Below are 59,892 nucleotides of genomic sequence, written 5' to 3' on the forward strand. Positions count from 1 at the left end.
TTGAACTAGCAAACAATCAAGGAAAATGCAAGTATTCACATATCAACATATTTACACTAACCAATAACATGGCACACATATGCAACTCCCCGGCAGCGGCGCCAAAATTTGATGCGTTATATTTTGTCGGTATAGAATTTACCAATAAAATTCCGTTGTGAGTATAGTCTAAACCAACAAGTAACCCGCACATCAAATTTAGAAAATGTGTCACCACAATTCAAAATCAATAACTAGGAGTAGAATCCCAGGTCGTTCTCCCTAGGATTTACCCTAAGATGCACATCATTGGTTAGGAGTTCTCTTGTTATTTTAAGTTGAATACAAGAAAATTAAATGAATATAAATTAAAACAATGAGCAATTAACAATTGGAATAAGAGAACCAAGAAATTGAACTAATAAAGGTGAATGACAATCAATCAATGTAAAATCTTTGGCTAGGGGTGAGAATTAGGAGTCCTATCATTATAGTCTCCATCAATTGTGACAAAAATTGGCTATTGCTCCACTTAGTTAACCTCTAACTATGACGGAAAGTCAAGTGGAGATAATCAATTTGAGTCCACGAATCCTAGTCAAATCCTAAGGAAATACTAGCTTTAGTGGCACGCAAATCAACTAGCAATTTCCAATTATGAATCAACAAAAGACATTGACAATTCAAGTGTCTCCAATTGCCCAACCCCAAGCCAAGAGTGAAAAATATACTCCATAACTATGGTTGACATTTCCTCAAACACTTGGTGAACAAAATTGAAAGACATTGTGAAATTGAGAAGCAAATTCAGATCAAGGTTATCTACTACAAACAACTAACAACAATCAAGCAATTAACAACAATGAATCATGAAATTCCTCAATGCATTAATAGAAATCAATGTAACAAGATCCAAATCCAAGATCCAAAATAACTAGAGTAACAAGAACACTAAATGAGAGTAGGAGAATTAGATCTACGAATTAAAGCAATGTAAAATTGAATTCAAAATAGATCTAACCAAAGGATCCAAATGAATTTGAAATTGAGAAAGCCAAAACCGAGAGAGAAGTGAGAGTTTCTCTCTCTAGAAACATAAACTCCAAAAAACTAGCTAAAAATTGTGTATAGTGTGAATCCCCCCTCTCTCCTTGGTTCCTTGGGTCTTTTGCATGCATAATTCCACTCAGATTGGGCCTGGAGCTCCCAAGAAATAACCAGCCATGATTTCCTTAATGATGTCACGTGCTACGCATCACGCGTACGCGTCTGCCACGCGTGCGTGTCGATGAGCTTTTCAAGCCACGCGTATGCGTCGATGGGGTTTTTGCTCAGCCACGCGAATACGCCAACTTTTGCGCACCAATCCCAGCAACACGCACCTACGTGTGCCCGTCAGCCACGCGTACGCGTCAATGCCAAATCTCCAAAGCTCCACTCTTCATGCTCCTTCCACTTGTGCATGCTTCCCTTCTTTCTTCTATGTCATTCTTGCCCTATAAACTCTGAAATCACTTAACAAACACATCACGACATAGAATGGTAATAGAAGAGGATTAAAATATAGCATATTTAAGGTCAAAGAAGCATGTTTTCAACCATGAAGCAAAATTAAGAAGGAGACACAAAACCATGCATTTTATATGAATAAGTGTGAGAGAATATTGATAAAACCCCCTAAATTTTGTACAAGATAAACCCTAAAATTGGGTTTTATCACTTCACCCTCAATCAGAATGGATCTGTACTAACCCTGGGGTTCAGATTTGACGGAGTATTGGCGGTTGCTCAAACCAACGTCAATCACATACAGCCTGCCATTGAAGAAATCACTCACAAGCAAAGAAAACAGTACTACCAGAGTTAATTTAGAAAGACAAAGCAACTCCAATCCTTAACCATGCTATTTTCATAGTTTACATGACTTCTGAGTTCTAATTACCCTATTTCTTTATTCCTTTTTATACAATTAAAAATAACATACCAACATCTCCTAGTCTTCCATCAACTTGACTAAGGCCTGCATGATAACCATAACTTGCTTCAAACCATAATTCTCATGGGATCGACCCTAACTCGCTCAGGTATTACTTGGATGATCCAGTGCTCTTGCTGGTATAGCTGTACGAAGGTGTAGGGATTCGTGCACCAGTATTGTGATGAGCGGATATTTTATACACATTTTAACATCATTTTCTTATAGTTTTTAGCATGTTTTGTTCAGTTTTTATTAAGTTTTCATAGGTTTTAGTGTTAAATTCACATTTTTTGGATTCTATTATGATTTTGTGTATTTTTATGCAATTTCAGGTAATTTTTGGCTAAAATTGAGGAGCTGGGACAAAAGTCTGACTCAGAAATACAGAAAGCACTGCAGATGTTGTTTAGATCTGTCCTGCTTGCACTCAAAAAAGCTTTTTTGGAGCTACAGAGTCCAAATAGAGCATTCTCAATGGCTATGGAAAGCTGACTTCCAGAGCTTTTCAGCAATGTATAATAGTCCATACTTTGCTTCAGATTAGAAGGCCCAAAACTGGCATCCAACGCCAGCCTCTTGCCCCCTTTCATGCATCCAGCACCCAATGAGAAGAGACCAGCATCCAAACACCCAAAGAGGACCCCCTAGCCAGCGTTCAACACCCTAGAGGGCTCATAACACATGGATATCATCGAAGCTCAGCCCAAACACTCACCAAGTGGGCCCTAAAAGTGGATTTTAGCACTAAAAAGACTGTTTTACCGTTACTAGTCATTAGTTTAGTATTTAAAGCAGAAGATCACTCTTTGTTAAGGATCTTCAGCTAATTTACACCATATTTTCCTTTATCACATTGTATTTTCTATCAGTATGAGTTTCTAAACCTCCTAGGTTGAGGAGAGGAGCCCTGCTGAGTTTTATGAATTAATAAAAGAATTATTGTTTCTCTTCAATCCGTGTTTGATTTAATTCTAAGATGTATACTTGTTCTTCAACATGATGAATGGGATGATCCGTGACAATCAGCTCCATTCTTCATACCAAGACTGTGTGCCTGACAACCATCCACGTCTTCTTGGGTTTATGTGAAAACGTGATTGGAAAGCATCGAACTGCCAGCTTGATTATACATCTCTTAGACGACTAATCCACAACTTCATTGGGGACTTCTCGAGACATCATTTTAGCCGAGGTATGGGGAGATTAGGGTCTCTGTTGTAGAGGCTAGAACAAAGGCGCAACATCCTCTGATCTGGAAGATTCGACCTTGTCTGTGGTGTTTTGAGTAGAATCACCAAAGAGAATGAACTGCAGAAGCTGCATATCCATTCAGATTGGATAACCACGGCCTATGGTGTTTGATCTGAAGCAGAGAAGATTAATGACCATAGACATACGGCGTTGATCAGATACAGCCTACCATAAAAGAAATCACTCACAATTGAAGAAGACAATAAGACCAGAGTTAATCCAGGAGGACAAAGCAAGTCCAAGCCCTAACCATCTAAGTTTTAAGATTATCATTGTAAATATATCAACCCAGTTCAGATCTCATAAATCCAATAACTCTTCTATCCACTTGACTAAGACCTACAAGATAATCAAAGCTTGCTTCAAACCACAATCCTCGTGGGATCGACCCTAACTCACTCAGGTATTACTTGGACGACTGATGAGAGAACTTTTGCGTGGTTTAGAAATTTGCAGATAAATCCTCGTTGCAAGTATAGTTTCTAAACCTTCAAAAGTTCTTTCATACAAATTTTTTGGGTGTCACAAGTAACAAACCCCTTTAAAAATTGTTAACCGAGTATTTAAACCTCGGGTCGTCTTCTCAAGGAACTGCAAGGAGGTATGTTCTTATTATTGGCTATGGAGATTGTGAATTCGGGGTTTCAAGAATAAGGAATAAGTAATATAAATGGCAAGTAAAATAAATGGCAATTAAAATAAATAAATACTGTAAAGTAACTTTTGGCAAGGTGAGAGAAATTAGAAGTCCAACTTAGTTATCCCTCTCAACAATAATGAAAGTTGTATCTTAATTCCACTTAGTTAAACTTTGAAGCAAAGGTAAGTCAAGGGACTAATTAGTTTGACCTTCGAATCCTATTTATTTCCTAAGAAAAAGTTGGGATTATTGAAGTTCAGTTCAATTAGCAAGATAACGATTATCACTTACACTGAGTTTGATAACTGTTGAGTTACTGATTTCTTAACCAAGACCAAAAGGGGAAAAAGTAAATTGCTGGAATAAAATATCTTCAGAACGGAAGCAATGGTAACATAAATAAAAGCAAGCAATCATAAACTGAAAATACCTCAATTATTATTAATTCAAACAATAATATGTGACATGGAATAATTCATAAATTAAATTATAAAAGTAAATAATTAACTCAAATGCTAGAATAAATAAATAAAGTGAAAGGGAAGCTTAAAAACAAAAGAACATAAAAACCTGGATCGAGAGTTACTCTTACAAGCTAAAAGAAGTCCTAAATCCTAATCCTAAGAGAGAGAGGAGAGAACCTCTCTCAAAACTAAATCTAAATCATGGGAAGTAACAAAAATACGAGCCCCCTCTGAATGGATGCATTCCCACACTTATAACCTCTAGTCTATGCTGTCTGTACTTGGATCTGGGCCAAAAAGGGCTTCAGAAATCGCTGGGGGTGTATTCTATAAATTCTGATTCGTGGCCTCTGTCACGCGTCCGCGTGGGTCACGCGGTCGCGTCATTCGGAACTTTTCCTTGCCACGCGGTCATGTCAGTCACGCGTCCGCATCGTATGCGTTCTGCTTAAGGCGCGCGGTCGCATCAGTCATGCGGCCGCGTCGCTGCTTCTTCGCTTCTGGCACGCGATCGCGTCGTCCATGCGATCGCGTGGGTGCCAGTTTCTTCAAAGCTCCGTTTCGCACTTTCCTTCCATTTTTGTATGTTTCCTTTTCCATCCTTTAAGTCATTCTGCCTTAGAAAATCTGAAACTACTCAACACACTAATCACGGCATCGAATGGAAATAAAGGTAATTAAAATAATTAATTTTAAAGCTTAGAAAACATGTTTTTTACATACATCACATAATAAGAAAGGGAAAGTAAAACCATGCAATTAATATGAATAAGTGGGTGAAGGATTGAATAAATCACTCAAACTAAGCACAAAATAACTCGTGAAATATGGGTTTATCAACCTCCCCACACTTAAACAATAGCATGTCCTCATGCTAAATCCAAGATGAAGATTAAGGTTAGGTTAAAGTGGTGGAATGTTATGCAATGCAACCTATTCTAAATGCATCTACCTAAATGAGTCATGCAATTCCAATTTATCCACTCATATATAAAGCTTACATATAGCCAAATTAATTCACATTCTCAAGGGGTCATATATATATATATATATAGCCAACCCTCAAATAATAAAGCATTTTAGCAATTGAGATGGGGAAGAAAATTATTGTACAAACTTGCAAATCAATTAGTAATTTAAGCATAGATATATGTTGATGAGTTATTGAAGCCTCACTGGATTTTGTGTTTGCTCTCTAGTCACTCAGTGTTTATTGGGTTTATTCACTCTACTTTTCTTTTTATTCTTACTTTCTATAACTTTGTTCTTCATCTAACCAATTAACAATTATAGAATATAGTCATACCAAAAATCATGAGGTCTTTAATTAAGGTTGTAATGGGGCCAAGGTAAAGGTAAGGATATATGTATAAGGCTAAGTGAGCTAACAAGTGAATCCTTAATTAGACTAAGATCTCACCTAATATACATATTTAGTAAAACAAAACTTGTTTACCTATTTTCCCATATTCTCCCACTTGTTGTTACATGCTCATGCTTCAATTTTTATTTTTATCCCATGTGCATTGATTTTATTTTGCATTGGGGAATTCTTTTGTATCCCCTTTACTAAATACTGAAAAATAACATTTTTTTTAATGCACATGGTGACTTAACTTCGATTTCTCATGAGCATGCTTCCCAAAGTTTTCTGAGTTATTTTATTTATTTTCAACTTTTTCTACCTTTTGTTTCTATCATCCATGTTCCCAATAGGTTTCTCACATTTTAATCTATTCATAATTTTCTATCTTAAGCTAACTAAGGATTCAACTTGGGATTTTATTTTGTTTTTCTGCTTAAGGCTAGTAGTGTTGCTAAATAGAATAAAAGGAATTTTAAAGGCTCAAGGGGGCCAACAAAGGTGATGTAAAAGGTAGGCTATTTTTGGGGCCAGTGGGTTAAAATCAAATAATGGCCTCAATCATTCTTTTGGTATGTACTGATGAGCGGATAATTTATACGCTTTTTGGCATTGTTTTTAGTATGTTTTTAGTATGTTTTAGTTAGTTTTTATTATATTTTTATTAGTTTTTAGTTAAAATTCAATTTTCTGGACTTTACTATGAGTTTGTGTGTTTTTCTGTGATTTCAGGTATTTTCTGGCTGAAATTGAGGGACCTGAGCAAAAATCTGATTCAGAGACTGAAAAGGACTGCAGATGCTGTTGGATTCTGACCTCCCTGCAATCGAAGTGGATTTTCTGGAGCTACAGAAACCCAATTAGCGCGCTCTCAACGGCGTTGGAAAGTAGACATCCTGGGCTTTCCAGCAATATATAATAGTCCATACTTTGCCCGAGATTTGATGGCCCAAACTGGCGTTCCAAATCAGCTCAAAACTGCCCGGCGTTAAACGCCTGAACTGGCACAAGAATGGGAGTTAAACGCCCAAACTGGCACAAAAGCCAGCGTTTAATTCCAAGAAAAGTCTCTACACATGAAAGCTTCAATGCTCAGCCCAAGCACACACCAAGTGGGCCCGGAAGTAGATTTTTATGTCATTTTCTCATTTCTGTAAACCCTAGGCTACTAGTTCTCTACAAATAGGGCCTTTTGCTATTGTATTCATCATCTTTAGATCTTTGAATCTTTGGATCCTTGATCATCTGGAGTCTTTTGATCACGTTTTGGGGGCTGGCCTCACGGCCATGCCTAGACCTTGTTCTTATGTATTTTCAACGGTGGAGTTTCTACACACCATAGATTAAGGTGTGGAGCTCTGCTGTATCTCGAGTATTAATGCAATTACTATTGTTCTTCTATTCAATTCAGCTTGTTCTTGTTCTAAGATATCACTTGTTCCTTAACTTGATGAATGTGATGATCTGTGACACTCATCATCATTCTCACCTATGAACGTGTGCCTGACAACCACCTCCGTTCTACCTTAGATTGAGTGGATATCTCTTGGATTCCTTAACCAGAATCTTCGTGGTATAAGCTAGAATTGATGGCGGCATTCAAGAGAATCCGGAAGGTCTAAACCTTGTCTGTGGTATTCTAAGTAGGATTTAATGATTGAATGACTGTGACGAGCTTCAAACTCCTGAAGGCTGGGCGTTAGTGACAGACGCAAAAGAATCAATGGATTCTATTCCAACCTAATTGAGATCTGACAGATGATTAGCCGTGCCGTGACAGGGTGCGTTGAACATTTTCGCTGAGAGGACGGGATTGTAGCCACTGACAATGGTGATGCCTAACATACAGTTTGCCATGGAAAGGAGTAAGAAGGATTGGATGAAGACAGTAGGAAAGCAGAGAGACGGAAGGGACAAAGCATCTCCATACGCTTATCTGAAATTCTCACCAATGAATTACATAAGTATCTCTATCTTTATGCTTTATTCATATATCATTCATAACCATTTGAATCTGCCTGACTAAGATTTACAAGGTGACCATAGCTTTCTTCATACCAACAATCTCCGTGGGATCGACCCTTACTCGCGTAAGGTTTATTACTTGGACGACCCAGTGCACTTGCTGGTTAGTTGTGCGAAGTTGTGAAATTATGTTTAGACCATGGTATTGAGCACCAAGTTTTTGGAGTCATTACTGGGGACTGTTTGAGTTGTGAAAGTAGAGATCACAATTTCGTGCACCATGTACCTATATTCTATATTCTATATTCTATAATTGGACATATAGATTAAAACAAAGTAAAGAACATCAGAATAAAAAAAGAAGTGAGACACACAGGAATGAAATTATGGTTTGAATGTAACCATACAATTAAGCTCAAGACTCACAGGCTATGTGTTCTCTAACTCAAGCATCATATATCATTCATATATGTTATGCAGGTTTAGTTAAAAATTCCCATTATTCTCATAAAAAAATTATTTAGGGTAGCCTTTAAAGTTTTAATGTTTCTCCTTGATGAAATGTTGTTAACTTAACTATATGATATAATGCTATATATACAAGATTTATGGATTTAAATCTGTTATGTTCAATTTCCTAGCTTACTTTCTTTTTATATTTTTCAATTTAAACTATGCTATCTTATGCTAAAAAGGGTAAACTATACTAATTAATCCACTAATAAGTCAGAATTGCAAATGAAACTAAATAGCTAAAATATGAACTAAAAATGCAAAATGCGAAAATAGAGTAGAAATACATAAAAGTAGCAATGTATAAGTACTCAGAAAATAACAATAAAAAGAAAAATACAGAAAAATAACCAAAATAAAAGAAAAAGAGATGTAGTGGTTCACCAAAATAAAACGCCAGAGATAGCGACCTCCCCACACTTAAAGTGAAGCATCGTCCCTGATGCTCAGTCAAGTCGGGTGTGAAGGGGTGTCATCACTGGTAGGGATGGTAGCTGGAGGCTCTGTGGTGGTGGTGGACTGAGGTTCTGGCTGCTGTAGAGGAGGGGCGGACTGGATCGGGATCTCCGGATCTGCAGCCTCAATCTGATGTGGGACTGGAGAATGTTCTCTATGGCCTCCTCAGTGACCAGAATCTGTTTTCCTCTCAGGTTCACTGCATCTAGGGTAGTAAGGTAGTAGTTGCAGTAGAATTCCCGAACCCAAGATGCATTGACCTCTGTCAGTGCACTTTCCAGAAAGAACCAGCCTCTTTGCTTGATTTGCTCAGTGGTGTACTGCTGGAGTGCTTCTGGAATCTTCAGAGTTCTCTCCAGGTATAGGTTTCTGGAGTCTGCAAATGCCGGATACTTCAGCTCACAGTACCGGTTTGCAAATTTTATGGAATCATTCGCAGGGAGCAGCTGGTCAGCTTTTCCTGCCGTGTAAAGTTCTTTTCCCGCCATGAAGAATCATGCATTAAGTCAATGATGGACTGGGAGGAATCTCCTCTTTTGCGCTTGCCAGTAGCCTTGCCTTTTCCTTTCCTCTGTGAGGTAGACATCCTAAAAAATGGAAAATCAGAATATGGATACGGACGGCGGCGGTGGGTGGTGGCGCAGAGGGGGGAAACAGTGGTAGAGGAGGGGGGAGGAAGAAGAAATAGGAAGAAAGAAGAGGGGGTTGGGTGCGGCTGGAGGGGCTAGGGTCAGACGGTGGCGGTGGGTGGTTTCTGGCGGTGGTTGGTGTAGCGGTAATGGTGGTTGGGTGGTGGTGGTTGAGGGTTGGAGAGAGAGAGAGAGGGGGTTGAGAGTGAAGGGGTGGGGCGCGAGGATAGGGTTTCGCGTGCCCTGGGGGGTTATATTTTGAAATTCACGCGGCCGTGTGGGGCATGCGGTCGCATGGTGGGGGTGAAAATGGGGGTGACGCGATCGCGTGGGTCGCACGATCGCGTGAGAGGGTAGGAGAGGGGATGGCGTGATCACGTGGGTCACGCGATCGCGTCGCTGGAATTTGTGCTAAACGCACGATTCCAGCGCCGTTTCAGTGCAACTCTCTGTCTCCTTCTGGGGTGATGTACAATCCATGCGACGCGATCGCGTCGCTCACGCGGTCGCGTGGGATTGGTTTTGTGCAAGTGGCGCGATCGCATGGGCATGCGATCGCGTGGGCCAATTTGTGCAAAACGCACAAGGGCCGCACGATTCCAGCCCAACTTTCTGGACGTTGGATCTTTACGCCGATGTCCAGGTCACGCGGCCGCGTGGGTGACGTGGTCGCGCGGGTTGTGTTTACGCAATATGACGCGATCGCATGGGGCATGCGGTCGCGTCGTCCACCCCTTTTGTTTTGTTTTGTGTTTTTTATTATGCATGAAAAATGCAAAATGCAGTGATTAATATGAATGCTATGCATGATGCCAGGTTCAATAAAAATAAAAAGGAAATAAAAATAAAAACAAATAATATGAAATAAACTGAAAAAGAAGCGACCATACCATGGTGGGTTGTCTCCCACCTAGCACTTTTAGTTAAAGTCCTTAAGTTGGACAGTGGAGGAGCTTCCTGTTATGGCGGCTTATGTTTAAACTCGTCCAAAAATCTCCACCAGTGCTTAGAATGCCAATAGCCTCCGGGGTCCCAAACTAGGCATGTAAAGCTTCTGAGCAGCTTCAAACAGATTGTTAGGCTCCCGGGGTGACAAATGTCAGAATAAACTCCAGGATTCCAAGCCTTGCTTTTAAATCTGCCTCCGTCTTGATCTATATGTTTCCATCCGGGCGGTTTAAAAAGTAGAATCTCACCATGGTGACCAAACGTTCTCCGTGATCCATGCAATTGAGCATGATACCAATCCGTATACTTCGAGGTGAAGCGTGGAACCTTATTGAACCTTGTGCACCTGATGCGTGCTATAAACTTGATAGCCACGATTTTAGGAAATTGCACGATCGGCAAAAATTCCTTCCGGCAAGTGCACCGGTTATCGTCAAGTAAAAACTCACAATAGAGTGAGGTCGAATCCCACAAGGATTGGTTGAGTGAGCAATTCGGATTAGAAGTGTGTTCTAGTTGAGCGGAATCAATATTTAGATGAGAATTGCGGAATGTAAAATTGGCGGGAAACGTAAATGGCAAGAAATTGAAAGTGCAGAATCTTAAATTTGCATGAAATAAAGAGCGAGAAGCTAAATTGCTGAAATTAAAAAGGGGATCAGGGTGATTGCATGAATTGAATTGCAGAATGTAAAGAGAAAGTGTAGATCAGAAATGGGGAATTCATTGGGTTTCAGGAGATATTGAGATCTCCGAATCAAAACATCTTTATCCCTTCCTCAACCAATGCATTCATTGAATTTTGCTTGGCAATCTTATATGATTGGATCCCAATCCCTTGGCTCACCAATTCTCTCTAAAAACAAACAAATTCCTAATCCCTTGGTTTAAATGTTCATAAGAAGAGATGATGCTCGATCACTGATTATACCACACAGTTTCATGAACCATAATTTGGTAGGATTACATGTCACAATATCCATCCAAACCCCAATCCAATTCACTGTGAGAAAGCTTCTCTAGCATGAATCCTCCATTCCTTTCCCAAGGTTCCGAAGGATTCCAATTATGGATAGTTTCTTTCCCAAGACAACTATCCAATGGAATTAGATCGAGAAGCTTTCTAACAAAATTCAAGAGAAAAGATTGAAGAAGAAGATAAAAACTATTATTGATTCATTGAATTACAATAGAGCTCCCTAACCCAATGAAAGGGGTTTAGTGAGTCATAGCTCTGAATTCAATTACAAAAAGATGAAAACTAGCAAAATGATCCCCAAAAGTATCTAAAAGGTCCTTTCAAACTTAAATTCTATCCTATTTATACACTTTCTAAACTGAGCTTCTGTTGTGTTTCTTGGGCTTTGAGGCCTTTTCCTGATTTCCTTTTGCTTTGGGTTTATGATCCAAAATCCTGATGAGGCTGCTGATCCAATTCTGTAACATTCATTGAGCAAACTTAGTGATAATCAAGTAGTGACACATGACTCAACAAATTGAAGTTCCAGACTCATCAATTCTTCAGGCCCAATCCCATAAACCATGATATTCAATTGGGTTTCATACCAGAGTATATTTAAGTTAATATTTGTGCTCAAATGCTAACTTAAATTGCAATATTCTTGGCCCAGAAACCTTTTCAATTAGTGGCGTTTAAGTTGAAGTTTAAGCTTAAACTTCAACTTAAACGCCAGACACTTCCAGGAGGTAAAATTGTCGAACACGTTTAAGCTTCAGTTTAAGGTAAAACTGAAGCTTAAACGTGAGAATGGAAGAAAGCAATCCTGGAGTGTGAAATGTCGAACACGTTTAAGCTCCAGTTTAAGCTTAAACTGGAGCTTAAATATGGAAATGAGGAAAGCAACCCCTGGAGGAAAATTGGGTCGAACACGTTTAAGCTCCAGTTTAAGCTTAAACTGGAGCTTAAACGTGGAAATGCAAAACGCAACCCTGGAGGAGAATGGTCGAACACGTTTAAGCTTCAGTTTAAGCTTAAACTGAAGCTTAAACGTGGAAATGAGAAAGCAACCCTGGAGGAGAAAAATAGTCGACACGTTTAAGCTCCAGTTTAAGCTTAAACTGGAGCTTAAACGTGGGAATGCTCCCTGGTGCTTTCAATTCTGGCGTTTAACTTCCAGTTTAAGGTTAAACTGGAGGTTAAACGCCACTTGTGATATTCAAGCTTCCTTTATTGATTTTGTTGCCTCCTTGCCTAGCCTCTTCTTCCCTGAAATCATCCAAACAACTGCATCAAAGTCTTGCAAAAATTTCATGAGAAATCTTTCATTCATAGCATTCAAGTAATATAACTAAAAACTCATGAAATTTGCATCAAAATCATACTGTTTGGATGGTTCATTGCTTTGTTATTCATTTAACCATTCTTGGTTACTTTAAGCTCAAGAAAATGCATAAAAACAACTAAAACTAACAGAAAATGCTAGTGAAACTAGCCTAAGATGCCTTGGCATCACAACACCAAACTTAATACTTGCTTGTCCCTAAGCAAGTCCTGAGTTACTTGAGAAGAAAGTATGAAACAGAAAGCAATTACATTGGCTATATTAGCAAGCATTTGAAGTTCATCAGAAGGGTTTTATGCAGAAAGTTGCAGCATCACTTTTTCATTCTGATCAGGTAAGATTATCACTTTTTCATTGCATCCATCAAACACTACTATGGCCTCTTGTTATTCTTAGGTCCTTGGCACTTTTCCTTTCTTTGTTTTTCTTTTTCTTAGAGCTCCTTTGCTCCTTGTTTGCTCAGTGTCATGTGTTGCACAAGCCTTTGGCATTTTCTTTTTCTTATCAGTGCACTACACATATCCACTACAGGCATTTTAGTTCACATTTCTTCTTGAGACATTGGTGCCCAGCACCTCTTTGTGTGACTAAATGTTTTGTATTTAGGTTGCTCTTGATAATGGACTTTTGGTCGATAATCCCGGGTTAGTTAACCCAAGTTACCAAGTGTTGAAACACTCCTCAGAACCTATTCATCCAAGCATATCCTTAATACATAAACACCACAGGCATTTGTCTCAGAAGTTCAAACCATTGGTGCCTAGCTTATTTTCTCAATTTTTTTTGCTTTTTGGTTGCCCTTTTTCAGTGGCTTTTTCTTCTTCTTTTTCTTTCTTTTTCATGGCCAAAGACATTTATTCATCAAGATCCATAGACAGTATTCAAACTTCTACACAAAAATGATAATTCTACACTCAATTTCCAGTGATCTGACTAAACAATCAAGCATGCATACCACCACTTAATTCTACTTGATTTGTCACTAATTGAGCCAAGTTACTTTTGTTCAAACTTTTCTTTTGTTTTTGGAAACAGAACAAGCATGGCAAGCATTTGTTTAAGAAGGTGAAGTTATATCCAAACATCTAGGCATTCACTTTATTCAAAGCAGTAAACAGACAAACATACTAGAAATTTCACATAAAACTTAAATGACTTAAAATGAAAGAAAGCTCATAAAGACAATTCACAAACTATTATTTGATTATTAAGGAACAAGACCACCTCTCATTTGTTGCTTGGTTCTTCTTGATTCTTGGGGTCTTGTTTCTTCTTGCTTCTTGTCTCTCTTTGACCACTTGTACTTCCTTTGTCTTTTCTTATGAGCTTTGTCCAGAATCCAGCTTTTTTCATTGTTTCTTCCACTCCTTTTTCAAGGATCACTGCCTTGTTTATTTCTCCTTCTTTCCTCCCCTTGAAATACTCATCAAAAGCCGGGAATGCTGGGTCCATCATGTGTAGATGTTCCCCTATGTAGTTAAGCTTGATTTGAGAACTGATATTGTAATCAGCTTGAACTGCATATCTTGCATTCTGCAAAGTGGTGGCTTCCTTGATTGCCAAGCTGTTGTCATCTTGGTGTTGGCATATGTGGCTGAGGGATTCCTGTATTTGTAAATTCTGTTCCCTTTGCAGATCTAGGAATCTTGATTCAAAGTTCCTTTGCATGTCCATCATTTTTAGGTGAAAGTCCTCTTGCCTCTCTTGAGACCTCATGTATTGTTGAGACATTCTTTCTATGATTTCCTGCATTCTGCTCATATCCATGGGGTCTCTGGGAACTTGTTGCCTTCTTTCTGGAATTCCTTGCTCTTCTTGCTCTTCTTGCTCTTCTTGCTCTGCTTCTTGCTCTGCTTCTTCTTGTTGCCCTTCTTCATTTCTTCTTTTTGTATGTCTTGGAGCAATTGGGCCAAGAGTCATTTTGTGAGCAGTCATGGCCATTCCAGGATGTAGCCAATTAGGTCTTGCATCTTCAAGTGGTACTTGGGCCTCGATGCATAGTCTGATGATGGTGCTAGGGAAGTGGAGCCAGGAGTCAGCTTCACTTTTCTCACTAAACTCTTGTATCTGTTCAGCAATGAGTTTATGAACTTTGATCTCTCCTCCCACCATAATGCAATGTAGCAAGACGGCTCTTTTAGGGGTTATTTCTGAAGAGTTTGCAGTGGGTAGGATGGATCTCCTAACTATTGCATACCACCCTTTAGCTTCAGGTGTTAGGTCTCCCCTTCTCAAGACTCTTGGTGCCCCTTTTGTTTTTCTCACCCATTCAGCTCTGATGGCACAAAGGTCTTCAGCAATAGTCTGATAGTCAGGTTCTTCTAGCATCCTATCCTCATAACTTGCTTGGCTGAAACGTATGTTTTTCAGGCCAAGAGTTTTCATGATTGCCTTGGGGCTGAAATCAACTTCCACCCCTCTCACATAGCTTTTGTATGTAGGTTCCTCGGTTGGATCATCCCTTACTGCATTTGCATAAAACTCCTTCACCAGGTTGATGTTGATTTTAGTGATTGGCTTAGTCAGGAGCTCCCACTTCCTCTTTTTGATCTTCTCCCAAATACTTGGGAACTCCTCCTTTCCAAGGTCAAAGGGAATCTCAGCTAGTACCTTTTTAGGTCTCATCCATTCGGCCTGAATCTCATGGAAAACTGATTTGTATTTCCAGGCATCAAATTCCCTTTCCTCCTCCATTGGCTGCTTGCCTTTTCTTCTTTTGTGGCTAGATGAGGCTGCCATTGGTTCTTTAGTTTTGGCAAGTGACAAGCTAAGGTTGACAAGGTGAAGTAAGAAAATGTTGTTAAAAGTGTGGTGAGGTTGTTTTCGGCAAGAGGTAGTTATGCTATGATGAAAGAATATGTGCAAGAAGGAGATTTGGTGGTGTGGAACTTGTTCCCCAAGTGGTTCTTTATGGTGCATGCAAGTGAAAACTGGACGGCTAGGGTGATTTGTGAAGGATGGCTTGATGGTAAATATATGAATTAGGGAGAAAGACGAATTGCTTTTCACTTTCTTGGAAGTATTCTAGGTGCATTAAATTGTACATGTAGCTATCTTTTCATGCAGAACTTCCTTTTCCCATGTGTTAGTTTCAAAGACTTGTGAACTCCCTTTTTGACCAAGCACCGTACCTCCCCCTTTGTCTTTTTCATCCATTCTTATCCTTCCTTTTGTACTTGCACAAACAAACAACTTTGCTATCATTTTTTTTTTCGGTCCATGTGAATAATGAATAGTACTTGCACATGTTTTTCCTTCTTTTTGAATTGTTAAATCAATGCTTGACTTCATGAGATTATAGCCGTGACTCTTGTATGTATGCACACTTATTACTGGACACCAAACTTAGTGTTTGGTAATGTCTCCTGATGACATGAAATCCATGTTGGTTGCCCTTAATGAGTGTGCATAATTCTAATAAATCATAGTCACTTTGGCTCTTTGATCCTAAACAATTTTACTACCTAAAGTAATTGAAATCAAAGTATTAAAACATGCAAATGGTATACTTGTCATGAATTTCTAAATCCAGAGGAACTTCTTGCTTTTCATTAACTGTGTTCAAAGAGGAACACCAAACTTAATGTTTGGTTGTGCACCTTGAATGAAAGATTGAATACAATTTGAATAAGATTTGGGGTGCCTTCAGGCACACCAAACTTAGAGACCAATTGCATTTAACAAGCAATGTTTAGTGCACTTTATCAACAGTTGTCCTGAGGATTCAAGTTCATGCATAAGAAACCATGCTTTATTAGATGCAAAGCAAAATAATAAAGAGTAAGGATACTAAAACATGGGTTGCCTCCCATGAAGCGCTTCTTTAACGTCACTAGCTTGACGGTTGTCCCTTGTTAGGGTGGATTGTAGTGCTTGATGTCCTCTCCTCTCACTATGAAAACGTCCCCATTTGATTCCTTCATGATTTCCAAATGTTCCATAGAAAGAACTTTCCTGATTGTGAACACTTGAGGGAGCTGGGAAGGAATGGTTTTGAGGCCAGGTGGGATTGGCAGATAATGACTTGATATCACTTTATCTCCCGGAGAGAAACCTTCAGTGGGAATTTTCTTGTTTCTCCACCCTCTTGGCAATTTCTTTACAATTCTTCCCTCTCTCATGAGGATTTCTTCATTGACCCTTATGCCAGGAGGATCCTTCTGAGCTGTTTCTATTGATTCTTGTGGCTTTAACTCTTGCAATTCTTGTTTGCCTTCCAAAGACTGTTTCAGAGTTTTAGCTACTGGGTTGCTTTCCTCCAAACACAGATGGCTACTATCATCCTTAGGCCTTTCAGTTTCTGGTTCAGGCTCAGATGCAGGTTTGAAAACATGGAAAATGAGCTGTTCATCATGTATTCTCAAAATTAGCTCTCCTTGTTCTACATCTATGAGCGCTCTAGCAGTGGCTAGAAATGGCCTTCCCAGAATGATAGGGTGTAGGTAGCTTTCCTCCATGTCCAAAATGACAAAGTCTGTGGGGAAGAAATAATTTCCCACGTTCACCAGCACATTCTCAACTACCCCTTCAGCTTGCTTCTGAGTTTTGTCAGCCAGTTGTATGATTACATCAGTGGATCTTACCTTATTCAGTTGTAGCCTCTTCATAAGAGTCAGAGGCATCACATTTATGCTAGCTCCTAGATCACAGAATCCTCTGTCAATTTTTGTTTCCCCTATGATGCAGGGGATATGAAAACTTCCTGGGTCTGTTTTCTTAGAGGCTATGTCCTTCTTGATGAGGGCACTGCATTCTTTGTTCATTATTACAGTTTGTCCTCCCTTCAAAACTCTTTTCTTGCTCAGCAATTCCTTCAAATACTTGATATGTGTAGGCATCTGCTGGAGAATCTCAAGAAAGGGAATATTGATATGGAGAGACTTAAATGTCTCTAAAAATCTTGAATATGTTTTCCCTTTTTCACCTCCTCCTATCCTCTGAGGAAATGGTGCTTTTGGTTGGTATGTTTCCAGCATGCCTTTATTTTGCAGTTCCTTGGCTTGCTCAGTTTCACTTTCCTGCTTAGCTTCTTCCACACCTTCCTTCAAGATTTCTGGCTCCTGTTCTGAGGGTCTGATTCCTTCTTCTTCTGAGACTTCCTTCAATATGGTGATGGCCTTGCATTCTTCCCATCTCACTCCCTTTTGTTCCCCTTTAGGATTCTTTTCTGTGTCACTAGGGAACACTGCAGTTGACTTGGGAGCCTGTTGAGATAGCTCTCCTACTTGAGACTCCAACCTCTTGAGTTTTTCACCATGGTTCCTTAAGGTAGATCTCACATCATCCCTAAAGCTTTTCAACTCACTTATGTCCTGACCCATATTTGCAAGCATTCCTTCTATCCTGTTTAATTGATCTTGAAATTGTTGGTTCGGATTAGGTTGGGCAGGTTGATTATTTTGGCCATGATATGGTGGTTGGGAGTAAGTGTTTTGTGTGGCTTGGTATGATTTTTGGTTGGAGTTTTGGTATGTGGAATTGTTATGTTGGTTGGGGTTGTAAGGTTTGTGGTTTTGTGGTTGGGTTTGCTGGTTTCCCCACCCAAAGTTTGGGTGGTTTTTCCAGCCTGGGTTGTAAGTGTTGGAATGTGGATCATATGGTTGCCTTTGTTGATTTCCCACATAGTTGGCCTCTTCCCAATCACCTCCTTCAGTGCTTACCTCCTCTTGATCTTGTGTGTGTATTGCAGCCACTTAATTTGTTCCTAATTTCCTGGTGAGCTCTGCTAGTTGCTTGGCAAACACCTTGTTTTAGGCTAGAATTGTATCAACATGGTTCAGCTCGATGACTCCCTTAGTGTTGTGTCTCTCTGAAGCATAGTAGTACTCATTCTCAGCCACTGTCTCAATCACTTCAATGGCTTCTTCCACAGTCTTTTTCCTGTTCAATGAGCCTCCTGATGAATGGTCTACAGCCTTCCTTGATTCATAAGAAAGTCCATCATAGAAAATATGTAATTGCACCCAGTCATGGAACATGTCTGGTGGGCATTTCCTTGTCAACTCCTTGAACCTCTCCCATGCCTCGTAGAGAGTTTCACCATCTTGTTGTCTAAAAGTCTGAACCTCAGATCGAAGCCTATTGACCTTTTGTGGGGGGTAGAAACGTGCCAGAAACTTGCTTTCCACCTCATCCCAGGTTGTTAGGCTCCCCCTTGGGAATGATTCCAGCCACTTAGCTGCCTTGTCCCTAAGTGAGAATGGGAACAAGAGCAGTTTATAGGCATCTTCCTGGACTCCATTGGACTTCACAGTGTCGCAAATTCTCAGGAATTTTGTGAGATGTTGGTTTGGATCTTCATTAGCACTTCCACCAAATGAACAATGATCCTCCACCAGTGATATTAGCTGTGGTTTGAGTTCAAAATTGTTGGCCTGAATGGGTGGTTTCTGAATGCTGCTACCACAATTCCCAGAGGTTGGGTTTATGTATGAACTAAGAACCCTCCTCTCAGGAATGGCATTGTTTCCATCAGCCCTCTCATGGTTGTGAACTTCTCTATCCATGTTGAGATCTAGAGCTTCCTCAAAATTGTCCTCAGATTCTCCTTCAGATTCTTCTTCTCCCAGTACTCTCTTCCCTCTTGCTTCCCTTCTAAGTCTGTGAAGGGTCCTCTCTGGTTTGGTGTATGGAGGAGTTGATGTCCCTCTTCTCCTACCTGTCATACAAGAACACAGCACAGGCAACAAACAAGTGAAATACTCTTGGTTAATGGAAGAGTATGGTTAGAGCAGTTGAGGAATTAATTCAAATAGTTAGTGAGTCAGTGAGTTAGTTGCTTGAATTTAAAGGCATAAAGAAAGAAAGCAAGTAACAGAGTGCAGAAATTAAAATTCAACAAGTAACTTGAACTGAATTAACAAAACAAGAAAAATGCTCAATCTAGTTAACTTCCAATTTGAGAATTGTCAATCGAAAACCAATCCCCGGCAACGGCGCCATAAACTTGATGCGTGCTATAAACTTGATAGCCACGATTTTAGGAAATTGCACGATCGGCAAAAATTCCTTCCGGCAAGTGCACCGGTTATCGTCAAGTAAAAACTCACAATAGAGTGAGGTCGAATCCCACAAGGATTGGTTGAGTGAGCAATTCGGATTAGAAGTGTGTTCTAGTTGAGCGGAATCAATATTTAGATGAGAATTGCGGAATGTAAAATTGGCGGGAAACGTAAATGGCAAGAAATTGAAAGTGCAGAATCTTAAATTTGCATGAAATAAAGAGCGAGAAGCTAAATTGCTGAAATTAAAAAGGGGATCGGGGTGATTGCATGAATTGAATTGCAGAATGTAAAGTGAAAGTGTAGATCAGAAATGGGGAATTCATTGGGTTTCAGGAGATATTGAGATCTCCGAATCAAAACATCTTTATCCCTTCCTCAACCAATGCATTCATTGAATTTTGCTTGGCAATCTTATATGATTGGATCCCAATCCCTTGGCTCACCAATTCTCTCTAAAAACAAACAAATTCCCAATCCCTTGGTTTAAATGTTCATAAGAAGAGATGATGCTCGATCACTGATTATACCACACAGTTTCATGAACCACAATTTGGTAGGATTACATGTCACAATATCCATCCAAACCCCAATCCAATTCACTGTGAGAAAGCTTCTCTAGCATGAATCCTCCATTCCTTTCCCAAGGTTCTGAAGGATTCCAATTATGGATAGTTTCTTTCCCAAGACAACTATCCAATGGAATTAGATCGAGAAGCTTTCTAACAAAATTCAAGAGAAAAGATTGAAGAAGAAGATAAAAACTATTATTGATTCATTGAATTACAATAGAGCTCCCTAACCCAATGAAAGGGGTTTAGTGAGTCATAGCTCTGAATTCAATTACAAAAAGATGAAAACTAGCAAAATGATCCCCAAAAGTATCTAAAAGGTCCTTTCAAACTTAAATTTTATCCTATTTATACACTTTCTAAACTGAGCTTCTGTTGTGTTTCTTGGGCTTTGAGGCCTTTTCCTGATTTCCTTTTGCTTTGGGTTTATGATCCAAAATCCTGATGAGGCTGCTGATCCAATTCTGTAACATTTATTAAGCAAACTTAGTGATAATCAAGTAATGACACATGACTCAACAAATTGAAGTTCCAGACTCATCAATTCTTCAGGCCCAATCCCATAAACCATGATATTCAATTGGGTTTCATACCAGAGTATATTTAAGTTAATATTTGTGCTCAAATGCTAACTTAAACTGCAATATTCTTGGCCCAGAAACCTTTTCAATTAGTGGCGTTTAAGTTGAAGTTTAAGCTTAAACTTCAACTTAAACGCCAGACACTTCCAGGAGGTAAAATTGTCGAACACGTTTAAGCTTCAGTTTAAGGTTAAACTGAAGCTTAAACGTGGGAATGGAAGAAAGCAATCCTGGAGTGTGAAATGTCGAACACGTTTAAGCTCCAGTTTAAGCTTAAACTGGAGCTTAAACGTGGAAATGAGGAAAGCAACCCCTGGAGGAAAATTGGGTCGAACATGTTTAAGCTCCAGTTTAAGCTTAAACTGGAGCTTAAACGTGGAAATGCAAAACGCAACCCTGGAGGAAAATGGTCGAACACGTTTAAGCTTCAGTTTAAGCTTAAACTGAAGCTTAAACGTGGAAATGAGAAAGCAACCCTGGAGGAGAAAAAATAGTCGAACACATTTAAGCTCCAGTTTAAGCTTAAACTGGAGCTTAAACGTGGGAATGCTCCCTGGTGCTTTCAATTCTGGCGTTTAACTTCCAGTTTAAGGTTAAACTGGAGGTTAAACGCCACTTGTGATATTCAAGCTTCCTTTATTGATTTTGTTGCCTCCTTGCCTAGCCTCTTCTTCCCTGAAATCATCCAAACAACTGTATCAAAGTCTTGCAAAAATTTCATGAGAAATCTTTCATTCATAGCATTCAAGTAATATAACTAAAAAATCATGAAATTTGCATCAAAATCATACTGTTTGGATGGTTCATTGCTTTGTTATTCATTTAACCATTCTTGGTTACTTTAAGCTCAAGAAAATGCATAAAAACAACTAAAACTAACAGAAAATGCTAGTGAAACTAGCCTAAGATGCCTTGGCATCAGCACCAACTCTGAGTACGAGCCATTTCCCTCTTACTCTTAAAGCCGCAAAGAGCTCTAAGCTGGCCATCTGTTTCAAGCAAACCATATTCAAGTGAATAAGTAAAGTTATAGGTTAAGGATTGTACCCACTTGAAGCTTGTATTAGGTGGTAATGGCCTTAGGATGGGTGTTTCCGGTGGTTCTATAAGTTCTACTCCCTTGTGCTCTTCTGTGAATTCATCCACTTCATTGCAAGAGTCTTCAAATGTATCTGTGTCCTGGTCAAAGTCTCCTATGTCTTCCTCATCACTTGAGTCATAGATTGGAGGTTGAGAGAAATCTACCTCCGCATCATCTTCGCATTCACTTGGGGAAGATTCTTCGATCTCAGAGAATTCACTTGCGGAAGCAAGTTCATTACTAAGAGAGCTAGACTTGTGACTATCATCATCAAGGGAATTTGCTTCTTGGATTATTCCATTTGATTCTTCATAAGCGACTTGCCTTGGGGGTTGTGTACTATCCTCCTTAGCATCAACTGTAACGTCCCTAACGGAGTTATCCTCAGCTCTGGATTCCCATGGAGGTTCAGCATCTCCTAGATCTTCAACCAACTCTTCTTCTTGAAGAATGACAGCTTCTTCTACTTGTTCTAGTACAAATTCATTTCCTGTCTTGTCCACTGGAGTTTCTGGTATCTCTTTCATGCTCCGCTCTTCATTAGACTGTTCACATGGAGTTGTGGCTGATCCTTATATATTTGAGCGCCTAGAAACCCATTGAATTACTGCTTGCTCCAGTTGTCGAATGGTGGTTTGAAGATTATCTACTGTTTCCTTTAGGCGAACCTCTGCTTCTCGGGTTACCGGACTTGGACATGATACATAATAAAGTGGTGGTGATTGGGAGTGGTTGGATTGGTAGTAGGGTAAGGAAGGATCATATGGTGGCGAATGGTGAAAAGAAGCTTGTGAGTGTGGTGGTTCGAGGTTATGTTGAAAGGGTGGCCTATATGCACGGGGTGGGACTTGTTGGTAGTTACAAGGTTGTCCACTGTATCTTTCAGCTGGGTATGCACTGTAGAATGGTCTTTGTCCAGGATATCTTGGAGGGTGTTGTTGCCTAAAGGGTTGATTAGATCTTCTTGGCTCCATCCATCCTTGATTGGTCTGACCTTGATGCATATTCCTGCTGTAACTTCTATTTCCTTCAACAAAGTTAGAACCAAACTCAAAGCGAGAGGGGTGAGAGTTCATGGTAGCAAATAAAATTAAAAAGGAAAATTAAAAATAAATAAACAAACAAAAGAAAAATATTTACAATAACCAATAATAAGGCACACGTTAGCAGTTCCCCGGCAACGGCGCCATTTTGATGAGAGAACTTATGCGTGGTCTAGAAATTTGCGGATAAATCCTCGTTGCAAGTATAGTTTCTAAACCTTCAAAAGTTCTTTCATACAAATTTTTTGGGTGTCACAAGTAACAAACCCCTTTAAAAATTGTTAACCGAGTATTCAAACCTCGGGTCGTCTTCTCAAGGAACTGCAAGGAGGTATGTTCTTATTATTGGCTATGGAGATTGTGAATTCGGGGTTTCAAGAATGAGGAATAAGTAATATAAATGGCAAGTAAAATAAATGGCAATTAAAATAAATAAATACTGTAAAGTAACTTTTGGCAAGGTGAGAGAAATTAGAAGTCCAACTTAGTTATCCCTCTCAACAATAATGAAAGTTGTATCTTAATTCTACTTAGTTAATCTTTGAAGCAAAGGTAAGTCAAGGGACTAATTAGTTTGACCTTCGAATCCTATTTATTTCCTAAGAAAAAGTTGAGATTATTGAAGTTCAGTTCAATTAGCAAGATAACGATTATCACTTACGCTGAGTTTGATAACTGTTGAGTTACTGATTTCTTAACCAAGACCAAAAGGGGGAAAAAGTAAATTGCTGGAATAAAATATCTTTAGATCGGAAGCAATGGTAACGTAAATAAAAACAAGCAATCATAAACTGAAAATACCTCAATTATCATTAATTCAAACAATAATTTGTGACATGGAATAATTCATAAATTAAATTATAAAAGTAAATAGTTAACTCAAATGCTGGAATAAATAAATAAAGTGAAAGGGAAGCTTAAAAACAAAGGAACATAAAAACCTGGATCGAGAGTCACTCTTACAAGCTAAGAGAAGTCCTAAATCCTAATCCTAAGAGAGAGACGAGAGAACCTCTCACAAAACTAAATCTAAATCATGGGAAGTAACAAAAATGCGAGGCCCCTCTGAATGGATGCATTTCCACACTTTATAACCTCTAGTCTATGCTGTCAGTACTTGGATCTGGGCCAAAAAGGGCTTCAGAAATCACTGGGGGCGTATTCTGTAAATTCTGATTCGTGGCCTCTGTCACGCGTCCCCGTGGGTCACGCGGTCGCGTCATTCGGAACTTTTCCTTGCCACGCGGTCGTGTCAGTCACGCGTCCGCGTCGTATGCGTTCTGCTTAAGGCGTGCGGTCGCATCAGTCATGCGGCCGCTCGCTGCTTCTTCGCTTGTGGCACGCGATCGCATCGTCCATGCGATCACGTGGGTGCCAGTTTCTTCAAAGCTTTGTTTCGCACTTTCCTTCCATTTTTGTATGTTTCTTTTTCCATCCTTTAAGTCATTCTGCCTTAGAAAATCTGAAACTACTCAACACACTAATCACGGCATCGAATGGAAATAAAGGTAATTAAAATAATTAATTTTAAAGCTTAGAAAACATGTTTTTCACATACATCACATAATAAGGAAGGGAAAGTAAAACCATGCAATTAATATGAATAAGTGGGTGAAGGATTGAATAAATCACTCAAACTAAGCACAAAATAACTCGTGAAATATGGGTTTATCAACGACCCAGTGCACTTACTGGTATAGTTGTACGAAGTGTAGAGATTCGTGCACCAGTGGTGATAATAACAATGACAACAACGATATTGAAGAAAGAAGCATGCAAAGAAGAAGAAGAAGATAACGACGATGATGATAAATAAGGAGGAGGAAGAAGAGGAAGAAGTATCCGTGTGTATACAAAGAAGAAGGGAACGAACTTAATTAAAAACTTGGTTTAAAAAATACTAGAATGCTTAGTATTTCTCAAAATAAAATACACCAACTTGTAAAAAGATTGAGTGCTAAGACATATTATTATAACAAGACTATGGTTGCAATCATGGAAAAGGTTTTTTTATGGTAAGTTATTTTGTATATCAAATTTTCATATATTATCATTAAAAGAAAAATGTTGAGTGTCATCAGATTTACTGGCAGAATAACAAAAATAATTTGTTGGAAAATTGATTACCGTCAGATTGCATCCGATGGTAAAAACCTTGCCAGAAACTGTTTACTAGCGAAAATCTAATGTGAGTTGCTGGCAAAAATTATTCAATGATAACTTTTCCACATTATCAGCAAAAAAATCTTACGGTAAATCTGAAGAAAAACTTTATTTTTTATTTTTTTATTAACCTGGATGATCTTTATCATAGGTAAATTTCAACAGTAAATCTGACGAAAACGTAAAATTTTTTTATTGTTTTCTTCAATCTATAATTGACCCTGATAGTTAATAATTTATAGGAATAAAAACAGTGAAGGAAGAAAATGCTGCTAAACTAATTTATTTGAAAATAATGATTTATATATGATGTAAAATATCGAATATACATAATAAAAAAACAAAAGGAATAAAATGATTCTAAACTAATCAAAACAAAGCCCTAATGACTATGGAGCCTGATAATCTTTGTTGTCGTAATTAAAACAAGGCGCTCATGAGACATCAACCTATTATCATCCTTACCTGAAACAATGTAATTATATTACAATCTAATCAAAGTTTTGATAAAGAAATACATAAGATAGAACTAAAGCTAACGTGCATTGTAATTATATATTCTTACTAAAATAAAGTTTAAACATACAACAAGCTAGTTAAATTATATTTAGGTTAACCTTATTCAGATTCACCATCTTCTTCTTTTGGTTCATCATCCTCCTCTTCCAAGTAATTTCCTGATCATCAAACTCATTTTCTTTTTCTTTGTCTTCATCGACCCCCTCTTCTTTTTAAAGATCATCATCCTCTAGTGGTAGTGTGTCGTCATCTACCCTATGGTTAATGATATCATTATCCATAACAGCTAACCTAAGTGTAATCGGATCACCAATATCAACCACCATTTTCAAAGGAGTTGGGTCATCAATTTGGTAAGGTTCCTAACCCTCTGTCCCATCAAACTCGATGCGACTGGTGCACGAAATTGCAATCACACTTTTGTAATCTGCACAACTAACCAGCAAGTGCACTGGGTCATCCAAGTAATACCTTACGTGAGTAAGGGTCGAATCCCACGGAGATTGTTGGATTGAAGCAAGCTATGGTTGTCTTATTATTCTTAGTCAGGATACCAATAGGGTTCTTTAGCTTCGATTATAAAAGATAAAAGAGCATGAAATAAATACTTATTATGCAATAATGGAGAATATGTTGGAGTTTTGGAGATCCTTTGTCTTCTGAATTCATGTAACATAATGCTTCCTCACTTTCAAAAGTGCAAAGTTCCTTCCATGGCAAGCTGTATGTAGGGCGTCATGTTGTCAATGGCTACTTCCCATCCTCTCAGTGAAAATGGTCCAAATGCTCTGTCACAGCACGGCTAATCATCTGTTGGTTCTCGATCATGTCGGAATAGAATCCATTGATTCTTTTGCGTTTGTCATCACGGCCAACAATCGCAAGTTTGAAGCTCGTCACAGCCATTCAATCCTTGAATCCTACTCGGAATACCACAGACAAGGTTTAGACTTTCCGGATTCTCATGAATGCCGCCATCAATTCTAGCTTATACCACGAAGATTCTGATTAAGAAATCTAAGAGATACCCATTCAATCTAATGTAGAATGGAGGTGATTGTCAGGCACACGTTCGTGGATTGAGGAAAGTGATGAGTGTCACGGATCATCACCTTCTTCATGGTGAAGCGCGAATGAACATCTTAGATAGGAACAAGCATGTTTGAATGGAAAACAGAATAATTGCATTAATTCATCGAGACGCTGCAGAGTTCATCACCCCCAACAATGGAGTTTAGATACTCATGCCATCAAAGAGTATAAAATTCAGATCTAAAAATGTCATGAGTTACAAAATAAATCTCTAAAAGTTGTTTAAATACTAAACTAGTAACCTAGGTTTACAGAAAATGAGTAAATTAGGATGGATAGTGCAGAAATCCACTTCTGGGGCCCACATGGTGTGTGCTGGGGCTGAGACTTAAGCTTTTCACGTGCCTGGGCTGTTTCTGGAGTTGAACGCCAGGTTGTAACCTGTTTCTGGCGTTGAACTCCAACTTGCAACCTGTTTCTGGCGCTGAACGCCAGACTACAACATTGAACTGGCGTTCAATGCCAGTTTACGTCGTCTATTTTCGCGTAAAGTATGGACTATTATATATTGCTGGAAAACCCTGGATGTCTACTTTCCAACCAAATTGAGAGTGCGCCAATTGAACTCTTGTAGCTCCAAAAAATCCATTCCGAGTGCAGAGAGGTCAGAATCCAACAGCATCAGCAGTCCTTTTTCAGCCTAAATCAGATTTTTGCTCAGCTCCCTTAATTTCAGCCAGAAAATACCTGAAATCACAAAAAAATACAAAAAACTCATAGTAAAGTCTAGAAATATTATTTTTGCCTAAAAACTAATAAAAATATACTAAAAAGTAGCTAGAACCTACTGAAAACTACCTAAAAACAATGTCAAAAAGCGTATAAATTATCCGCTCATCACAACACCAAACTTAAATTGTTGCTTGTCCCCAAGTAACTGAGAATCAAGTAGGATAAAAAGAATAAAATATACTATAAATTCCAAAATATCAATGAATATTAGTTCTAATTAGATGAGCAGGACTTGTAGCTTTTTGCTTCTGAACAGTTTTGGCATCTCACTTTATCCCTTGAAGTTTAGAATGATTGGCATCCATAGAAACTCAGAGTTCAGATAGTGTTATTGATTCTCCTAGTTAAGTATGTTAATTCTTGAACACTACTACTTTTATGAGTCTTGGCCGTGGCCCTAAGCACTTTGTTTTCCAGTATTACCACCGGATACATAAATGCCACAGACACATGACTGGGTGAACCTTTTCAGATTGTGACTCAGCTTTGCTAAAGTCCCCAGTTAGAGGTGTCCAGAGTTCTTAAGCACACTCTTTTTGCTTTGGATCACGACTTTAACCACTCAGTCTCAAGCTTTTCACTTGGACCTGCATGCCACAAGAACATGGTTAGGGACAGCTTGATTTAACCGCTTAGGCCTGGATTTTATTTCCATGGGCCCTCCTATCCATTGATGCTCAAAGCCTTGGATCCTTTTTACCCTTGCCTTTTGGTTTTAAGGGCTATTGGCTTTTTCTGCTTGCTTTTTCTTTTTCTTTCTCTATTTTCTTTTTTCTTTCTCTATTTTCTTTTTTTCTTTTTTTTTTGCCATATTTTTTTTCACAAGCTTTGTTCTTCACTGCTTTTTCTTGCTTCAAGAATCAATTTTTTGATTTTTCAGATCATCAATAACATTTCTCTTTTTCATCATTCTTTCAAGAGCCAACAATTTTAACATTCATAAACAACAAGATCAAAATTATGCACTGTTCAAGCATTCATTCAGAAAACAAAAAGTATTGTCGTCACATCAATATAATTAAACTAATTTCAAGGATGAATTTGAAACTCATGTACTTCTTGTTCTTTTGTATTAAAAGATTTTTCATTTAAGAAGGGTGAAGGATTCATGGAATTATTCATAGCCTTAAGACATAGTTACTAAACACTAATGATCGTGTAATAAAGACACAAACATAGATAAACATGAAGCTCAAAAACCGAAAAACAGAAAAATAAGAGCAAGGAGATTAAGGAATGAGTCCACCTTAGTGAGGGTGGCGTCTTCCTCTTGAAGAACCAATGATGCTCCTATCCTTAGTTGCTTCCAATAGTTGTGTGGAGGAAAATATATCTCTTGAGGTATCTCAGGGATTTCTTGATGAGAGAATTCCTCATGCTCATGCCAAAAACTTGGTGCAGTCAAATGCTCTATTACTGAGCTATGGACCCTTGAGATGAATCTCTCCATCTCCCATGACTCGGAGGTGGAAGCTTCTGTCTTCCCTTTCCTCTTTCTAGAGGTTTTTCCGGCCTTAGGTGCCATAAATGGTTATGGAAAAACAAAAAAGCTATGCTTTTGCCACACCAAACTTAGAATATTGCTCGTCCTCGAGCAAAAGAAGAAGAATAGATGAGGAAGAAGATATGGAGGAGAGGGAGAGGGATGTGTATTTGGCTATTTAGGGTGGGTTTGGGTGTGAAAGAGATCTTGAATTTGAAGGTAGGTGGGATCCTGTGGGATCCACAGATCCTGAGGTGTCAAGGATTTACATCCCTGCACCAATGAGGAGTGTAAAACGCCCTCTGCATGCAATCCTGGCGTTTAAAAAGGTCACTCCACACCTCTATAAATACACTGGAGCACCCAGGTATAACTCATACTCTGATTCTACTAAAAACCTGCTTAACATCCTTACTAACTTAAGCATCGGAGTCCCTTGCAGGTACTACCACATTTCGCTGACAAAGGATCAGCAGCATAGCTAGTCAAACAAGTCGGACACAACAGCTCCGACCACCACCCACCAGTCGGACACGTCAACGTCGACCAGTACAGAAGATCTCGTCCGAGATCGACCTACAGTTTTAGGTTACCCTCAAAACAAGAACCAACTTGGAAAAAGGGAAAAAAATCTAGAGAAAGCTGAAAGCAGAAGTGGCAGGGATTAGAGACACCTCTCGAATAGACAGCCTCACAGAAATTGAACGTGGAAGATGGAATCCAGAGTTGCCCTTTCATAGCAAGGAAAGCACTAATGATTGTCAAGAATTCGGCACAGAGAAGAAATACAAAAACTGCAAACTTCAAAAAACAGAAAGAGAGAAAGAAAAGGAAAGTTACGGAGAAGAGAAATCGTTTTTTAAGCGTGAAAATCAAATTAGAGAGGCTAAGAGATACGGGGCAATTAAAAACCAATTAATGAGGGTACTAAACTCTCCCATATTCCCAAGGCGAAGAGCGCTAATGCAAATGCGTGCGCTTTTAAGAAGAAGCAAAAGAAAACGTTCCATATTAAAAAAGGAGAACACCACAAAGATGAAGTCGACAAGATGCTCGAGTTCGACTTCGCCAGAGAAGGATCGAAGTCCTAAAACTAAGACTCGACCTCAAAAAGAAAGTCCGAGCTCGAGCAGGGGCACTGTTCATACCCTGGGTCGAGCTATCCGACCCGGGATGTTTAGCGACAAGGCAACTAACCTCTTCAGGTCAGACTTTTCGGCCTCTTCTCAAAGAGCTCAGCCAAATTACCAAGAAAGCCCAAATAAAGGGCCCGAATAGAGGAACACGACTCGAATCCAAAGGCAACCCAAGCCTATAGAGATAAGGGTGGTTCCCTTGAAGATAAGCTGACCTCACCCAAAGATAAGATAAGATAAGATAAGATAACTAACTTATCTTATCTAAAAAGGTCACTCCATACGTCTATAAATACACTGGAGCACCCAGGTATAACTCATACTCTGATTCTACTAAAAACCTGCTTAATACACTTGCTAACTTAAGCATCGGAGTCCCTTGCAGGTACCACCACCCTCCGGTGACAAAGGATCAGCAGCATAGCTAGTCAAACAAGTCGGACACAACAGCTCCGGCCACCACCCACCAGTCGGACACGTCAACACCGACCAGTACAGAAGATCTCATCCGAAATCGACCTACAGTTTCAGGTTACCCTCGGAACACTTTCCTTTAATGCCTTGCAAGTGTTTGATGAAATTCTTGGAAGGATGTTATAGTAGAATTTTATGCTCTTGGCTTGGAAAGGTAACTTTGGAACTCTTGAGTTACTAATGTCCAAGTAATTGATGATTGGGAGCCATTGACTCTAGTTCTCACTAATTGAATTAGTGGAAAGCTAGGACTTCTGGACTTGGATTGATATAGCTTATTTGACTTTCCTCTACTACTAGTTAGAGGATGACTTAATGAGATTGATCCTTGCCAATTCTCAAGTTGTGGTTAGTGATTAGGATAGAGATCCTTGACCACCAACCCTAGCCAAGACCTTTTTAGCCATTAGTTTACTTCCTTGCCATTGATCTTTCATGTCTCTTATTAAAACCCCAAAACATACTCCATAACTAATAACAAGACACTTTATCACAATTCCTAGGGAGAACGACCCGAGGTTTGAATACTTCGGTTATTAATTTTAGGGGTTTGTTACTTGTGACAAACAAATGTTTGTATGAAAGGATTATTGTTGATTTAAAGACTATACTTTACAACGAGGTTTCATTAGTGAAATTCTAGACCACAAAAAAATCCAATCATCAGTGACCAGATGCATCATTCGATCGACGCGTACGCGTGGCTGACGCGTGCGCGTGACAAGCGGCACATGCCTCACTTAAGGAAACACGCTGGCCCAGTTTCAAGCCAATTCTACAAATTAAAGGCTGGGAGTGAAGGAGGATGAGAGATACATGTCATTAGTTTAGTTTTTAGATATTTTTTGAATTCTAGAGAGAAAAACTCTCACTTCTCTCTAGGTTTTGGTGTTCTTGTTCATTTTTATTTGAATCCTTGGATTAGATCCTTTTTAATTTCAGTTCTTGTTATTTTAATTGTAGTTTCTACTCTCTAATTTTACTTAATACTCTTGCAATTTTACTTGTTTTGGTTTTTATTTTGGATCTTGTTGGATTTTGATTTTATCAATGCATTAGAGTTTTTCATGTTCATTAGTGTTATTTGGTTTGTTATTATCAATTATTGTTAGTGAGTAGCTTTGATTTGGATTTATTTCTCAATTTTATAATGTCTTCTTTTAGTGCACACAAGGTGTTTGTGAACTTCACTAAAGCTAGTCTTTCATTAGGAGTTGACTAGGACTTGTGAACTCAGGTTAATTGTATTCTCTTGACTTTTCTTCATTTTTAGAGGATAACTAAGTGAAGGCAATAGACAATTTCTATCACAATTGGTAATGATAATAAGGATAGGAACTTTAATTCTCTCCCGTAGCCAAGACCTTTATATTAATTGATTGTCATTCACTTTTACTAGTTTTGATTTCCCACTTTTCTCATTTTAAATTCATATCTCCTATTATTATGTGCCTTTAGTTATAATTATCTTGATTCATGCTTGTTAGTTAGACAATGCTTGCTTGATATTTCTAGTTATATCAATTTAATTGTTAGTTGGATGTTGCTTTTATATACTTGTCATTTTACTTCTTCCGTAATCAATCCAAACCCCCAAAATTCCTAACCAATGATATGCATCATGTTGTAAGTCCTAAGGAAGACGATCCGGGATTCTACTCCTGGTTATTGATTTGATTATTGTGACATTCTTGTAAACTTTTACTTGAGGATAATTTGTCGGTTAGGACTATACTTTGCGACATTGAATTGGAAAAATCCTTTGGTCAATTCTTAACCGGCATTTATCCTCTATCAAGGAGTTTTAGAATTGTCATAAGATATATAAAAGAAACTTGTTTTCAACCGCTGTGATCATCGCTCGTCTTATGAAATTTTTGAAAATCGAAAATTAATTATCTAAGATCCAGATTTATATTTTAATTATAAAAATCTTAAAATTTACTTAAATTGTATGAATAATCAACATATTCCAAGCATAAGTTCATTAAGTCTATGTTGAACCAGTTTAATTTTTCATAATTTGCTAAACCTCAAACATAAATCAATCACGGCCTTCGGCCTATCACATAATCAATCACGGCCTCCGGCCCAAGCATAATCAATCAACACTCAAACCACTATAATAATCCGAAATAACCACTCATAATCACAAGTAATGAAGTTCAAATACAATCAAGAGTAATTATATCAAGTATGGCAATTAGTAGTTAAACAAAAATATTCACATAGACAAACTAAATACAATACGCACACCCAAATAATATCACATAGATGCATATGATGCATGCATGTCCTACTAGTCATGAGTTTACATGTCGGTTATCTTGCCAGAACCTGACACGAATAAGTGGGATTAACCACCGTCCTTACCCAAATATTCTACAAACAAGCAGGATTTATCATCGTCCTTGCCCAGAACATGCAAGCAAGATTAACCACTGATGAGCAGATATTTTATACGCTTTTTGGCATAGTTTTCATATAGTTTTCAATATGTTTTGTTTAGTTTTTATTAAGTTTTTACAGGTTTTAGTGTTAAATTCACATTTTTGGATTCCACTTTCAGTTTGTGTGTTTTTGTACTATCTCAGGTATTTTTTGGCTAAAATTGAGGAGATGGAGCAGGAGTCTAATTTAGAGACAGAGAAAGCACTGCAGATGCTGTCCAGATCTGACCTCCTAGCTACAAGTACAAATAGAGCATTCTCAACGACTATAGAAAGCTTAATTTCAGAGCTTTTTAGCAATGTATAATTGTCCAAACTTTGCTTCGGATTAGAAGGCCCAAAACTGGCGTCCAACGCCAGCTTCCTGCCCTCTTTCTGGCGTTCAGCTCCCAGAAGCAGAGTGCAGCATTCCAGACTCAAGAGACCTCATAGCACATGGATCACATCAAAGATCAGCCTAAACACTCACCAAGTAGGTCCCAGAAGTAGATTTTAGCACTAAAAAGACTGTTTTACCCTTACTAGTCATTAGTTTAGTATTTAAAAGATTTTATTTATGTTATTCGGACATCTTTACCATCATTCAACATATTTTTGTCTATCACATTATTTTTCACATCAGTATGAGTTTCTAAACCTCCTAGGTTGAGGAGAGGAGCCCTGCTCAGTCCTATGAATTAATAAAAGTATTACTGTTTCTCTTCAATCCGTGTTTGATTAATTCTAAGATGTATATTCATTCTTCATCAATATAGATGTGTTGAACTGGCATAAGCTTATCACATTCTACATGGGTTCAGAGTGCGTTAAGGACTTCTCGAGACATCAGTTCAGCCGATTTATGGGGAGACTAGAGTCTCTGTGGTAGAGGCTAGAATCAAGGGCGCAGCATCCTCCAATCCGGAAGATTCGACATTGTCTATGGCGTTTTGAGTAGAATCATAAATGAGAATGAACTGCAAGAGCTTCACCCTCAATCAAAATGGATACGCACTAACCCTGGGGTTCAGATCTGGAAGAGTATTGGCGGCTGGTCAAACCAACATCAATCACATACAGCCTGCCATTGAAAAAATCACTCACAAGCAAAGAAAACAGTACTAGAAAAGTTAATTCAATCCTCTTTTCATAGTTTACACGACTTTTGAGTTCGAATTATCCTTTCTCTTTATTCCTTTTTATGCAAGTAAAAATAACATACCAACATCTTCCTACTCTTTATTGCTCTTTCCTTTTGCTGTAAAGGATCAAGCAAAAAGGTGGTTGGATAACCAGCCCAAATCTAGTTTAAAAACTTGGAAACAGTTAGTAGACAAGTTTTTAAATCAATACTTTCCCCCAAGGAAGATGACCCGGTTGAGACTGGACATCCAAGGCTTCAAACAAGGAGATAGTGAATATCTTTATGATGCTTGGGAAAGGTATAGAAGGATGGTAAAAAATGCCCCAATGAAATGTTTTCAGAATAGTACAGTTGGACATCTTTTATTATGGACTTTTAGTCATGGCTAGAATGTCCTTGGACCACTCTGCTGGAGGTTCCATACACATAAGAAAGACTATTCAAGAAGCTCAAGAGCTTTTCGAGACAGTTGCTATCAATCAACATCTGTACTCATCTGCTGAGACTTCTATAAAAATAGAGGCTATGGCAGTTTCTACTGAACCTAACCCTCCAGAACAGGATGACCCATTGACTCGCTGATAAACCACTATTTTATGATTTATATTGTGTTTAATTGTGTGGTTTTATCATGATCCTTACCCACTTATTCATTAATTTAGCATGCATTTATATTTCTGTTCATACCCTAGGTCAAGCTGTTCGACCCGGGATGTTTAGCGAGAAGCCGACCGACCTCTTCACGTCAGACTATCCGACCTCTTCTCAAAGAGCTCGGCCAAATCGCCAAAGGAGCCCAAAGCAGGCCCAAAACAAAGGAACACAGCCCAACCTAAAGGCAGCTAAAGCCCAGAAAGATAAAGGCAGTTCCGCTAAAGATAAGATGACTTCACTCAAAGATAAGATAAGATAAGATAAGATAATTATCTTATCTCCAGAGAGGTCACTCCACACCATTATAAATACACTGGAGCACCCAGGTATAACTCATACTCTGATTCTACTAAATACCTGCTTAATACCCTTGCTAACTTAAGCATCGGAGTCCCTTGCACAAAGCCCCCACCCTCTGGGGACGAATGATCAGCACCACCACCAAGTCCAACAAGTCGGACACAACAGCTCTGATCAGTACAGAAGATCTCGTTCGAGATCGACCTACAGTTTCAGGTAACTCTCGGAACATTGGCGCCGTTGCCGGGGATCCTGGAAGTCATCCCATTACCATGGCGGACGACCATGACAACGACCACGATTCAGATCTAGAGGATAGAACGCCGCACAAAAATGCAGACACTACACCAAAGGATACTCCTCAACTCAACAAAGAAAAGAATTCTCCAAACACGGGAGCCATTGAAGCGCTTCAAGACCGTCCGAAACAACTTGAAAAAGAAGCCCTACATCAACGAGAGGCTGAGAAAGACCTACAAAGGGAAATAATGCGACGCCGAGAATTAGAGGACAAACTCCTAAAACTCGAAGTAGATCTCAAGGCCAAAGCTAATCGATCCTCTCATGAGGATAGCTCTTGCAAGGACCAAGATCCATTCACCAAAGAGATCATGAAAGCTAAAGGTCCCAAAGGATTTCAAAGCTCCAGACATGACTCCGTACAAATGGCACATCAGATCCAAGCCATCATCTTAGCAATTTCAGAAGCAGGATGTATCTCACGGAGGCCTCAGATGCAATCCGTTATTCTCCATCCAAAAAGATAAGGCTAAACACGCCCCAAGTCTATTAGGGATCAAGCAAGGAGATCGGGAAAGTCTTCACAACTATATGGAAAGATTCAACAAAGCATGTTTGGACATACAAAGTCTGCCAACTGAAGCAGCCATTATGGGTCTCATCAATGGCCTACGAGAGGGACCTTTTAGTCACTCTATATCAAAGAAACATCCCACATCTCTAAACGAGGTGCAAGAACGAGACGAGAAGTACATCAACATGGAGGAAAACTCTCAACTAGGAGAGATCTCAAAAATCAAAAATTCCTACTCCTCCCGGGATAAGGATAAAGAGTCCAAGAAAAAAGAAGATCAACATGGAGAGAAGCCTAGAAAATACCACAATTACACCTCTTCGGGTGTCTCTTGTGGATGTCTACCGAGAAATATGCAACACTGAGAAGATCCTACCACCTCACCCAATCCAAAACCAAAGAGGTCGGACGCGTTGAAGGTCCACCTCACACCAAAGAGGTCGGACGCATTGAAGGTCTACCTCACACCAAATAGGTCGGACGCGTTGAAGGTCCACTTAACATCAACAAGGTCGGACGCGTTGAAGGTCCATCTCACACAAAGGAGGTCGGACGCGTTGAAGGTCCACCTCACACCAACGAGGTCGGACGCGTTGAAGGTCCACCTCACACTGAAGAGGTCAGACGCGTTGAAGGTCCACCTCGCACCGAAGAGGTCGGACGCGTTGAAGGTCCACCTCGCACCGAAGAGGTCGGACGCGTTGAAGGTTCACCTCGCACCGAAGAGGTCGGACGCGTTGAAGGTTCACCTTGCACCGAAGAGGTCGGACCCGTTGAAGGTCCACCTTGCACCAAAGAGGTCGGACGCGTTGAAGGTCCACCTCCTACCAATGAGGTCGGACGCGTTGAAGGTCAACCTCACACAAAGGAGGTCAGACGCGTTGAAGGTCCACCTCAAACCAACGAGCTCGGACGCGTTAAAGGTCCACCTCACACTGACGAGGTCAGACGCATTGAAGGTCCACCTCACATTAAAGTGGTCGGACAAGTTGAAGGTCCACCTCACACCAAAGAGGTCGGACGAGTTGAAGGTCCACCTCACACCAAAGAGGTCGGACAAAGTTGAAGGTCCATCTCACACCAAAGTGGTCGGACAAGTTGAAGGTCCACCTCACACCAAAGAGGTCGGACGAGTTGAAGGTCCACCTCACACCAAAGAGGTCGGACAAAGTTGAAGGTCTATCTCACACCAAAGTGGTCGGACAAGTTGAAGGTCCACCTCACACCAAAGAGGTCGGACAAGTCAAACGTCTCACACCAAAGAGATCAAACGAGTTAAACGTCCACCTCATACCCCTGAGAGACATGTTCATAGAGGATTCGCAGGAGGAGGGATGTTTAAATCATCTCGCAAAGGACACCTCAAAGAGGTATATTAAGGATGGGAGAGAGGTTTGAATAGGACAACGGGGTGCAAACAAGCCTTCTGAGATTTTGAAAATTCTTGGGGCAACCACCCATTCTTACCTGACCAAGGGAAAGTGAAAAGCTCATATTATACCTCGTAGTGGGAAATCGGGCAATAGCCTCATCACTAGTTAAAGAAATCAAAAGTGGGCAATAACCCGCCTACTTCATCATCAAGGCTCTACAAGGGGCCGAACTAAACTATCAAAAGATAGAAAAGTTTGCATACGCCCTCATACTCTCTTCTCGACAACTCTGCCCATATTTTCAAGCTCACACTATCAGAGTTCGAACCAACCAACCCATAGAAGGCATCCTACAGAAAATAGACTTCGCAGGAAGAATCCTACAGTGGGCAGTCAAGTTATCCGAAATTGATCTTCGACATAAAGCTCAGACAGCCATCAAATCACAGTATCTGGCCGACTTTATTACAGAGTACACTGACACCCTAGAAAATCCTATAAAATGGAAACTCTACATGGACGACTCTTCAAACAAAACCGGGAGTGGTGCAGGTGTAATTATAGAAAGCGATCAGGGAAGCCAAATCAAGCTAAATGACCAAGCTGAATACGAGGCACTACTAGCTGGTTTAAGGCTTGATAAGAAGGTAGGAGCTTACCATGTCCAGTGATTCACAAGTAGAAGGGAGCAACTAAGCTGAGGATCCCACTATGAAAAAATACCTCGGGTAATTCGGGGGACCCTGGACAAAACCAGAGAATAGCTCAGACAATTCGGGGGACCCTGGACAAAAACAGAAAACAGCTCGGACATTTCAGGGAATATGAAGTCCGACACATACCTCGGGAGCAGAATGCTCGAGCTGATGCATTTTCAAAACTAGCCAACACCAAACCAGGGGGCAATAACAGAAGCCTCATCTAGGCCACATTACAAGACCACAACAAGGAAGGAAAACAAACCCTCTCCTCAGGGTCCGGCGACACCAACTCATAATTCTTTTCCTCATCCCTATCCCTACAAATTCTACGGAACCTCCTAAGTCGCACACAGTACTCAGGGCCAGCCACAGTAACACGCATTAAAACTATGGAATCCAGTCAATCAGACATGCCGTCCGGCATCTTAGTAGACATCTCAGCAATATTTTTTCAAGAAGACATAGGTCAACCATGGGGTTATTACCAAACAACTCGGACAAATAAGGAAACAACTCGGACAATAACAGCAAAACATCAGATATCAGATACAGCAGTAAAAGAGAAACCCCAGGACTCACACGAAAGTCCAGGGGCACCCTTTGGAGGCAACAATAGGGCAAGAACACAGAAGAGAAGCCGACAATCTATACCCAAACAGTTCGAACACCTCTCAAACAAAAGGTCAGAACAAAAGCTAGAACTTTTGTACAAAAGGAGTCAGGCAACGATGAAAAGAAACAGGAACTGCAGCCAAATCCTAAGTAAAGCACACTTTCTCCTCAAAGGCGAATACGCAAACTTTTTGCAGAAAGAACTAAAGTTCTTCAAATCAAAAAAGGAGCTTGGGCTGAAGAGCTCCCATAAGTCCTATGGGCATATCGGACAACTTCACACTTCAACATAGGGGAATCACCCTTCCGGTTGACTCGCGAAGTGGAGGTAATGATCCCAGTAGAGATCGAAGAAGGATTCCCCAGAATGATCCTCTACAATAAAGAGGTCAACTTCCAAATCCAAAGGGAATGAGCTCGACCTACTCCCAGAAGTCCAAGAAATAGCTCAGATCAGGGAAGAAGCGTTAAAACGTCGCATGGCTTTAAGGTACAAATGAAAGGTAGTGCAGAGAAGCCTCGCCAATAATGACCTCATCCCAATCCAAAATGATATCGGAACAAGTCGACCGGGAGAGGGAAAGCTAGCAGCTAATTGGAAAGGACCCTGCCAAGTCACGGAAGTACTGGGGAAAGGTCACCATAAAGTGTCCGACCTCGAGGGGCGAGAGCTACCAAGGTCATGGCATGCCTGCAAAAGGCGCCAGGCCGAGATCTAAAAGATTGCCCGACCTAGAAGGGTAAGCACTAACATGTACAAATTCTTATTCATATCTTCATTTTATTGTTTAAAAGTTCGCAGATTCCCTAAAAAGTTTCCTACCAAGACGTCCGATCACGACAGGTCGGCAAGGTGAAAAACCAAATTCACCGCCCGATCACGACAAAGGTCGGCAAGGTGAAAACCAAATTCACCATCCGATCACGACAAAGTCGACGAGATGAAAACCAAATTCACCGCCCGATCATGACAAAGGTCGACAAGGTGAAAACCAAATTCACCGCCCGATCACGACAAAGTCGACGAGATGAAAACCAATTCATCGTCCGATTTCAAAGCGACAAGTCGGCAAGGTAAAAACCAACTTCACCGCCCGACCACGATGAAAACCGACTTCATCGTTTGATTTCGACAAAGATCGACAAAGTGAAAATCAAAATTCACTGCTCAACCAAGACGAATTAATCTAAAGCATTCATCGTCCGATTATAAAGCAACAGATCGACAGAAAGTGAAGAACAGATTCACTGTACGATCGCGATAGAAATGATCGTCCAACAAAGGTAAAAACGCGATTCACCTAAAGGACAATCAAACCGGGACAAAAACCACCATCTACAAATCTGCAAAGATGAACACAGAATAATGCAAGAAGTTATCGAAAGTGATCCCAAAAAGAACCTGACGAGGTCTTATGGATTGCTATATAATAACTTAAAAAGACTGGCCGACACTAAAAAGTCGGACCAAGTCAACCCAAGTTATCAGCAATTCCCTAGAAAGAGGTCTGGCCAACCCTATTAAAGAGGAATTGTTATAACTTATAAGAGATCGACCTAACGAAGTCGGTCTCCTACAAGACAAGTTATAAAAGTAATCCCTGAAAGAGACCTAACAAAGATCCAAGAAAGAGGATTACAAAAATAACTTAGAAGAGATCGACCTAACGAAGTCGGTCTCCTACAAGAAAAAGTTACAAAGGTAATCCCTGAAAGAAACCCGACAAAGGTCCAAAAAAGAGGATTACTAGAAATAACATAGAAGGGACCGACAGGAAGAAGTCGGCCCACGCCAAAGCTACAAAAAGTTATAAAAAGTAATCCCTGAAAGAGACCTGACAAAGGTCTAAAAAAGAGGATTAGTAGAAAAAACTTAGAAGGGACCGACAAGAAGAAAGTCGGACCAACGAAAGCTACAGCTTGGACCGACCAGAAGAAGTCAGACCAACGAAAGCTATAGCTTGGACCGACCAGAAGAAGTCAGACCAACGAAAACTACAGCTTGGACCGACAAGAAGAAGTCGGACCAATGAAAGCTACAGCTTGGACCGACAAGAAGAAGTCAGACCAACAAAAGCTACAGCTTGGACTGACAAGAGAAGTCAGACCAACAAAAGCTAAAGAAGGATCGACAAAAGAAGTCGGCCCAAGCCGACCAAAAGCGACAAAGTTATAAAAAGTAAACCCAAGGGATTACTAAAAATAACTCAAGACGAAAGGCATGCGCTAGAGGAGACATAACTCTACCCAAAAAGCCACGGCTCCGCGACAAGGCTATCAAAATTGTTCAGACTGACTAAAAAGTGTTCTATGAGAACGCTAAAAAGACGTCAGACAAGTTAGCCCCAAGGACCACCTCGACTAAATAGAAAGTGGACGAAACCAGAAGTGATCAAAAGAGGTTGGACAATAAAGTACCGACACTCTACAAAGATCCACAAAAAGGGACAAAGACATCTCGCAAACGGCCAGAGGAAGGCCAGGAATACTTTGCTGAAAAGTACGAAGTCTTGAAAAAAGACACTACTTAAAAAGCAAAAAATACGGTCTCAAAGACGGAGCTAAAAAGTCATCCAAACAAACTATAAAAAGGTTCCCCATCGGAATACTACCTAAAAAGTTGATTGGATTATGACTAAAAAGCCCGAACAGCGAAGACAAACAAGTCAGACACAGGGCTGAAAAGTCCCCTCAACAAAGTAAAAGGGGCAATACCAGACTCGCACAAGGAGAAACTACTCAAATATTGACCAAAGTCAGGATGCTTGAGCACGACTTCCCCAAAGAGATCGAAACTCTGAAAGCACGGTCTCACGGAAAAGTCCGAACTCAAGCAGGGGCAAAGGATTACAGGTCGACGTCAGCTAAAGATGAGGCGCAAGTACAACTTCAAAAAAGAACAAGCCAAAAGGTTGGGAAACAACTTAAGGCTCAAATGTGCTTAGCCAAAAGGGATACAACTCCACTCAAAGAAGGCAAAATCTCAAACAGGGCTACGAACATCATCTGAGACTAAAAAAGGTTCTATATAAAGAACACTAAAAAGTCATTGGACAAAAAGCCCAGATATCAAGCCGCAAGGATAACTTCGCCAAAGCAGAGGATTGTTAACACAAACTTAAAGCAAGGCGTGATCCAGAAGGCAAGGGTAGAAAACTCACACTACCACTCAAAAGAGGTTGGACTGTGAAGTACCAAACCTCTAGAAAATCTGCAAAGATTGCAAAGCGATGAAGAAACAAGCCAGATAGATGCTTGAGCAGGACTTCCAAAGAGATCGAAGCTCTGAAAAACACGATCTAACGGAAAGATCGAACTCAAGCAGGGGCACTGTTCATACCCTGGGTCAAGCTGTTCGACCCGGGATGTTTAGCAACAAGCCGATCGACCTCTTCAGGTCAGACTATCTGACCTCTTTTCAAAGAGCTCGGCCAATGCCCGACCTCTTCTCAAAGAGCTCGGCCAAATCGCCAAAGGAGCCCAAAGCAGGCCCAAAACGAAGGAACACAGCCCAACCTAAAGGCAGCTAAAGCCCAGAAAGATAAAGGCGGTTCCGCTAAAGATAAGATGACTTCACTCAAAGATAAGATAAGATAAGATAAGATAACTATCTTATCTCCAGAGAGGTCACTCCTCACCATTATAAATACACTGGAGCACCCATGTATAACTCATACTCTGATTCTACTAAATACCTGCTTAATACCCTTGCTAACTTAAGCATCGGAGTCCCTTGCAGGTACTCCCCCCTCCGGGGATGAAGGATCAGCACCACCACCAAGTCCAACAAGTCGGACACAACAGCTCCGACCAGTACAGAAGATCTCGTTTGAGATCGACCTACAGTTTCAGGTAACCCTCGGAACAATTTCCTTCCTAAAATTATTACATGATTGAAAACTACTTCCTAGAGACTTTTAATTATGCATTTTAATTCTCCTTTATTACATTCGATGCCATAATCTGTGGGTTTAGTGTTTCAGGCTTTATAGGGCATGAACGAGTTGGAGATTGGAAAGGAAGGTAGCAAAAATGGAAGAAACACGAGAAATTGAGGAGATAACCAGCGAGAAGTGACGCGGCCGCATGGCTCACGCGACCGCGCGGATTGGAAAAGCACAAGTGACGCGGAAGCGTGGACGACGCGAATGCGTGGCAGGGAAAAACGCGAATGACGCGTCCGCATGGATGACGCGATCACGTGACGTGCGCGATCTGCATAATCTGCAGAATTCGCTGGGGGCGATTTTGGACCCTATTTTGACCCAGTTTTCGGCCCAGAACAGCAGACTAGAGCCAGAGAACATGCAGAAACCAGGAACAACATTCATTCTACACAGTTTTAGTTTTAGATCTAGTTTTTACTCCTCCTCTAGGTTTTTTCTCTCTACACATTCATAGTTCTTAGGATTTTATTTTTCTACCACTTTTTGCATTGGGATACTGAGAAGAGTTATTACCTCATCAAGACTTGTCATTCTAGTTCGTTTTCTTTACTTGGCTTTACTCTTCCATGTCCTTTGCTTTGTTTAATTTTACCATTGGAATATTTTTAGGATTATTTAATACAAGGATTACTTTTATTTTTAATTGATTATTTTGATTTTTATTTACAATGTCTTTCTTTAATTCCTTTTCATATGTTATGAATTTTACATTCACAATGAGCGAGTAGTTCCCTAACTTGATGGGGAGTTGATTGAAAGGAACCCTTGAGTTGGAAAGCTTAAAAGAAAGATTGTAATTGGGTTTATTGTTGGATTGCCCTCTAGTCACTAACACCAATCCCTTTTAATTAAGTGGGTTGCAACTTGTGAACGGACGTAGCATTCCAACTTGTTTGACTTTCCCTTACCTAGTAAGAGATAACTAAACAGGATAACTGATGAGCGGATAATTTATACGCTTTTTGGCATTGTTTTTAGTATGTTTTAGTTAGTTTTTATTATATTTCTATTAGTTTTTAGTTAAAATTCACTTTTCTAGACTTTACTATGAGTTTGTGTGTTTTATGTGATTTCAGGTATTTTCTGGCTGAAATTGAGGGACCTGAGCAAAAATCTGATTCAGAGGCTGAAAAGGACTGCAAATGCTGTTGGATTCTGACCTCCCTGCACTTGAAGTGGATTTTCTGGAACTATAGAAGCCCAATTGGCGCGTTCTCAATTGCGTTGGAAAGTAGACATCCTGGGCTTTCCAGCAATGTAATAGTTCATACTTTTCCCGAGATTTGATGGCCCAAACAGGCGTTCCAAGTCAGCTCAAGAATTCTGGCGTTTAACGCCGGAACTGGCACAAGAATGGGAGTTAAACGCCCAAACTAGCACAAAAGCTGGCGTTTAACTCCAAGAAGAGTCTCTACACATGAAAGCTTCAATGCTCAGCCCAAGCACACACCAAGTGGGCCCGGAAGTGGATTTTTATGTCATTTACTCATCTTTGTAAACCCTAAGCTACTAGTTCTCTACAAATAAGACCTTTTGCTATTGTATTTTCATCTTGGTAGCTATCTTGGAGAGTTCTATGCTATCTTAGATCACGTTTTAGGGGCTGGCCTCTCGGCCATGCCTAGACCTTGTTCTTATGTATTTTCAACGATGGAGTTTCTACACACCATAGATTAAGGTGTGGAGCTCTGCTGTACCTCGAGTATCAATGCAATTACTATTGTTCTTCTATTTAATTCGGCTTATTTTTGTTCTAAGGTATCACTTGTTTCTCAACTTGATGAATGTGATGATCCGTGACACTCATCATCATTCTCACCTATGAATGTGTGCCTGACAACCACCTCCGTTCTACCTTAGATTGAGTGGATATCTCTTGGATTCCTTAATCAGAATCTTCGTGGTATAAGCTAGAATTGATGGCGGCATTCAAGAGAATCCGGAAGGTCTAAACCTTGTCTGTGGTATTCTGAGTAGGATTCAAGGATTGAATGACTGTGACGAGCTTCAAACTCGCGATTGTGGTCGTTAGTGACAGACGCAAAAGAATCACTGGATTCTATTCTGACATGATCGAGAACCGACAGCTGAATAGCCGTGCTGTGACAGAGCGCGTTGAATATTTTCACTGAGAGGATGGGACTGTAGCCACTGACAACGGTGATGCCCAACATACAGCTTTCCATGGAAAGGAGTAAGAAGGATTGAATGAAGACAGTAGGAAAGCAGAGAAATGGAAGGGACAAAGCATCTCCATACGCTTATCTGAAATTCTCACCAATGAATTACATAAGTATCTCTATCTTTATTTTATGCTTTATTCATAAATCATCCATAAGCATTTGAATCTGCCTGACTGAGATTTACAAGATGACCATAGCTTGCTTCATACCAACAATCTCCGTGAGATCGACCCTTACTCACGTAAGGTTTATTACTTGGACGACCCAGTGCACTTGCTGGTTAGTTGTGCGAAGTTGTGATAAAGAGTTGAGATTGCAATTGAGTGTACCATGTTGATGGCGCCATTGATGATCACAATTTTGTGCACCAAGTTTTTGGCGCCGTTGCTGGGGATTGTTTGAGTTTGGACAACTGACGGTTCATCTTGTTGCTTAGCTTAGGTATTTTTCTTTAGAGTTCTTAAGAATGAATTCTAGTGTTTCAAGATGATGTTCTTATCATCACCAAAGCTGATTGATTCCCATCAATTTAGCTCTAGAATGTAATGTCTTGCTGAAGCTTGGCTAGCCATGTCTAATTTCTTTAGACTGAAGCTTTAGACTAACATTGCATGATTCCTGGAATTCTCATTAAGAATTTTGATATCTTTATTTTCTTTTCCACTTAATTTTCGAAAAATCTAAAAAAAATTATAAAATCTTAAAATCAAAAATATTTTTATGTTTCTTGTTGAGTCTAGTGTCTCTCATTTTAAGTTTGGTGTCAATTGCATGTTTCTGTTCTTCTTGCATTTTTCGAAATCATTTATGTGTCTTCATTAATTTTCATGTATCTTCATTGATCTTCAAGTTGTTCTTGACGATTTCCTTGCTCTGATCTTTAAATTCTCTTGTCTTGAGTGTTTTGTTGTTTCTCATATGCATTCTCAATTTGTTAGTGTCAATAGTATACAAACTTCTAAGTTGGTGTCTTGCATGCATTGTTTATTTGATCGTAGTTTCATTTTGATTATTCCTTATCATTAAAAATTCAAAAAAATTTTTAATTTGTGTCTTTTCAAGTCAATAATACAGAGAGTTGAAGATTCAGAACATACAGCAGAGGAATTACACAGAAAAAGCTGGGTGTTCAAAACGCCCAGTGAGGAAGGAAAACTGGCGTTAAAACGCCAGCCAGGGTGCCTGGCTGGGCGTTTAACGCCCAAAAGGGGTGAGTTTTGGGCGTTAAACGCTAGAATATATACCATTTTGGGCGTTTAACGCCAGGATGGCACAAGAGGGAAGATTTTGTTTTTAATGCAAATTTTTTCAAGTTTTCATAATTTTTCAAAATCAAATCTTTTTCAAATCATATCTTTTCAATCATATATTTTCTAAATCAATTTCTTTCCATTTTCAAAAATACTTGCTAACAATTAATGATTTGATTCAACATTTCAATCATGTTGCCTTTTCTGTTGAGAAAGGTTTAATGTCTGAATCATATCTTTTAAATTTCTTGTTAGCCAAGTCATTAATTTTCAAAATCAAATCTTTTTAAATTGTTTTTCAATCATATCTTTTCAATCATATCTTTTTAAAACCATAACTTTTCAATCATATCTTATTAATCACATCTTTTTCAAAATAGTTTTCAATCATATCTTTTTTATTTCTAATTTTAAAGTCTTTTTCAAAAATCACTTTATTTCTTTCCCAATCATATTTTTCGAAAAACATTCTTCCATTTTTCAAAATGTTTTTAAATCTTTTAATTTATTTTCGAAAATTTCTTCCCCTCTTCTAACATCCTTCTATTTATGGACTAACACTCCTCCTCAATGCACAATTCGAACTCTATCTTTCTTGATAAGTTCGAATTCTTCTACCTCTTCCTTCTATTTTTCTTTTCCTCTGACACCTCAAGGAATCTCTATACTGTGACATAGAGGATTCCATATTTTCTTGTTCTCTTCTCTTTCATATTGATGCCAGGGCATCTAGGCCAGTTTCACTGACCTTTTCTTTACTGTTTTAGGGTAGTTTCATGCATTTTCCTAGTAAATAAGGCAAATTTTGGGTGAAAATACACTTACACCTTCATTTAAGCAACTATTGTGAATTTTGCATGATTTCATGAGATTTTTGCCAGAATTGCATGATAATCTAATGATGCATAATCTCATGACTTTGGCTAGAGCTTTGATGCACTTTAATTGCTTGATTTCAGGACAAATGAAGCATGAAAGAATTACATTAGCATTCACGTTAACTTAGTTAACGTGACTACTAACGTGGAATGGCAAATAGCTTGCAACGTTAATGAGAAAAGTGATCACCAATAACGCCTGCGAAGCCATTCATAGCCTACGTTAAGAGCCACGTTAACTAAGTTAACGTGGTACTTAACGTAGAAGAAAAAGAGGACTGCACGTTAATGAGAAACGTGAACTTCAATAACGTTTCTCCTCAACGTTAGTGGTAAAAATGAACACCACTATCGTTGGGAAACTAGGCAATGCCCACGTTAAGAGTCACGTTAACTAAGTTAACGTGAACTCTAACGTGGAAGAGGAACAATAATGCCAACTGATGACAAGTCATCATATACCCATTTTTCAAGCTAATTTCACTTGTTTTGTTAGCATTTATGCACTTTCTTGCATCCTAAGTAAGTGATTTGGAGTGAAAATGCATAACTTCTCTAAATCAAGCAACCACCATGAAATTAATGTTAATCCATGAGGTTTGAGCTCATTTTAATTGAATTTTAATTGATTTATAAGCCTCTTGAATTTAGTGATACTTTGAGTGGTTGTTTGGTTTATTATAGGTGAAGAAAAGAAAAGAAAAGGAAAAGCGTGGCATAAAAAGTGTAGCCCAAGGAAGAAGAAGCGTGGTTTAAGGGAGGAGAAGCGTGCCGCAATGCAAGGGGGAGGCAACATTGCCCTCCACAAGGGCACAATGCCCTCTAGGAGGGCAACATAAGGTGACCAAGCAAGAGAAGGCAACTCTGCCCTGCCCACTCCAAGGGCAAAGCACAAAATGTGCCTTGAAACTAAGAGAAAAAGAACCTTGCCCTGCCCTTGTGGAGGGTAGAATCGGGCTCTCCAAGGAAGAAATTCAAGAAAAGATTGTCACCCATGCATGCTATAAGGATCGAACAAGGAACCATGAGGAAGCTAGGCACTAAGGCCCACTACCGTGCCAAGAAATCAAGAAAATTAATGAAGCGTGTGCGTCCTCCGTGGTTCGAACACGGGACGAGAGAGTTGGAACATTGCCCTGCCCTTGGCGCGGGCAGGGCAGCATCGTGTGTGTGGCAGCACCATGCACGCACCAATTTCGATCCTGGCGCACCAATTTCCTCCCCTGGCAGCACCAACGCGCGCACTCCACAAATCTGGCGCATCATGCTTTTCTGCCCTGCCCTTGGCGCGGGCAGGGCAGCGTTTTGCGTTCCCTGGCAGCGTCCCACGCACCAACGCGCACTGCGCACAACTTTGGCGCGCCAATCCTCAACCATGGCCGCACCAATTCTCGCACCATGCACCAATTTTCTGCCCTGCCCTCCACAAGGGCAGGGCAGCCTCCTGGGAGTGAATTTTCATGGGCCGAAAATTCAAACTAAAATCCCATTTTAATTCATTTCTTCACCAAATCAAAAGCCCATCCAAATCCCAAAATCCAAGAATAGAAAGTGTATAAATAGGAGTTAGTTTGATGTAATTAGGACCTTTATGCTCACTTTTGAATTTTCACTTTTACCTTGGCTTTTGAATTTTTACTTTCACCTTCCTTTGGAGCTTTGACTCTCTTGCAATTGTTCTTGAGAGAATTGACCGAGCACTAAGAGGATTAAGGGAGAATTGACTGATCTCCTTCCTCATTCTTACTTGGGCAATTCTACTCTTCTGTTTCTGAGTTTTGGGTGTGTGAAATTGAGGAAATTCTGTCTCAATTCCCATTCAAACTCTTTTCAATTTGTTTTCTGCATAATTCAATTTTAATTCTGTTCTTCTGTTGCTTCTTCTTTAAATTTTCTGTCAATTGCTTTGATACTTCAGATCTGGGAAGGAAATTGAGTTTTAGGCTCTGCTACCTAAGCTCTTGAGTCCTGAGATCACAATTCACTTTGGGTTCTTCTGTGAACCTTGCTGCATTTTATTTCCTTCCTGTTTGAATGCTTATTGCTTCTAATTCAATTTCTGCTCAATCAATTGTTGAAATTTACTTTCTCTTTGTTTAGATTCTGCAATCCCATTCCTCAAACCCCTTTTACATTCAAGCAATTTATCTTTCTTGCCATTTAAGTTACTGCAATTTAAGTTTCTTGCACTTTAAGTTTCAGTCATTTATTTTCTTGTTCTTTAAGTTTCTGCAAATTTACTTTCCTGTTCTTCAATTTACTGCACTTCTCCCTTCCCCCTTTACATTTACTGTCATTTACTACCTGTTAAGCCCAAATCACTCAACCAAAACTTGATTCGCTTGACTAAATCACCCACTAAACTAAAATTGCTCAATCCTTCAATCCCTGTGGGATCGACCTCACTCATGTGAGTTATTATTACTTGATGCGACCCGGTACACTTGCCGGTTAGATCTATGTGTTTGGAAAATTCGTTTTCCGCAAAAATACCATCAAGTTTTTGGCGCCGTTGCCGGGGATTGAAATAGATTGACAATGATTAAGTGAAGTGGAGGTCTAGATTAAGCATTTTTTTTCTTTTCTGTTATTCTAATTCTCACTAACACACTAACTGTTTGAATTTTTGTTTAAACTAACTAAACCTTCATTCTAGCTACAGATTGAAGTTCCATTGTATTTCTGGGTTTGTGTGTTTATTGTTGTGTGATTGTATGTCAGGTATAGGAAGATCTTCTCCTATCATCTCTGAAATTGATCAAAGGACTCTTCGGAGAATAAGAAGAGATGAAAGAGGAAAGAACATTGTTGGAGAAGAAGAATCTGAGGAGGAATTCCAAGACATGGAAGGAGATACCAATCAACCCGAAGGAGGAGCCAATAATAATCAACATCAGAGAAGAGTCTTGGCTTCATACACATTTGCAAATGCTAGGCATTGTGGGAGTAGCATTCTTCCTCCCAATGTCAATGCAAACAATTTTGAACTCAAGCCACAACTCATCACTCTGGTTCAAAACAATTGTTCTTTTGGAGGAGGGCCTTTGGAGGATCCAAATCAACATCTGTCTACTTTCTTGAGAATCTGTGACATAGTGAAAACCAATGGTGTACCCCCTGATAGCTACAAATTGCTGCTCTTCCCATTCTCTCTCAGAGATAAAGCCACTCAATGGCTAGAGACCTTTCCAAAAGAAAGCATCAACAACTGGGATGACTTGGTGAGCAAGTTCCTTGCCAAATTTTATCCCCCTCAAAGAATCCTAAGGTTGAAGACTGAGGTTCAAACGTTCACTCAATTAGAGGCCGAGAATTTATATGAAGCATGGGAAAGATATAAGGCTCTATTGAGGAAGTGTCCACCAGAGATGTTCACTGAGTGGGACAAGTTACAAAACTTCTATGAGGGACTCACTCTTAAAGCTCAAGAAGCTCTTGATCACTCTGCCGGAGGCTCATTACAGCTCATGAAAACCACAGAGGAAGCTCGAAACTGCATTGATATGGTGGCCAACAACCAATATTTCTTTGCTCATCAAAGACAACGCCAACCATCACAAAGAAGAGGAGTAATGGAGTTGGAAGGAGTTGATTCAATTCTAGCTCAGAACAAGATGATGCAGCAGCAGATTCAACAACAATTTGAGCAAATGGCTAAGAGAATTGATGGCTTGCAAGTGGCAGCAGTGAGCACCACAAGCCAACCTCCAACCACTTGGGTGCAAAGTGAAGAAACTTAAGAAGAGCAACAACAAGAGCAAGTCCAATACATGCACAACCAAAATCCTGGAACAAATGAAGTCTATGGTGATACTTACAATCCATCTTGGAAGAATCATCCCAACCTCAGATGGGGAGACAACCATAATCAAAACCAACAAACATGGCAAAGAAACACAGGACAGAACAATTGGAAAAACACAAACTCCCAGCCAAACACTAACCAAAATACATACAGAAAACCACAAAACAACTACCCCAATTCTAACCAATACCCACCCAATAACCACCCAACTAACCAAAACACCTATCATCATCCATCAACACCCCAAAATCAACCCATCTCACAAGATTCACAGAGAATCACCAATCTAGAGCTGCTCATGGAGAAACTAATGAAGAGCCAAGAATTGACAACCAAGAATCAAGAAGCCTCCATGAAGAACCTAGAGAGGCAGATTGGACAAATCTCTAAGAAGATTTCTGTTGAAAAACCATCAAGTTCACTACCTAGTGACACCATTCCCAACCCAAAGGAAGAATGCAAGGTTGTGCAACTAAGAAGTGGAAAAGTGTTAATGGATGGCAACCAAGGAGCAACAAAGAAGCTTATGGAGAATGACACTGAGACAACAAAGAATGATGAAGCCATCAACAAGGATATGATAAGCAAGAATGCTCCAGAAAAACTCACAGAGGAAGACAACAAACCACAGAGATTAAAGAAAGGAAAGAAGATCTTGGAGGAACCAATTCCAAAACAGCATCAAGTGGAGAAAAGATCAACACCACCACTACCTTATCCACAGAGATTTCACAAGGAAACAAAGGATCAGCACTTCCACAAATTTCTTGAGACTTTCAAGAAGTTGGAAATCAACATACCTTTGGCAGAGGCTTTGGAGCAAATGCCTCTGTATGCCAAGTTTCTAAAGGAGCTCATTAACAAGAAAAGAGATTGGAATGAGAAGGAAACGGTGATGCTTAGTGAGGAATGTAGTGCCGTGCTCCAAAAGGGAATCCCACCAAAACTCAAAGATCCAGGGAGTTTTGTAGTGTTATGTACTATAGGCAAACTATCCTTGGACAAAGCTCTTTGTGATCTTGGAGCTAGTATCAACTTAATGCCCTTATCCATGATGAAGAAGTTGGCCATAGAAGAGCTTAAACCCACCAAGATGTCACTAGTCATGGCAGACAGATCAATCAAGATACCAAATGGAATTGTGGAAAATTTGCTAGTAAAGGTTGGAGAGTTTATCTTCCCTGCAGACTTTGTAATTCTAGATACCGATGAGGAAGGCAACAATTCAATCTTCTTGGGCAGACCATTTCTAGCAACTGCAAGAGCCATTATTGATGTGGAAAAAGGAGAAATGATTTTCAGAGTACACAATGAGCAAATGATCATCAATGTTTTTAAGTCAATGCAACACCCCCCAGAGAAGGAAGATTATTTGAGGGTGGATATGATAGAAAGCCTGGTGGAAGAAATTTTAGACATTGATCAGCATGAGCAAGAAGATAATCAAGAAACAATAGAGGAGCATGTGGCTAAGGCTTTCATAAACAAAGAGGTGGAACTAAGCAAGAAAGAAGAGGTGCAAAAGCAAGAACTGAAGCCATTACCTTCTCATCTCAAATATGCATTTCTTGGGACTTCAGAAAGCCTCCCGGTGATCATCAATTCGTCCTTGACAAAGAAAGAAGAAGGAGAGCTTCTTGATGTTCTCAGAGCCCACAAGGATGCCTTAGGATGGACCATTGATGACTTGAAAGGCATCAGTCCTACAGTATGCATGCACAAGATTCTTTTGGAGGACAATTCCAAAGCAGTAATTCAACCTCAGAGAAGACTAAATCCTGCAATGAAGGAAGTTGTCCAGAAGGAAGTGATGAAGTTATGGAATGCAGGAATCATATATCCTATTTCCGATAGCTCATGGATAAGCCCAGTCCAAGTGGTACCAAAGAAAGGAGGGATGACAGTCATTATTAATGAGAAGAATGAACTCATTCCCACTAGAACGGTGACAGGGTGGAGGATGTGCATTGACTATAGAAGGTTGAATGATGCCACACGCAAAGATCACTTCCCACTTCCTTTCATTGATCAAATGCTTGAAAGGTTGGCTGGCCATGCTTATTATTGCTTCTTGGATGGCTATTCTGGGTATAATCAGATAGTGGTGGATCCAAAAGACCAAGAAAAGACTTCATTCACATGCCCAGTTGGAGTTTTTGCCTATAGAAGAATGCCATTCGGATTATGCAATGCCCCAGCCACTTTTCAAAGGTGTATGCTTTCCATTTTCTCAGATATGGTTGAAAAATTTTTAGAGGTTTTCATGGATGACTTCTCTGTTTTTGGTGATAATTTCAATACTTGCTTAAACCATCTAACTCTTGTCTTGAAACGGTGCCAAGAAACTAATTTAGTTTTAAATTGGGAGAAGTGCCATTTCATGGTACCCGAGGGGATTGTTCTTGGTCATAAAGTTTCAAGAAGAGGAATAGAGGTTGACAAGGCAAAAGTGGAAATAATAGAAAAACTCCCTCCACCAACTAATGTGAAATCTGTTAGAAGTTTCTTGGGGCATGCAGGTTTTTATAGAAGGTTTATCAAAGATTTTTCTAAAATAGCCAAACCTTTGAGTAATCTTTTGATAATTGATCAACCTTTTGTTTTTGATAAAGATTGTCAGCATGCTTTTGAAACTTTAAAACAGAAACTTACAACAGCACCAATTATCACACCTCCGGATTGGAACTTACCATTTGAACTCATGTGTGATGCAAGTGAAATTGCAATTGGTGCTGTACTTGGACAGAAGAAGGGAAACTTGCATCATGTCATATATTATGCAAGTAAAGTATTAAATGAAGCTCAAAAAAATTACACTACAACAGAGAAGGAGTTGTTAGATGTAGTCTATGCATTTGATAAGTTTAGATCGTATTTGATAGGATCTAAAATTGTGGTTTATACTGATCATGCTGCTCTCAAGTATTTGATGTCAAAGCAGGATGCTAAACCAAGACTCATCAGGTGGATTCTACTCTTACAAGAATTTGACATTGAGGTAAGGGACAGGAAAGGCACTGAAAATCTAGTTGCTGATCATTTGTCAAGGCTGCCACCAGAGACAATTCAAAAGGCTTCATTACCTGTGAATGAAAGCTTCCCAGATGAACATCTCATGCAAATCCAACAAACACCATGGTTTGCTGATATAGCTAACTACAAAGTGGGAAGGAAGATACCTCAAGAATTTACTAAGCAACAAGTGAAGAAGCTAATCAATGAAGCAAAGAAGTTCTTGTGGGATGAACCTTACTTGTTCAAAAGATGTTCTGATGGAATAATCAGAAGATGTGTCCCTGAGAGTGAAATGCAAGATATATTATGGCATTGCCATGGCTCTGCGTATGGCGGACACTTTGGTCCAGAGAGAACAGCAGCAAAGATACTACAAAGTGGGTTCTATTGGCCAACCATTTTCAAAGATGCCAGGGAGTTTGTCCACCAATGTAATGAATGCCAAAGAGTAGGAGGATTAACAAGAAGAAACGAGATGCCACAGAACTTCATTTTGGAAGTAGAATTGTTTGATTTATGGGGCATTGATTTCATGGGACCCTTCCCTCCTTCTTATTCATTTAGATATATCTTGGTAGCAGTGGAATATGTTTCAAAATGGGTGGAAGCCATAGCCACAACTACCTGTGATGCACAAATTGTCCTTCAATTCCTAAAGAAGCACATCTTTACTAGATATGGAGTGCCCAAGGGTCTCATCAGTGATGGTGGTGGCCATTTTTGTAATAAACAAATGGAGAAACTCCTCCACAAATATGGAGTTATTCACAAGGTAGCCACACCATATCATCCCCAAACTAATGGGCAAGCAGAATTAGCAAACAGGGAACTAAAGAAGATTCTAGAAAAAACAGTTGGTAGCACAAGAAAGGATTGGGCTAGGAAGTTGGAAGATGCACTTTGGGCATACCGAACAGCTTTCAAAACTCCTATTGGGAAGTCTCCATTTCAACTGTTATATGGCAAATCTTGTCATCTCCCTGTAGAGCTTGAGCACAAAGCCTTTTGGGCCACTAAACTTCTAAATTTAGATTCTGAAGCAGCAGGAGAGAAAAGATTGTTGCAGCTGAATGAGCTAGATGAGTTTAGACTAGAAGCTTATGAAAATACCAAGATATACAAGGAGAAAGCTAAGAGATGGCATGACAGGAAGATCTTGAAGAAAGAATTCAAACCTGGACAACAAGTACTCCTGTATAACTCACGGCTCAAGATATTCCCTGGCAAGCTTAAGTCTAAATGGACTGGTCCATACTTGGTAACTAAGGTTTTTCCTTATGGGAGCATCGAATTGCTAGATGAAGCAACAAAGAATCAGTTTACAGCAAACGGTCATAGAGCAAAATTGTACCTAGGGGGGCAATGGAACAAAGAAAAGGAGGTCCAGAACCTGAAGCCCTCTTGAAGCAAGAATGAAGATGTCAAGCTAATGACAATAAAAGAGCGCTTGTTGGGAGGCAACCTAACCTGAGTTAGTTTCTTTTCATAGCTTCTCCAATAAAAATGTTGAATAATTGGTATGCATTGCAAGGAGCTAAGTTTGGTGTTGCACACCAAAACAATTTGAGGGAGAATGAAAACTTCTAAGTTTGGTGTTCCACAAAAAAATATCATTTAAGAACACATTCTCACCTCTTGCATACTTCTAGCTCCAAGCAATCAATCACATTATTCAACTGTTTAAATTGTTTTCTAGCTTTTATTTCATTAACCCTTAGCAAGTACACATGGTTTCAATTATGGTTGACTTGTTGCATCTGAGACAGTGGCAAAACAATTAAGTTTGGTGTTCACACACCAAAACAAATCCTGAAACCACACTCAGTTTATGCACACTAACCATATAACTAAGGGCTTGAGAAGCAAGCAACTTTGAGGATTATGCAGGATATGAATCAAAAAAATTGAAGACATTATGCATCTTGACTCAAAGAGAACACAACAGAAGGAAAAATCAAAGGGCTGTAACTTCAAAGGTTGTATCTGAACTTAATCCTTACTGCTGTGTATTGTTTCAAAACATGGGAACTATTGTTTGTCTTGCTAAAGTGTTTATCTAGTTGCAAGTGAAATTGTTTGCTAAAAATGCTAAACCTGCATAATGCTTGTTATCCACCACTTAGCTTGAAAATTGTTTTGTTTCCCATTTGCTTAAATAAAAGAGTTTGGTTTGAATTGGAAAGAAAAATATCCAATGTTGCATAAGTATGAATGGAAGTCAGTGGTGGTATATGTGTTTGATTAAATGCATAACTCATGAAATAATTGTTGCATAATATCATTTTCATTCAAGTGTGAGTTAGCTTGCTGTACAAAGACTCTCATCAATAATGAAAAAGCCCTTGGTAACAAAAACAGAAAGAAAAGGGAAAGAAAAAGCCAAAATGGCAAGAAAAACAAAGAATAAAGGTTGGACACCAATAGCTTGAACCTTAGGACATATGCCTGTGGTGTTCTTGTACTAAGATCTGCTTGGATGAGTAAATTCTAAGGGGTATTTTGAAACCCGGTCACTTAGATCAACTGATTTGGGATGGCCAATTGAAAATCCACAATAAAGAGCAACTTAGATACAAAACATTTAGTAATCCAAAGAGATGCTGGGCATCAATGATCCTAGGAAGAATTAATGAGCCATGTGTCTTAGGTGGAAAGATGTTGAGCAAAAAGAAAAGAAAATAAAGCCAAAGGCTATGCTGCAGCATTTAACACCCAACCTCTAAAAGAATAATAAGCTTGTTAAGCATTGTAAGCCAAGAAAAATTAGCAAGGGAGTGAGTAAAAAGTGAGTCTTATAACAGCAAGTTTAGCAAACCTTTGATGCAAAATGTGTATTATGCAGCAGCAACAATAAATGAGTTGTCATTGTCTGCATAAATGCCCCATAGATCAAGTTCTGCTATCTGCATAATAAGGATATGCATTCTTTTCTTATTCATTTCATTTACTCTTAGTTTTGGTGCTTGCTTGGGGACAAGCAAGGTTTAAGTTTGGTGTTGTGATGACAAGTCATCATATACCCATTTTTCAAGCTAATTTCACTTGTTTTGTTAGCATTTATGCACTTTCTTGCATCCTAAGTAAGTGATTTGGAGTGAAAATGCATAACTTCTCTAAATCAAGCAACCACCATGAAATTAATGTTAATCCATGAGGTTTGAGCTCATTTTAATTGAATTTTAATTGATTTATAAGCCTCTTGAATTTAGTGATACTTTGAGTGGTTGTTTGGTTTATTATAGGTGAAGAAAAGAAAAGAAAAGGAAAAGCGTGGCATAAAAAGTGTAGCCCAAGGAAGAAGAAGCGTGGTTTAAGGGAGGAGAAGCGTGCCGCAATGCAAGGGGGAGGCAACATTGCCCTCCACAAGGGCACAATGCCCTCTAGGAGGGCAACATAAGGTGACCAAGCAAGAGAAGGCAACTCTGCCCTGCCCACTCCAAGGGCAGAGCACAAAATGTGCCTTGAAACTAAGAGAAAAAGAACCTTGCCCTGCCCTTGTGGAGGGCAGAATCGGGCTCTCCAAGGAAGAAATTCAAGAAAAGATTGTCACCCATGCATGCTATAAGGATCGAACAAGGAACCATAAGGAAGCTAGGCACTAAGGCCCACTACCGTGCCAAGAAATCAAGAAAATTAATGAAGCGTGTGCGTCCTCCGTGGTTCGAACACGGGACGAGAGAGTTGGAACATTGCCCTGCCCTTGGCGCGGGCAGGGCAGCATCGTGTGTGTGGCAGCACCATGCACGCACCAATTTCGATCCTGGCGCACCAATTTCCTCCCCTGGCAGCACCAACGCGCGCACTCCACAAATCTGGCGCATCATGCTTTTCTGCCCTGCCCTTGGCGCGGGCAGGGCAGCGTTTTGTGTTCCCTGGCAGCGTCCCACGCACCAACGCGCACTGCGCACAACTTTGGCACGCCAATCCTCAACCATGGCCGCACCAATTCTCGCACCATGCACCAATTTTCTGCCCTGCCCTCCACAAGGGCAGGGCAGCCTCCTGGGAGTGAATTTTCATGGGCCGAAAATTCAAACTAAAATCCCATTTTAATTCATTTCTTCACCAAATCAAAAGCCCATCCAAATCCCAAAATCCAAGAATAGAAAGTGTATAAATAGGAGTTAGTTTGATGTAATTAGGACCTTTATGCTCACTTTTGAATTTTCACTTTTACCTTGGCTTTTGAATTTTTACTTTCACCTTCCTTTGGAGCTTTGACTCTCTTGCAATTGTTCTTGAGAGAATTGACCGAGCACTAAGAGGATTAAGGGAGAATTGACTGATCTCCTTCCTCATTCTTACTTGGGCAATTCTACTCTTCTGTTTCTGAGTTTTGGGTGTGTGAAATTGAGGAAATTCTGTCTCAATTCCCATTCAAACTCTTTTCAATTTGTTTTCTGCATAATTCAATTTTAATTCTGTTCTTCTGTTGCTTCTTCTTTAAATTTTCTGTCAATTGCTTTGATACTTCAGATCTGGGAAGGAAATTGAGTTTTAGGCTCTGCTACCTAGGCTCTTGAGTCCTGAGATCACAATTCACTTTGGGTTCTTCTGTGAACCTTGCTGCATTTTATTTCCTTCCTGTTTGAATGCTTATTGCTTTTAATTCAATTTCTGCTCAATCAATTGTTGCAATTTACTTTCTCTTTGTTTAGATTCTGCAATCCCATTCCTCAAACCCCTTTTACATTCAAGCAATTTATCTTTCTTGCCATTTAAGTTACTGCAATTTAAGTTTCTTGCACTTTAAGTTTCAGTCATTTATTTTCTTGTTCTTTAAGTTTCTGCAAATTTACTTTCCTGTTCTTCAATTTACTGCACTTCTCCCTTCCCCCTTTACATTTACTGTCATTTACTACCTGTTAAGCCCAAATCACTCAACCAAAACTTGATTCGCTTGACTAAATCACCCACTAAACTAAAATTGCTCAATCCTTCAATCCCTGTGGGATCGACCTCACTCATGTGAGTTATTATTACTTGATGCGACCCGGTACACTTGCCGGTTAGATCTATGTGTTTGGAAAATTCGTTTTCCGCAAAAACACCATCACCAACGTTAGTGACATTCACTTTTGTCACTAACGTTGGATCATTAGCATTGTCTACGTTAACTTTCACGTTAAGATTGTTAACGTAAAAGTTAACGTGGAGTGGGGTTCAAAGAGCCAACGTTAGTGACACTCACTTTTGTCACTAACGTTGGGAGATGGTTTCTTTTCTACGTTAAGAGCCACGTTAACTTAGTTAACGTGGGTTCTAACGTAGGAGCTTAAGGCAATTGGAGCGTTAGTGACAAAGGTGAGTGTCACTAACGCTCTCGAAGGTGATAGATGCCCACGTTAAGAGCTACGTTAGCTAAGCTAACGTGAGACTTAACGTAGGGGGGCAAGAGGCAAGCAACGTTAATGGGAAAATTGATTCCCATTAACGTTTGCAAAAAGGGGCACAAGCCAACGTTAATGGAAAAGGTGAGTCCCATTAATGTTGGCCAAGAATTGAGAAGGAACGTTAGAAGTCACGTTAAGACTTCTAACGTTGAGAATAACATGGGCATATAAGGGTGGAACGTTAGTGGAAAAGGTGAATGCCACTAACGTTCTCGCACTCAGAAATGTATTCCACGTTAATCTCACTAAATGCCCAAGCCTAATTCATATTTCTCTGTAAGCTGGGCCCACTAAAGATGAGAATTGCTTTAACTCAAGGTCCAAAGCCCACATCTAAGACTTGAAGAACTCACTAGAAGATCATGAAGAGTAGTATATATAGGAGTAGTTTTGAACTAGATAGGGGGCTTTTTTGGGATTTTTGGGAACTACTCTCTGCATATTTTACTTTTCTGTACTTCTAGCATGGATTCTTCTTTTCTGCCAATTTTGATTCCTAGAGCTATGAACAACTAAACCCCTTTCATTGGGTTAGGGAGCTCTGCTGTAATTTGATGGATCAATATTAGTTTTCATTCTTCTTCTTCTATCTTTTCTCTTGATTTTACTAGAAAGCTTTCAATCTTAATTCAATTGGTTAGTTGTCTTGGAAAAGAAACTCTCCATAATTGGATCTCTTCGGAACCTTGGAAGAGGAATAAAGAGATCATGCTAGAAATGCTTTCTCATGCTGGACCAATTTGGGTTTGGATGGATATGTGACTATAATCCTACCAATACTTGATTTGGGAAATGTATGTGGTATAATCAGTGACCATACTTCATCTCTTCTCATGAGCAATTGACCAAGGAATTGGCTATTGATCAAGATTTGAGAGATTGGATTACCAAGGAATTGGAATCTAATCACTTAAGATTGCCAAGGAGATTAATGAATGCATTGATTGAGGAAGAGATGAGAATGAATTTGATTCGGAGAATTGCAACATCTCCTAAACCCAATGATATCCCCATTTCTGATCTTACCC

At 39.6% G+C, this 59,892-nt stretch overlaps 1 non-coding gene across 1 annotated transcript; it reads left to right on the plus strand.

Annotated features, from left to right (window-relative positions):
* Positions 1–18,465: 18,465 nt before the first annotated feature.
* LOC130983882 (small nucleolar RNA R71) lies at positions 18,466–18,569 on the plus strand. The gene has a single exon (XR_009087852.1). It is a non-coding gene; the product is annotated as a small nucleolar RNA R71 (small nucleolar RNA).
* Positions 18,570–59,892: the final 41,323 nt, after the last annotated feature.

Source organism: Arachis stenosperma, chromosome 5, assembly GCF_014773155.1.
Source record: "Arachis stenosperma cultivar V10309 chromosome 5, arast.V10309.gnm1.PFL2, whole genome shotgun sequence".
Taxonomy (NCBI): domain Eukaryota; kingdom Viridiplantae; phylum Streptophyta; class Magnoliopsida; order Fabales; family Fabaceae; genus Arachis; species Arachis stenosperma.